Source organism: Lissotriton vulgaris, chromosome 3_1, assembly GCF_964263255.1.
Source record: "Lissotriton vulgaris chromosome 3_1, aLisVul1.2, whole genome shotgun sequence".
In the NCBI taxonomy this organism is placed as follows: domain Eukaryota; kingdom Metazoa; phylum Chordata; class Amphibia; order Caudata; family Salamandridae; genus Lissotriton; species Lissotriton vulgaris.
Genome location: NC_141689.1, coordinates 1,477,179,611 through 1,477,251,699, shown reverse-complemented (window position 1 = coordinate 1,477,251,699; position 72,089 = coordinate 1,477,179,611).

Sequence of the window (72,089 nt, the reverse complement as noted above, 5' to 3'; positions counted from 1 at the left end):
CCAGTGGTAAACTTATTGCAAGCTTTTCTCCCCTCACTTTCTGCGTGTTTGATGTATCGCCTTAAATGGCAAAGGTATGCGCAAAGGTGAGTCCAGTGCTCTCTGTGCACTAGAACTAAGCTACGCCCAATTGATGAGTTACAATAAGGGCTAAACAGGTCTTGGGTTGGTTCTGACCAGGCAGTTGAGGCTGGACTGTTCCTATTGGAGAAGCGTTAAGAGTGATTTGCATGTGGCTGAGTCCAAACTAAGTTGGTATGGTGTGCAAAAGAACACTGGGGTGGAGTGCTACCCTAAGTGATTGTCAGAGGTTAGACTCATTGCAAGCATTCCCCCATCACCTTCTATGTGTTTGATGTACCACCTTAACTGACAAGGGTATGCCCAGACATGGATCCGGTGTTCACTGTGCCACTGAAACCAAGCTACACCTGACTGATTAACCCCATTCAGAGCGGAACTTGTCTTGGGTTTCTTGAGCTCCGGTTCAGGGAAGACCTGATCTGGCAGTTCAGGCTTGACTGTTCCCATTGGAGCAGGGTCAAGACTGATTTGCATATGGCTGGCTCCAAACTGAGGTGGCATGGTGAGAAAAAGAACACTGAGATGGAATTCTACTTCAAGCAATTGCCAGTGGTCCACTTATTGCTAGCTTTTCTCTCATCACTTTCTGTGTGTTTGATGTAACGCCCTTAATGGCAAAGGTATGGCCAAAGGTGAGTCCTGCGTTCACTGTACCACAGGAACAAAGCTACGCCCAACTGATGAGCCACAATTAGGGCTTCACCGGTCTTGGGTTGCTTGTGTTCTGGGGGAGGAAGCATCTGAACCAGCAGTTAGGGCAGGACTGCTCCTATTGGAGAAGCGTTAACACCTTTGGCGCTTATGACGAGCTCAGCTCGTCATAACTGCCATGGAACGCCTATGTGGGGATAATTCCCCTGCTGTGCTGGGCGTTCTATTAAACGGGCGTGGTCATGACAAGCTCAGCTCATCATGAGCACAGCGCCACTGTGCTGCATGAGGAGCTGAGCTTGTCACAAGCACCGCAGCGCCGCACGCGGCCCCCCTCCCCCTGCGTCGGGGGTTATTAGCCCCACGGTGAAGGGGTTAAGAGTGATGTTGATGTGGCTGGGTGCAAACTGAGGAGGCATGGTGGCAAAAGACCAGTGGGTTGAAATGCTACCATAAGCGATTGCCAATGGTTAGACTTGTTGCAAGCATTCCCCCATCACCTTTTGTGTGTTTGCTGTACCACCCTAACTGGCAAGTGTATGCCCAGACATGGGTCCCATGCTCACTGTGCCACTCAAACCAAGCTACACCTGACTGATGAACCCCAATCAGGGCAAAACTAGTCTTGGGTTGTTTGAGCTCTGATCCAGAGAGAACCTGACCTGGCAGTTTAGGCAGTTGGAGCAAATTCAAGACTGGTTTACATATGGCTGTGTCCAAACGGAGGTGGCATTGTGGGCAAAAGAAGGGTGAGTTGGAAGCAACCTCAAGTGATTGTCTGAGGTTAGACTTATTGCAAGCATTCCTCCTGTGTGTTTTATGGGAGTAATACTAGTGCTACTAGAATGCCAAGAAAATAAACAGTTTTGGATAAGCTGCTTACTACTGTCAACGGACAACTGTAGCCCTCTCGCACATCACCCTATGCTGACCTACTGTACAACAATATGTGAACCAAATGTACTTCACCCTGTGCTTCTTACTGTGCTTCACCTTCTACTGCTATGACACACACACTTGTATGCCACTGAACTGTTTATCACTGAGTGTGATCCTAATGCACATCACCAGCTGCTCACTTCTGGCAAAACTGAGAGTCTCCCAAGTGACAGAGTTGGTGGCTCCCTCGAACATTCCCGCTGAGCTCTCTGCTACTGCACATTGTCTTGTGCTCCGCTGATGCACACCACCCTCTTTCCTCATTGAACAATGCATGACTCCTGGTCTGCTTGCATTTATGCCTGTGTGCTTGTGTATTGATGTGCATGGATGCATGTATGTATGTTTTGTACTTTGAGACAATGGGTGTCTGTTGGTATTTCTCGCTGGTGTGCATCCTTTGTGTGCTTGTGAGCTGTGTTATGTATCAGTGCATACATGCACCATACATTACAAACTAGTGTGTTTGTCAGTGCTTCTTTTTTATTCTTCCAAGTCATTAGGTTTATTTTATTATTTTTGAAAACTTGTAATTAAAATATAAAATACTCATTTGACAAACTGTAATTGAAACATGACCCAGTTACTCATTTTGCACTAATTCTTAGTTGAAGGAAAAGATTAAAATAAATTGTGAGGTACTTACCTTCTTAGTAGCTTTAAAGAATGTCTGGCACCACTTGGAGGCATTCACACTTCTGAACCTTGGCATAGTTACGGAAGTCGATAACCAAATCCTAGGCGAATGAAAAGACACTCACAAGTAACTGAAACTATTAGCAAGAACTCAGTACCGAAAGCATAGTGCAGCCTTCTTGGCCTTTATGGAAAGCGGCAAACCAATATTATGCTAATAAATATCCCCAATTTGTATTCTATTTTAGTGATTTCGTTTTTGAAATATCTGATTTATCAATGGAAATATATGTTTTGTTTGTTCAACACAAAAAACACATGTTTTTTACTGTTCAGTATTATTCTAGTTCATGCTAAAAGGATTTAAGAAAATGGACTTGCAAAAAATATATTTCATTTTTAAGTCTCAAAATAAAAGCTCATCTGTGAACACTTATAGCAAAGCCTGGCAGACACATACTAAATGTATGTCATTTAAAACCCACATCCGATAAGAAGTGCTATTTCATTGTCACCAGGGCCACTTCAATGATGTTGCAATGGAGGACGAAATTATGCAAAATCAAGGTGAATTGTGCAACACAAAAAGGCAAATTATGCAGCACAATGCCGCTCATTGTGCTTAAGTTTTATTTTGTCATTTTAGCACATATTATTAGCATTGTCTGAGGAAGCGTTTCACCTCGTTAGTTCCTGTTCAGAACATAAATAAAGCCATTGTCAACTGAAAAAGTGACCATTAACCTTTTCAAGGTACCTTTCACTGCAATGCACTACACGTGGTACTTTTTCCCTAACGTTTGCTCCTTCTGAGCTAGGAAGATAGCGGACTGTGTGTCAAGTGTGGAAAATGCATAACTGTTTGCAATAAGCACTTGGGCATAGATGTATCAAGCCATTTGCGAACCGCAAAGGCCGAAATTTGCAGAATTTCTGCCTTTGCGAATCGCAAACGGTCTATTTGCATGTTTTGGCATGCATCAAAAATTCGCAAATTAAGGAATCTCAAAAATTTGCGATTCCTTATTTTGCCATAGCATTTAAGGAATCACAATTTTGCGATTCCTTAAATGCTATGTATGTAGCATTTTTCAATTGCGAATTTTTGTTAAGAAATCGCAAATTAACACCAACTTCTAGTTGATGTTAATTTGCAAATTCTTTTAAAAATGCACAATTTGGCATTTTTGAAGGTGGCATGTGACGCACACACATGCCCATAGGGCATGTATGTGCGCCATATACACACACATGTACATTTCAGGGGTGCAGCAGGGTGTCCTTGAGACACCCCTGCACACTTGTAATTATTCTCAATTTGCGATTAGCAAATTGCGAATCGCAAATTGAGATTAATTTCACAATCATTCCTATGGGCCTCCAGGCCCATATGAATGAATGGGAAATTATTCCTTAATTGGGAATTCGCAAATTGCGAATTCGCAAATAAGGAAGATTAAAAAAAATCGCTAAAAATAGCGATTTTTTACATACATCCCATTTTGCGATTTCTAAATAACGATTCCTTAAAAATCGCTATTTAGAAATCGCAAAATGAAATCTTGATACATCTGCCCCTTACAGTGCAACAGGTTAATCTATTGGCATTGTAAACGATACTGCCTTTTATTTATGTGTTTATAAAACCTGCAAGTCATGTTTATGCAGTATTTGCAGCCTTTTGAACATAAATGAAAGGCATTATTATTTCCAATGGTAATGTGTGCGTGTGCTTTGATGTTGTTGGTGCAATAGGGGATAAGCATTCTTTAAAATAGTACTTTTATGTTATATTTTGAACTGTGTAGTAATTTACTAAATGGTGCATTTCTCGTGGTATGTTAAAAAGTTATATAATGCTGTACTAAGGAAGCACGAACACGTGTATGTAATATTTAGAAGTTATTATTTACGATGGGGAATTACATAAGCAAATTATTAATATGGGCAGGGTGTGTGTAGAGCTTAAAGATTAGCTCTAATATAGTATAGTTTGTTGAGTGAGGAGTGCATGCGTGTTGCCTGTAGCTGGACCTTAGAATACTGCTTTGTGGATGAACAGCTATTTTTCTGCTTAATTTGTGTAAATGTGTTCAACAGTTTGCTCTGTGGTTGTGTTAAAAAAGTGTATGGCGATTAATGGATCGTGGTAAGTAATTATTAGAAGAATCTAGTGGGCGGAAGGTAGATGTTTGTGCTTTACATGATCAAATAATACAGAGGCAAACAATACTTTCGCAAGTTACAAAACAAAACAACACCATTACAGCTGAGGCTACCGCAATGTGTTGAACGAGCAACAGCGACAAAACATTGGAAAAAAAAGTGTGAAAATCAGTTGTCACTAAACTGGATTGCAAGAGAAATCAAACTGCAATACACTCCATCACAAGCTAAATGACAAATCAATAAGAAAATGTGGCGAAATAAGACAGCATTAAAATAGATTGTAAGTTACAAAGGAAAATGAAACAGCAATAAATTTGATTGCAAGTTAAGCAACTATCTATACTACTATTATAAAGAGAGAACTGGGAAACTTTGGGCCAGGTAAACTCCAGACGTACACCACCAATCACAACACCGAATACAGCGTTGGAAAGGGGAGGTCCATAAGATGGACATAGGCTATAAATCACCACACCATATACATTAGGGGGGAAAGAACTTTAGGGGAAAAATAGTCCTTAGGTGTTGGCATACAGTGATTGATCGCGGCGTTCAGCATCATGGGCGCATAACGCGGCGTTTGGTGCATACAACGCAATAGCGTGTGGGCGTGACGCGAGGAGGAGCGCAGAACCGACACTCGGTTCACTGCAATGTGCGTCACTGGAGCCGTGGGGAGGAGCGGCGAAAGTGCAGCCAACACCCGGTTCACTGCAATGGCGTTCCTGGAGCCGTGGGGAGGAGCGGCGAAAGTGCAACCAACACCCGGTTCACTGCAATGTGCGCCAATGGAGCGGTGGGGAGGAGCGGCGAAAGTGCAGCCGTAAAGAAGAAAAGTAAGGCGGTGTTCAGCCTACGGCCAGGAGCGCAGGGAGGAGAGCGGAAGTAAGTGTACTCGAGTGATAGTGTGAAGCGACACATGGTTCACAGCGGAGGAGCGCGGAAGTGAGTGTACTCCAGTGATAGTGTGAGGATGAGGTGACTGGGCTCAAGAGATTGGGGGGGGAGGTACGCAGGCTCTCACAACAGAAGGACAAGTACTTTGAGGGGAACACACAGAAAGGAGCTGGCTGTGTCCGGGTTGTGCAATGTTGGTGACTACAGGAGATTGTGGGGGGGGGGGAGGTGCGCAGGCTCTCACAACTGAAGGCCAAGTACTTTGAGGGGAAGTGGGCAAAAAGGGCTGATTGCTAAAACACAGAAAGGAGCTGGCCGTGTCCGGGTTGCGCAATGCTGGTGACTACCTTTCACCTCGCAAAGCCTACCCGGACAACGTCGGGAAGTGCTGCTAGTATAATACGAAAACGTAGGGAATTCAGATAGCATAAACACGATTAAAATTACAGAGGCAAAAAAAACGATACCGTATATTCACAAAAATAAAAATAAAACACTACTTACAGCTGAGGCTAACGCAATTTTAAACAAGCTTTCACTTTGAAAATTATATTTTTTTTAAAGTGCTTACCCAATAATTTAAGGAGAATGTCTAACGGAGCAAACGTTCGAGTCCAGATGGGCAGTTGGAGAAGGAGACAGGGCGGAAACCAAAAACCTCATTTCCAAAGGAAGCCAGCGTTTAGCGTAAACGGTGACGCAAGCCAATCAGAATAATGGGCGGAGCTTAAACTCTACTTCCAAAATATCCCGATTACAAGAAGCCTCACAGAGCATGTAGCGCATGCGCGCTGCAATGCTAGGCGAGACCTGACAAGCCCTGTCTTCAGAACCGCATAATTCTGGTGGCCTGATACTAAAACACTGATAAGGTGTTCTGCCAGTATTGTGTCAAAGAGTGTTGTTTGAATAACATAAATATATAGCTGGAAAAAGTGCATGCCTATTGACAACAGTTTGTACATGCAATTCTGTTGATGACATTTCCTCGTATTAAAGAAAAGTGGACAGTTCCTGATCCCAGATAGTCAAAACCAGTCTGCACGTTTGACTTTGAATTATTTGAACTATGTTTTCAGTCAAATATGCCAGTTGGATCTCATGGATTAATTGTCACTCTCTGGCTTGACAGATCCCTTAAGAGTGAGATACACCTTCCATGCTCATTTTACCATTGCCTCAGGTCATTAAGTTTATGAAGCTGAAAAAAAAACTGGTGGTCTGTTCACAGATTGCAAAATGCAAAATGCAAATGCATACAAAACATAAATCTCCTGGCTCCTCTAAATATGGCCAAGCTCCTTTCTCAACATGTCTGTCTGATCACTTGAAGTGCATGGATGAGTAGGTAAAGGAGCTCACAAGGGGTCCGATTCATAAAGTTAAAGTTAGACCAAACGTCTAACTTATACCACAAGTCTAACTTCACTAACTTTCGGTATTCACAAAGGTAAGTTAGACTTTTGATCTAAGTCAGACTTTTGGTCTAACTTTACCTTTGTGAATCAGGCCCTAAGTTTAGACCTGAAATCTAAAGGCCTGATTCACCAAGGTAAAGTTAGACCAAAAGTCTTACTTATCTTTGTGAATACAGAAAATTTGTGAAGTTTGACTTTTGGTCTAATTCAGACTTTTGGTCTAACTTTACCTTTGTAAATCAGGCCCAAGATATAAATGGTGTGCTTATGGGTCATTTTGAACCGAGCAAGAGCCACACATTCTGCAAAGGGAGAGTAGGGTCAGCTCATTGTTACCACAGGAGGCCAAGAACCGGCAGCAGAAAATAAAACCTTAAAGTGGAAACAAATATAGACAGTGTGATCAAAGACTAGCTAGTATTGTGTGCCCCTCTCCATGAGAGTCTCTCCTGTTTGCCTTTCTCTCAGCGAAGTTTTGATTAAATCATTTTAGGAAGGCAGGCTAAACAAGAAGAGTGTGTAACAAGGAGGCATTCTAGATGCAGAAGCCACATTCTTACAAAGGGCATTGACCCACTTTGTTAGTGTTTTTTCAGTTTTTATGATATGATTGGTATTCAATTCCGATCTTGGTTTCCCAATGTATAGAAGGTAACGTATAGAATCAGAACGTTACAAGAAAGATCCAAAGACAACAGAACTGTGCATTTGTCCAGAGTTTTATATTGCTGGAATCGAAGGTATCAGAGCGCTTTACATGTGCACCAGTTATGTTACACAAGGACACGTTCATTTTTGTGAAGCATGGGGAGATTAAGTTATTTCCCCAGAATCACAGGATGTTGTGAGTAATAGCTGAGGCGCAAACCCGGGTCCCCAGATTTGAGATCGACATCTCTAGCCCATTTGGCCACATCCACTCCCTAATTTGACTCAGGGGCGTAGCTAGAGCTTGTGGCACCCGGGGCTATCCCTCAGATTCCCCCCCCCTTGGGGGGAGGGGGAGGTGCTGGGCAAAAACGACGGTGAGCACACTGGATACCACGCCCTCCTAGCTGTCCTGCCTGCAGATGCCTAGGACTCAACAAGCAATGGGAGACAAAGATTGGCCTGTCTTGTGAATTGTAAAATGACGTGTACTCCTATTCTCATCACATGCAAGTGAAAGGCCCTTTTTAGTATTTCGGACTATTTGGTCACATTGTGTTAAATGTTCCTGTAGTACTAAAGCAGCAACTTTTTAATGTAACTTACACCCTGAATTAAAGAAACCTTATAAGTTTAAAGTAAACATATCTAAAATGTCAGTAATAGTGTTTTAAACTTCATTCTCACAACCCACTCTCCTGCAGTACGTCGTCTATCCTCTTTCCTTTACATGTTTTGCAGGCTATATAATCGATAACAGCCATCGGGGCACCACCACATTCATCCCACCTTGAGGCCCAAGTTAAACTGTAAGGTGCGCCATAATACGCATGCAGTGTTTTTTTATTTATTTACTTATTTATTTATTTATGCGTTTTTATATAGCGCTGACTTTACCCGAATGCGTCAGAGAGCTTCACAATAGGCACAGAAAATGACAAGTAAACAAATTACAAAAGCAGACGATAAGTTACATGAGGTAAAAGTGACAATTGTGAGCAAACAAAATATATGAGGTAGCCAACAGTGCATTACAGGAGGAAAGAGTGACAAGTGTGCAGGTTACAGGAGAAAACAAAGTACAATTAGAGGTAATATACTGCAATATATGCTAGGCACAGAGGCACAAGAACAAACGTTACGTAGGCAATGGTGGCACTTGTGCAAGTATCAAAAGCAAACAAAATGCGAGAGGTAGCAAACAGAGTGCTACAAGAGAAATATACATTTGCGGTTTCCATAGAAAGGAAAACGTTCTAAAATGTATTTCCATCCTCATATAAATACACATGTTAGCTGCCTTACATAAAAGTTGGAAACTTCATTTGATCATTGGTGGCATGATTAGGATTTAGATATTTCAGTGAATTACGTTTTAACAGTACCGTGGGAAAAAACAGAAGCGCCTGGTGAAAGAGCCGAATGAAATGACGAGGAGAGCAGTGGCGTAGCTATGGGGGAGCGGGGGGGGGCGGTCCACCCCAGGCGGCACCATTTTTGAGGCGGCCGCGGCCGCAACGAGCCTCCAGTGCCGCGGCCGTAGTTTAAAAGTAAGTGCAAAGCCGCCAGCGCTGCAGCCTGCACTCCTTTTGACCTGCGTTGGATAACTGCTGCAGAGTTCACACAAACGCGGGACTTAGCTTTTGGCAATATAATTGAAAGCACAGGGCTTTCAATTATATTGCCAAAAACTAAGTCCCATGTTTGTGTGCACTCTGCAGCAGTTACCCAACGCAGGTCAAAAGGAGTGCAGGCTGCAGCGCGGCTTTACAAAATCCTGCGTTTGTTCCTCTCGGCAGGGGCGGTTCCTCTATATGGCATTAAACCCCATCCCCCCTCTGTGACGAGATGGAGTAGGGTGGGATTAGACTCCACTACGCAAAATCCAGCAATGGTCAGAGAAAAGGCCAATCTGTGAAGTGGGGCCTGACGACCAGATGAAGGTAGGAAAAAAACACAGCAATCACCTGCAATGTCGGGCGGGTAAGTGCGTGCATCTGCTTTATTTCATTAAACTTCAGAGGCTCTCTTCACCAGATATAATGCACCAGATTGCCTCTCCTCCAGGGGCGTAGCTAGAGCTTGTGGCGCCCGGGGCTATCCCTCAGATTGCCACCCCTTGGGGGGAGGGGGAGGTGCTGGGGAAAAACGACGGTGAGCACACTGGATACCACGCCCTCCTAGCTGTCCTGCCTGCAGATGCCTAGGCCTCAACAAGCAATGGGGGACAAAGATTGGCCTGTCTTGTGAATTGTAAAATGATGTGTACTCCTATTCTCATCAGATGCAAGTGAAAGGCCCTTTTTAGTATTTCGAGCTATTTGGTCACATTGTCTTAAATGTTCCTGTAGTACTAAAGCAGCAACTTTTTAATATAACTTATACCCTGACTTAAAAAAACCTTATAAGTTTAAAGTAAACATATCTAAAATGTCAGTAATAGTGTTTTAAACTTCATTCACGCAACCCACTCTCCTGCAGTACGTCGTCTATCCTCTTTCCTTTACATGCTTTGCAGGCTATATAATCGATAACAGCCATCGGGGCACCACCACATTCATCCCACCTAGAGGCCCAAGTTAAACTGTAAGGTGCACCATAATACGCATGCAGTGTTTTTTAATGTATTTATTTATTTATTTATGCGTTTTTATATAGTGCGGACTTTACCAGAAGGCGTCAGAGCGCTTCACAATAGGAACAGAAAATGACAAGTGAACAAGTTACAAAAGCAGACGATAAGTTACATGAGGTAAAAGTGACAATTGTGAGCAACAAAATATATGAGGTAGCAAACAGTGCATTACAGGAGGAAAGAGTGACAAGTGTGCAGGTTACAGGAGAAAACAAAGTACAATTAGAGGTAATATACTGCAATATATGCTAGGCACAGAGGCACAAGAACAAACGTTACGTAGGCAATGGTGGCACTTGTGCAAGTATCAAAAGCAAACAAAATGCGAAAGGTAGCAAACAGTGTCCTACAAGAGAAATATACATTTGTGGTTTCCATAGAAAGGATAACGTTCTAAAATGTATTTCCATCCTCCTATAAATACACATGTTAGCTGCCTTACATAAAAATAGGAAACTTCATTTGATCATTGGTGGCATGATTAGATTTAGATATTTCAGTGAATTACGTTTTAACAGTACCGTGGGAAAAAAAAAAGAAGCGCCTGGTGAAAGAGCCGCATGAAATGACGAGGAGAGGCAATCCGGTGCATTATATCTGGTGAAGAGAGCCTCTGAAGTTTAATGAAATAAAACAGATGCACGCACTTACCCGCCCGACATTGCAGGTGATTGCTGTGTTTTTTCCTACCTTCATCTGGTCGTCAGGCCCCACTTCACAGATTGGCCTTTTCTCTGACCTTGCTGGATTTTGCGTAGTGGAGTCTAATCCCACCCTTCTCCATCTCGTCACGCGGGACATAGGTTTTAGCAATATAATTGAAAGCCCTGTGCTTTCAATTATATTGGCAAAAACTAAGTCCCGCCTTTGTGTGCACTCTGCAGCAGTTATCCAACGCAGGTCAAAAGGAGTGCAGGCTGCAGCGCTGACGGCTTTGGACTTACTTTTAAACTACGGCAGCGGCACTGGAGGCTTGTTGCGGCCGCCTCAAAAATGGAGCCGCCTGGGGCGGACCGCCCCCCATCCCCATAACTACGCCACTGATTTGACTGCCTAACTAACACAGTGCCGCCAATCCCCAACAACCCTCACCTCCTCATGCTCATGGTGGCTAAAGCTGGGGATCTGCAGGCAGAGTTCATCCATTAAGCTTATTTACGATGGAAGAAGTACTGCAAAAAAAAACAGAGCAAGAAATTGAGTTTAATTGAATAAAGGCTCGGGGTCTTTAAGAGTCAGGGCACGAGTCGGGGTACCACGCGGGTGGACGGCATCCCCCCACTTATTTCCGAGGGTTTTTCAGGGTGGACGCCGTCCACCCTGCTAAATCAAAACCGCGTCAGCCACCGGCTTGGTATGCTGAGACAGGGCACACGAAAGCATTAAATCCGTTTCTAGCCAAAGATGCTACGTGCGATCTGCAAAGACTGGAATGCACAAAGCATTGCGCCTATGTTTAAAAGTAAGGCCGGGAGGAAACCGAGTCCAGTGCGCTGGAAACTTGAAAAGTTATAACGCAGAATGTGAGAAGCCTCTGCCCCCTGATGGGGCGCCTCGAACTCTTCCTCGAGGATAAGAGCAGCCCACCCCGCCCATTGTCATTCTGTCTGCGGCTGATTGCCCCATACAGAATGACAATGGGCCAGTTTAACTGAGCTGTTACACCCTGCTCTCTTTAGCTGTCCTTTTGCCCCCATTGGTCTGCCTTGGTCTTCTTCCTGTGAGTGTCGTGATTACGGTCATTAGGCACATGCTGTGAAGACTGCCCTGGAGCAATCTGTTAAATGCCCAGTGTTTCACACCAGTTGACCCATGCTTGCCAGGGCGGCAGGAGCAGCGCTGATCAAATAATTTGACAAACCCTGCTCCCGCACAATTGGTGCCTGCTGCAGATTCACCAGGTCACCCACGTCCAGATTTGCCTCCAACACGCTTTCTCGATCCCAAAACGGCAGTTCTTTCCTTTGAAGATTATGCGCTCATGTTTTTAGCTTTAATACCTTTATAATCAACGGAAACCACCTTAAGCCTGATGTGATCTGTGGTCTCATGGTTATTTTTTAGGAGATGTTAATTCATACTTCCCTGCCCCTCCAAACTGTTCCACACTTTCGATCTGTAAACAGTTAACCCCGTGCTCACCAGTTTCAAACACAGATGCTTAATAATTAATCTATCAATGGCTCGTAGTTAATAAACCCCAATGACGGATGCTCCCTAACTTTCTTGAAGTGTATTGTCTTAAAGGCAATTGGAAGCTTTGGGGTGAAGTTGGTGCTTCTGCGGGACGCTGTAGTTGGTAAACACCTTTGTTGGACTTGGCTGTCTCTTGCGCGTTAAATGATGCGTTAGTTTTAGGTTTGGCCCAACTCATGCTTTCTCAAAAGTTTATCATAAACATGAATTTATACATAGTGAGTGAAACCATAATGGAGCGAGAAAGGTAGGATATATGGACGGATGAGTTAAAGCATGGATGAATGATTGGCAGAATGGATGGGGGGAATGGGTGTCTGGATGAGTGAAAGGAAGAATGTAAAGATGTATGTGTGAAAGAATGCATACATGAGTGAAAGGGGGGTGGAGAACTGGGAGAAAGGATGGATGGATGGATGAGTGTAAAGTTGAATGGGTATATGGATGAGTGACTGGTTGATGGATAAGTAAGTGAAAGGATGGCTGAAAGGGCAAATGGGTGGATGGATGGATGAGTGAGTGGATGGATGGAAGAGTGGAAGGATGAGTGAAAGGTTGGCTTGGATGAAAGGGTAAATGGCTGGATGGATGAGTGGATGGATGGGTGGAAAAGTGGATGGATGAGTGAAAGGATAGATTGGGTGAAAGGGTGGATGGTGGATGGATGAGTGAAAGGGTGGATGGAGGGATGGATGAGTGAAATAATGGATGGAAGGATAGATGATGGATAAGTTTGCAAATGTTTGGATATGGATGGGCACACAGATGGAAGGACAGAATGAATGGTGAAAGACTGAATTATGGATGAAAGAATTAATAGATGACAGACTATAAATTTGAAATGGTGGATATCAGGAGTTAGATGGAAGGATGAATGGCTAGATCCTTGGACAAGAGAGCTCTTCTGGGGAGGGCTGCGATGACTTATTTGCTTTCTTGGTGCCATAGGAGCTTTAGTTCAAAGTGGGAGGTATTTTAATTTTCTGGCTACTCCCTTGCTTATATGTTACTATTCAGTATTTGCTCTGTGCTTATGTGTGGGATCTATACATCATACATGTCACATTTTGAGTGACACCCAACTGCTACTTGAATGTTACACTAATTATTGTAAATGTTTGCATGTTTTGTTTTAGGGAAAGCCTCATAGTGCCATGAGCTGTGCTTGAGATGTATATTGTGCTTGTAGCAAAAGGCAAAGCGTCAAAAATAAACAAAGTAATAGTGTATCAACAGTGCCTTCTTTAAGAAAGCTGCAGGGAAAAGCACCTTTGTGACTTCGTCAGCTAATGCAACTCTCTGGAAGCCTACATAAGCAAAGTCAAATTCCATATTTTAATTCCAACTTGCTGAAACACCCATAATGCGTTCCCTATAGCGGGTTCATCACAGCAATCCTCCCTTTAGTTGGCCTATGCGTGCCGCATTACATCTTACAATGGCACTTAGATATGAGATGCTAGTAACAGAGACTATCCAGGCAGATCTTCCTGACCACTTCTCTCACCAAACATGCCTGCTGAGGACCATGAGTTGTAAACAAAATATCGGACTGGACAACCCAGTGCAGTAACCATATAAATAGATTACTATCATATGAAGTACAACCAAAAAACGGCACAGTTGCTCAAAGCTGCACGCATACCGAAAAACCATAAAGTTGCACGATCTAATCTAAACTTATTTTGACTTGTACTTAAATGGTTGTCTATTTACTCACTTTTATACTATTGTGCAACTTCCTCTGATGTGTCTGTAAAACGTACCTTTTTTCCTGAAGTTTTGTCCTGAATTTTGACCTTGTGTCCTGAATTTTTGTCCTGAATTTTGACCCTTTGTCCTGAATTTTTACACTTACCGTCCTGAATTTGCACCCATGCCAGTTGGTCACCCTAGCTGTGCAGGGGCAGGGTGAGGTCGAAAGCAGAGCCCACGAACCTCTGATTCCTACACAGAGAGTAACCCGTCTCAAGGGAGGGCCACTGGAATTATGCGGTTGTGCAGCCACGATGTTTTTTGCATATGTATGGATCTGCCGCATTTGCCACATAATTCAGCAACTGCTGCATAATCTGTAGATTTTAACAAGAAAAAAAATCTAGCTAACAGTTCAAAAGTTACTAAAATGAAGGGACATGTGTTGCTGCGCGGTGAAAGGCCCTTTGCAAAGCTGGGCTGGTCGTCTTTCTGATGCCTATTGCTATGTTTGGGTGTTAAACTGGGTACTAATGAGGTGCAGCCTATGCCCATACAGTGTAAACAAGTGTAAAAATGACAAAATAATGAAAAAATACTATCAGAAAATGTGCCGCGTTACACTGCATAATTTGCCGATTCTTGTCACATAATGTTTCCCTCCCTGCCGCCTAATTTTGCCCTCTCCTTCCGCATATTTCCAGTGGCCCTCTTTATAGCTGTTTAGAAGCATCCAAGCGGGTGAGTTTTTCCACAGGGCTGCTTTGTCTGAGGCCACTGAGGGCTTATTCATAACATAACATAGAACAGGAAAGTGATTTTTTTGAAGGCAGCACTTAAAATGGTCTGAAATCCCAGCCACCTTCAACTCACCAAATAATCGCATAATTCCGGTGGCCTTGACAGAGAGGCACTCGGGCACCAAACAGAGACCATGCTGTGCGATTCAGAGGATTTTAGTTTACATAGGCCACGCCTCTTCTATTGGCCAAACGCCTTGTAAAGACCCTCCACCTTTTTCATCCCACTTAATGCCCTGGTAACAGCACTTTGCATTGTGGATCTCTGAGTTAATACTAACCAAAAAACCAAACCATCTAAACTACAAGTCCCACATTGCAACCTGCTGTTCACTAAACAGCCAGGACTGGTAGGCAGCGGTAGAAGTGGGCGGGGACGGAAGGGCACGGCGTGCCCCTACTTCTAAAAATAATTTCTTTCTTTGAAAAAAGCATCCCGGGACGGAGAGAACAGTCCTACTAAAAACGAGAACTTTTTTAGGTTTTGCCTGGCGAAAGATGTATCTTGTTGACCCAAGTTAATGCCCGGCAGCTCCATTGTCTTCAGCTAAGATTCCCAATGTTAGATTTATGTTCTGATTTGTTACCTTTGCTGCAAATTGTAAAGCGCTCTGATATCCTTCGGAATCAAGTTTGCGCTATATAAAACTTTATAAATAAAATAAATAAATCTAGCCACAGCTAGAGAGAGGCAGCTGGGACAAAACTATTTAATACAGAGTCGCTAGTTTACAATAGGTGGGGAGATAACATATAACACTCATCGATAGAATAACGTGAATATGGAGCCCTACTGTGTGTAATAGTCATTGTCGAGTGTGGGAAGCAGCCTCTCTGGGAACCTGTAATGTATAAAAAATCTTGCAGTCAAACTTTCCTGTAGCATTTTGAAAATGTGTTCATGTCACCTTCGCTCAATTAAGGCTACACTGCCATCCGGGACCACAGCACATTTTGTTTAAGGCTTTCAGTCTTGTACACTAGCCATCTTACCATAGTAAGGGTTTGTTTCGGAAAAATAAAAATGTCTCCTACCCACAGGGAGATTTTCCCCAACAAATGGTGGGCAGTGTTATTTTTTCCTGCCGGGCATGGCAGACACTGAGTGGTCTGCCTCAGCAAATCCGCCCCAAGTAGGCAGACCTTTTTAAATGACAATGAAATTTATTTGTGTGTTAATTATCAAAACAGAGTGATGTCACGTGATGTCATGTGATGTCATGTGATGTCACGTGATGTCATGTGATGTCACTTCCTGTCGTGATGTCACTTCCTGCCGTGATGTCACTTCCTGCCGTGATGTCACTTCCTGCCGTGATGTCACTTCCTGTGACCACGCCTACCTTGGAGAGTCCCCCCACTTCTTTTTTTAGGACTTGTGCCCTGTTTAAGAGGATGAGCCCCCAACCAATAGGGAGCATCCACTCTCCCCCTGTCTGTTAGGGATGAAATAATATGCTGACAAAAGAAACAGAGAACAAAAACAGCAGCTATAAAATAGTCTAGGGGCTATAAAAGAAGGTAACCCAGCAATAATGAAATAATATTAGGACAGCAGAAGAGTGAATTCAGAACAGCTATTGTGAGTTACACCGAAATAAGTCACATTCCAAGCTCCAATTAACTTCTGAGTTCTGACTAAAAAGAAAAAGTGCAGTCATGTCAATAGAAGCTGGATAGAGCCATACACCTATTTCACATTTTTTGTGACACAATGCAGACAGGTGCTCCGGAATCACACCATTAGGGGCATAATGTGAACTTAAATTCAGTGAGGGTAGACACTGGCCACAGAATGAAAGTAGAATAAAAACAGTCTGACAACGTGACAATCAGGTGCAAAAAAGCAATATATTGAGAGTGCTACTGTCCAGGAAGATTGAAAGAACAGTTATATTGTAATAATTATGGAAAATAATTTGAGTACAATCATAGCATGTCAAACTTGAAGAACAGAGACATAATGATAGCATGGCATTCTAGAATAGACCATGGGCAAAATGATAGTGTGACAATCTTGGAGAAGAACAGGGACACAATGATAGTGGGATAATAATGGGAAAGAATAGCCACAAAGTGGAAGGCGCAGAATACAGATTAAAGATAGGGAAATATATTGATTTATTGGCAATCCTGGGTAAAATAGGGACACAGTGAAAGCGTTGCAATCCTTGTAAAGGATAAACATTTTGGCATACACATTCAGTAAGAGGCACCCAGTAGTTGTAGGGTGGCAAAACACATAGGGGCCGATTCCGATCCCTCCGGAAGGCCTCCGAATCGGGTTCGGCAGTAGCGGATCTGATTCAGAGGCTTATTTTCCGACTGAGTCGTACACAGTTCCGGACATCCAAGTACAATGCGAATGAACACGTAAGCGCCAGCCGATCCGTATGCAGTTCACCTCCTCATGCTCATGGTGGCTAAAGCTGGGGAGCTGCAGGCAGAGTTCATCCATTAAGCTTATTTACGATGGAAGAATTACTGCAAAAAAAACAGAGCAAGAAATTGAGTTTAATTGAATAAAGGCTCGGGGTCTTTAAGAGGATGAGCCCCCAACCAATAGGGAGCATCCACTCTCCCCCTGTCTGTTAGGGATGAAATAATATGCTGACAAAAGAAACAGAGAACAAAAACAGCAGCTATAAAATAGTCTAGGGGCTATAAAAGAAGGTAACCCAGCAATAATGAAATATAAATTTTATGGTCAAGTTGTGTTCCCTAGCGTGTACCCCACCGTCTCCATGTACCAGCTTAAAGTGCATGTAACTTCCCTCCTGTGCCAGCTATGAAGACGCAAATACATTTGCGTCCAACGTTAACATGTCCTCTTTCAGACCCACCCTGAATGGGTTGAATAGTCCGTTCCTAAGTATGCTATGCCAACGTCTTTTTGTAGTGTACTTTACACGTTTTTCAGCTCTGGCAAAGTAGGCCCTGAATTTCTGCCATCGAGCCTTTTTCTGGCTTCTGACTCTGAAAGCCTCAGCCCAGGCTGCCTCTGTACCCGTGAACTCTGACTTACTTCCAGCGCGGCCCACCGCGCTTAGCTCAGCCTGCTGCCTGCCAAGACTGACTACAACCTTCAAATTATCTGTTCCGCTCCTCGAAAATACATTCCTGCCTACTAGTTTAAGTAAACATTCCCCAGTTGCAGAGCCAAAGGGCCGGCCTGTCTCCATGCAAGTAATTCATAGCCTCTGTTACCATGCTCCCATGGAAGGCCCATGCCCCCACGCTTCTCATGCAGACACTCAGGCGCTTATACACGCACTCATAGTCAGTATAGAATAGCTTCTGCCCCAGAGACCTTTTCCGTTCAGATAATATGGTTCCCAAACATCAGATATCAGATATGATAGAAGTACGAGTTGATCTGACATGTCAGACTTCTGTCTCTTTCCGTCAGTGTAAATGTCAAGCCCCCTGCACCCTCCAGTTTCACGTCAATCACATGTCATGCAGCTGCGCGCGCATCCAAGCCTCCGATTTCTGCTGACACTGCAACATTTCTGTTTAGTGGCACCCCCTTGTGACACCTACCTGTGACGTTTCTAGCGCACACCTCTAGTTCACGCCTAGTCCACGCCTTCTGATTACGTACTAGTAACACGTGGATGCTGTTATCTTGTCTTCTCTCAGCTGTTACGCCTTCTATATTGGTTTCTATGGTGTAAATTAAGTATATAAGCTATGTATTGTCAATAAAATATTGCTCTATCCCTTCCTGGACCCTGTGTGGTGCCAGGAACCTGATATCCAGTTCCGGAACGATTCCTTTTTAAGGAATAAAACCCCTAAGAACTCTAACACCACGGACTCTGTTTCTTTCTTTCCGATTGAGTTATTATTGATTAAGTACTTACCTGCATAGAAATTAAGACGGTAAATTATATATTTACGACATTTTGGCGCCCGAATAGGAACCCCTCCCCCACCTCACGCGCCGGTTGGTGCGTTGCAAGCTCTGTCCCCTGCCATCAGTTAGAAGGAAACTACGCGTACCGGCAGGATTTCCTGTATCTCCCTCTGGCCCACGGAGGTGACGAAGACTGCGATCAGTACCCAGACGAGGCGGTGAGGAGTGCGGAGGATCCCGACCAGAGCCTAGCCGAAAGAAGCAAGGTCCGAGGTGTCAAGAGGCCCACCAGTTTTCCGAAGTTTTCCGAAGTTTTCCGAAGTATCCACGTGTCGAGTCGAGTCCAGTCCAGTCGAGTTTTCCGAGGCCTTCTGTTTCCGTGCCTCCCGGTGAGTACCATTGCTGGGACGTATCTAGACGGGTTTGGGTACACAAGTCCGGTCTGCACTGTTTTTAGACAGTGTATCTGTACTGTTTAGCAGTACATCCGTTATTTCAAGTTTCTGCACTGTTTTAGCAGTGTATCTGTGCTGTTTAGCAGTACATCCGGTATAGGGGGTAGTCATATATGTCTCAAATGTCTTTTCGTGTGATTAATGTCGTGGTATGAGTGTGACTGTTTTTAATGTGTATTATTGTGTTCTTGTATAACTAAGCTGTATCCAGTATTAAGTAGCAAGGATTGAGCATTCAGTACTAAGTAAACAAGATGCCGTTTTTCAACAAGTTAAAGCAGATAGGAACTAGGAAAGGGATACTAGAGGAAGAAATTCCTATCCCCCCTAGGGACACTCCTGGAAATTTTATGTACCACAAGCATGGCATAGATGCCATATTATATCTAGATTTATGGGCCGAGTATACTAAACATCTAGACGAAAGACACAGATGGCCTGTTACCGGAACATGGGATGCCGAGTGCATCATGAAGGTAGAGGAAGCACTATGGAAAAAGAAAGCCAGACAATCTCAGAAAGACGCCATAGAGTTTTGGCGTAAGGAATCACATAAGCGTGCTGAAAAAGAATTACGTAGAGAAGACAGACTTAGAGAATCAGATAAAGCCCAAGAAAACAAATTAGTTACTGAAGGGATCCGAGTAAAATCAGAGCAAGTAGACCGTGCACGAAACAATCTCGTAAACGGTATGTATCTCGCGGCCGAGGGGTCGCCTGAGGCCATTTCAGAAATACCGAAAAATCTGCCGCCACCGTTGGTTCCAACTAAAGTAACTCATAGGACCACTAAAGACATATTCCTGAATTCCTATTTAGAGGATGTAGCATCCGCTTACACCAATCTGCCTGTTCGCGCCCCGCCTCCTGACGGGGACGGGGGTATCAACCCACCTACAGACCAAATTCTGCCACAACTGCAACCAGGTTTTCCCGTTCGATCGGCCATTCCTCCACCTCCACCACCTCCCGTACCTAAAATTGATCTACCGAAACCACGTCTACCTGACCCTACTAAAAGAAAATTCAAGTTCAGATACAGACTCCACAGAGAGATAATGTCCAAGCTTCCGCCTCAGGAGGTGCGACCGGGGGTCTCCGGACCCCGCCATTAACGCACAGATTTAATCTTAAGGATATGCAGAGTCCTTTCACGTTCAAATCACCCCGCCTCGACATACTCAAAGAAAACCTTTCAGTTTGCAGATATGATCCAGTACCCGGCAAAGACGATAGAATGATGATGGCATCACTACGGTTAAGATCTGCTACTGATTTCCTGCTGTGCTTTGCAGGAATGAAGGAGCGCCTAGATAGAATATATCAGTTTGTTCAGACTGGGAAAGACCCTGACAGTATTAAGGATGCCATGGAGCATCAGAAAGTTGACGTTCAAGCACAGATACTACGTTTTTTCATAAATTGCCTAATAAGAGAACGAGACAGGCCTGGGACAGATCAGAGTGAATTAGATGCACTGAACAAGTGGGGTCAAAATATATCTGAAGGAAAACACGACAAGGGGACTTGCATAGCCAGTATGTACAGGAAAATAAGAAAAGAAGTGATAGACATACACAAAGAAGAGAAAGAAAAGGCTTCCTCCGAGGAGGAAGAAGAACCTGAAGAACCAGAAAGGACTACAGACACTATAGCGTATGTAGGTAAGGGAACTTACCTTAGGAAAGGCACTCGTCCAGAAAGCAAGAGAGTTTTTCTCTCTGCCTTAACAAACCCGAATTCTTCTGAACATCAGTTCCAGGAGACTGATAAAAGGCTCCGAGAGCGAATGGGGTACCATGTACTCAATTCTATGGATGAACAAGAACTAGCCCGGTCAGCCATATTATGGACTGACAATCCGGATATATATAATGATGACACCGTAGCGCAGACATTCCTGAACCTTTCCCCAGACGAGCAGAAATTAGCAGGTGTATACATGATTCAGCACCTCCTCACGAAATACAGAAACCAACATTCTGATCCAGGTCCCTTACACGAAACATTAGAAGCACTACTCATGGATAGATGGAGAGGTCTCAGTACCAAGTTAATACAAATAATTCTAGAACAACGACATAGATATAACACTTTCATAAGCTCTGAATATGTTCCCGCTCCGCCCCCAGAAAGAAAAATGTATCATATGGAACGTCTGAATGGCATTGAAAGTCAGAACCCCTTACGAGAAGTGCACCCAGTTATGGGTGAGGATCATAACTTGAAACGTGTGTATGTACACACGCCTCTGACCAAGTTAGAACTGTTAGAAATGAAGAAACTAGTCCCATGCCATGATAAAGACCCTGCAGGTTTTCACAGAGAGCTTAAAGACATGTTACTAATGGGGGATTACACATATGAAGATATCATGAAAATGTTAAAGGTACTGCTGCCCACGGGCATCTACGAGAAACTAAAGGAAAAAGAATGGGAGGTGGGAGAGAAAAAGATTGTATGGGCAGAAATAGAAGACGAAGAGAACAAACGTGTCCCAGGGGTAGGCCTTGGGGAGAAAACTAAAGCATTACCAGGTTTGATAGTACAGGTTCTGCCAAGATTGCTGACAACAAGAAAGGAAGACTGGGATGCAATCTCAGCATGTAAACAGAAACCCGATGAAGATACTAGTGACTTCTATTCAAGATTCGAGAAATGTTTTATTATTAATAGTGGTCTTAAACCAAGTAGCGAGTCGTACCCGCATCTTTTTGTATCCAAGTTAGTTGAGAATTCCCTGTTAGCAGTCAAAAATCGTGTATACAAGGTTGAGAGTACATGGCAAGCAAATACGCCATCACAGATGTTACAAATGTTACAATACCATCAGAACAGAATTAGAGAAGAACAGGATCAGGAACAGAAACGTATGAAAGACACGAAAATGAGAATGTTAGTAGCCCAGTCGGTCCCAACCGACGGCCACAGAAAGGGTACGACCCAGACAGGTCACGCCGCAGCTCCCGTTAAAGGGACATGCAATTATTGCAAGCAGCCAGGTCACTACGTGCATGAATGTCCAGTTCTGAAACATAACATATCAACAGGTAAAACTAAAGAGAGACCGCATCCACCAAGACAAGATCAGGCCCAGCAACAGACCTCACAGAACGTACAGCCCATGCAGAACACGCAGCCTATGCATGCTTCATCTCATACAGCACAGACAGTAGCGGTATCACAGCCACAGCCCATTGCCGCGACTCAACAAGTTTCTCAACAGATGTACCAGTATGCCCAAGCTGCTTACCCCGATTACCAACGATACGCATGAAACAGCCTAGAGAGGGAGTTGGGTTTGCCTCTTATTGAAATTCCTGTAGATCAAGAAGGTCCTTATGTGCATAGTCAAGTATTGGGAAAAGACAGAAAGTTTTTAATTGACACAGGGGCAAGCCGCACCACAATAAGTCATGACGAAGTCCCAGGGGCACCCCTCTCAGGCTCACAGAATGTTTCCCTTGGTTTTTCAGGACAGCCCATTGTAAATGAAGTATCAGAACCAGTCCCCCTGGCTGTGGGTCCATTATCACGAGTTACAGACTTGTTACTTACGAAATCATGTCCAGAAAATCTGTTAGGAATAAAAACATTGAAGGCTCTAGGAGCCATAATTTGCTGTTCCCCGGAGGGAGTTAGACTCTTTCTGCGGGATTTCAAGGGTCATTATGTATTACGAGAGTTTGATGTCAGATTGAAAAATGTACCAGATCACTTGTGGGCAAAAGGCCCAACTGATGTAGGTTGTATGCATATCACACCATACCGTGTTACACTCAAGACAGGAGTTGTTTTACCACGAATCAGCCAATACAAGTTACCACCCGATGCTGTAGTGGCTTTACTGGAAATCATTGAAGAGCTCATTGCCCAAGGAGTGGTCGTAGAGACCGACTCCAATATCTGTAATTCACCCATCATTCCAATTCTTAAACGTACTGATCCCAATGCACCGCCAGTATATCGGCTGGTGATTGATCTGCGAGAGCTGAATAAATGCATTGTACCACAGTACCCTGTGGTCCCTGATATCTCTTCCCTATTGACTGCTATTGATTCAGAAGCAACGTTCTTCACTGTAATTGACCTTAAGAACGCTTTCTTCAGTGTACCTATTGATCCAGAGAGCCAATATCTCTTCGGATTCAGTTTAAATGGACGAAGTTTCAAATTTTCCCGCGCACCTCAAGGATTCACAGAAAGCCCCAGCATCTATAGTCAAGCACTGAAAAGACAACTAGATTGTATTCAAATGCCAGTTAACACCGCTTTACTGCAATACGTCGATGATCTGCTGATCACCGCACGAAGTGAGCCCGAATGTGAACAAGCATCACTGACAGTTTTACATTTCCTGGCCGACAAGGGACACAAGGTGTCTCCTTCGAAGCTACAATTCTGTGTTCAGCAAGTTGTGTACTTGGGTCACTTGCTGTCCAAAGTGGGGAGACAGCTCACTCCCGATCGCATTCAGTTAATTGTAAATATGCCACAACCCCAGACACAAAAGGAAGTGCGGGCCTTTATAGGCCTCACCTCGTACTGCAGACAATGGATTCCTCAATATGCATTTCTAGCTAAACCACTCATCCAGTTAACGACACAGGAGGCAGCGACTTCGACTGTCCTCCCTTGGACTCAGGAACACACACAAGCCTTTGAGGAATTAAAGAAAGCATTATGCCGAGCACCAGTTTTAGCGACACCATGTTACAGCAAACCGTTTACACTTTTTGTTACAGAACGTGATGGCACAGCATTGTCTGTCCTCACTCAAGACCAAGCAGGTTCACATAAGCCTTGCGCTTATTTTTCAAGTACATTGGATTCAGTAGCCCAGGCACTCCCTGCGTGCTTAAAGTCAGTAGCAGCAACAGCATTAGCAATCAGACAGAGCGATTCAATTGTTTTAGGCCATCAGTTAACAGTACAAGTTCCACATTCTGTAGAGGTTCTTTTAAACAGAACCCAGACTCAGCACTTGACTATAGCACGACTGACAGGTTACGAATTAACGCTATTCCAGCCACACATAGAAATCAGACGCTGCAGCATTCTGAACCCCGCAACGCTGTTACCTTCAAATATGACAGATCCAGCCCCGCATGATTGTATAGAGATCATTAATGCAGTAACAAAGCCCCGACGAGACTTAACAGATGTTCCACTGACAAATCCGGACCTGACACTTTATGTGGATGGTTCATGTATGAGAACAAGTACAGGAGAATTAGTGGCCGCATATGCAGTGACCACTGAAACCGAAGTAAAAGAAACACATCGTATTGACACACTGTCCGCTCAAGCGGCAGAGCTTATTGCTCTGACCCGAGCCTGTATACTAGCCAAGAACAGAAATGTCAACATATACACTGATTCCCGTTATGCGTTCGGAGTTGTACACGACTTCGGAATGTTATGGCAAGAACGAGGTTTTCTGACCTCTCATGGTGCCAAGATCCAACACGGTCCCCTCATTCAAGCACTGTTAGAAGCAATACATCTGCCTTCAGGCATATCCGTCATGAAGTGTAAAGCACATACTAAAGTTACAGATTCTGTTTCCCAGGGTAACGACCTGGCAGATCAGACAGCAAAACATACAGCATTGACTCACACTCAGACAACTGACATGACAAAGACAATAGGACCGACAAATTGTATGACAGTCAGGGATCCCACACTAGATGTTATCGATATTCAGACACATGCTACCCCAGATGAAATAAAGACATGGATTGAACTAGGAGGGATCCAGACAGATCAAGGTTGGATGACGAAGGGAAAATCTACATGGTTTCTCCCTGATTCTATGGTTCAAGTCATGATCAATACAGCACATAGTCCAGCACATCTAGGAGAGAAAGCGATGTTAGACAGTTTACAAAATCTTTGGAGCAATAAACACTTACGAGCAGCAGCAAAACAGAAAGTGCGTACTTGCATGATCTGTTGTCAGTTCAATCCAGGTAAAAGCGTCCCTGTAGAGCAAGGTGGATTTCATCCTCCCGATCACCCTTTTGAAGTCCTCCAGATGGATTATATCGAGATGGACCGTTGTCGAGGATTCAAATATGTCCTCGTAATTGTTTGTGCACTGTCCCGTTGGACCGAAGCATATCCAGTCCCAGATTACACTGCTCCGACCACTGCCAGGCAGCTGGTTCGTGAATTCTTCCCACGGTACGGCATGCCTCGTGTCGTGTACTCAGATAACGGTCAGCCATTCTCATCCGAATTAATGAAGCAAGTTTCCTTGCTGCTAGGATATCAATGGAAATTCCATTGTGTCCGACATCCCGAAGCCGCAGGCCTTGTAGAGAGGCATAATCAGACATTAAAGACCCGCCTTGGAAAAATATGTCAAGAGAAAGGGGTCGACTGGATAGTCGCCCTGCCAGTGGCACTGTTCTATATTAGAATGGTTGCCCACTCGAGATCAGGACTATCCCCGTACGAAGTGGTCTTTGGTAGACCACCGAATATGTGGGGGACGCCCATTCCTAAGAAAATTACTGATGTTGATTGCAATATGTTGACAGATTACCTTGCCTCCTTGATGTCTGCACTCCAATCATGTCGTTCACAGGTTGCCGCAGCCTTCCCTGACAACACTGATGTAAAGCCGCATGATGTCCGTCCTGGCGACCTGGTGTTAATAAGGAACTTTGACAGGAAAAGTCCGCTGGAGCCCCGCTGGAAAGCACCGAAGACCGTTCTACTTACTACGAGGACAGCGGTGAAAGTGGAGGGCAGAAAGGGGTGGATCCACACGAGCCATATCAAACTATGCAATGAACTGAAACCAGACCCAGGCTCGTCCACCCCTTCCAAAGACTGTATCGAGCCCAGTGACTTTAAAGTTTCCGACCGAGAGAAAACTCCCCAAGAAGAGTACCGATTAAAGCTCCGATCTAGCAAGTCAGACAGTTTAATTGTTTAAGTCCTCCCCTAGGTGAATCGGTTAAATAGTTTCTGACATGTATCCCCTAGATCGAGATAGAGAGAGAGAGAGAGAGAGACAATTCAAGAAACGTACATACTGCAAATCACTACGTAGTCACTGTATAGTGACATTGTTAATCATGTTTTTTCTAAGTCTTCTAATTATTATTGCAAGTATACTACTTCCTATCTATTGCCCTATTTTCAAGCGTGAACAATCTGCTTACAATGTTTCTGCTGAACATTCCTTTAGCGAGTTACCTCCACATGAACTTTCTTACAGACTTGCGCTGCGCAACAACACTTTCATTAGTATGCTACATCATTCCCATCAGACTAATAATGCTACAAATTGTTGGATATGTGGCCGACTCCCTCCCTACCAGAATTACAAGGGAGCTCTGCCCCTCTTTCCGTACCCGTTCACTCACAACGGCTCCTGTGGTGCATGGTTTAAAATAATTAATTCCTTAGATCCTGATATTGCTGTTTTCGACGAGAGCTGGGTTTGGGGAAACTTGAACTTAGTTCTGCTCGACATCTGTTACCCTGATAAGGAGGGACTCCCCACTAGAATAGGAACTGATCTAGAAAATGAAGTATATGGATTAAGTAACTACACAGTTAACCTTATGATTCTTACTGTTGAATCCGAAGCTGCACCAGTTCTGCCCGCTATGTCAGTATTACCAGTCACTGGTGAATTATGTGTCAGAAAGAAAGGTTCAGTACACTTAGGTCATAGTAAATGTACTACTGTGGTCGAATTCAGTGATCATGGTAAATCGTCCTTTAAAGCTACCCGTCATTCCTATTTTGTTTGTGGTCATACCGCATACATACGCTTACCCCCAGATTGGGATGGTACCTGTTATATTGCATTCCTTCTGCCACCTGTTTTTCTAGCTCCTCCCGATTATCACAGAAATACAAATCTAGTAAAGAATAGACTCAGAAGAGATCTCCCGCTTGTCGACTACACAGAAACGGCATGGGAACAATACACCGATTTTAATAAAGGATTATTTTTCTTTTTAGGCCCTGTCCAGAATAGTAAACTAATACGCAGATTAACTAGAACACTTGAAGCAGTAGTGAATGAAACTGTCTCCGCCCTAGGTAACCTAACCGAAGAGCAGTCCGCCATGTGGGTTGTTGTCCTTCAGAATCGTCTTGTTATTGACGTCATCTTGGCAGATAGAGGTGGAGCCTGTAAGGTCATTGGGTCAAGTTGCTGTGTTTTCATTCCAGAAAACGCGCCATCTGTATACAAAGCTATTACACGTCTTCATAAAATTGCTAATCTGATACATCAGAATCCAGGCACCTGGACTTGGTCCGGTTGGTTCTGGACAACGTTAACCGCTTGGGGATGGAAGATCCTATCCTTCCTAGGCATTGGCCTAGTCCTAGTATTCAGTTGCTGCCTATGCTTGCAGTGTGGGCCAGCGATTTGTGGACTGTGCGCCACTTCATGCATTGAACATTCCAGTTTTCTTTCAAGACGTGAAAGAAAGAAAGAAGAGCAAATGATGTTACAAGAACAAACTGATCGATTCATGAGGATCGATATATCATGAAGGGTCCGTAGGGAACAAGGAGGGAATGAGGAAATATAAATTTTATGGTCAAGTTGTGTTCCCTAGCGTGTACCCCACCGTCTCCATGTACCAGCTTAAAGTGCATGTAACTTCCCTCCTGTGCCAGCTATGAAGACGCAAATACATTTGCGTCCAACGTTAACATGTCCTCTTTCAGACCCACCCTGAATGGGTTGAATAGTCCGTTCCTAAGTATGCTATGCCAACGTCTTTTTGTAGTGTACTTTACACGTTTTTCAGCTCTGGCAAAGTAGGCCCTGAATTTCTGCCATCGAGCCTTTTTCTGGCTTCTGACTCTGAAAGCCTCAGCCCAGGCTGTCTCTGTACCCGTGAACTCTGACTTACTTCCAGCGCGGCCCACCGCGCTTAGCTCAGCCTGCTGCCTGCCAAGACTGACTACAACCTTCAAATTATCTGTTCCGCTCCTCGAAAATACATTCCTGCCTACTAGTTTAAGTAAACATTCCCCAGTTGCAGAGCCAAAGGGCCGGCCTGTCTCCATGCAAGTAATTCATAGCCTCTGTTACCATGCTCCCATGGAAGGCCCATGCCCCCACGCTTCTCATGCAGACACTCAGGCGCTTATACACGCACTCATAGTCAGTATAGAATAGCTTCTGCCCCAGAGACCTTTTCCGTTCAGATAATATGGTTCCCAAACATCAGATATCAGATATGATAGAAGTACGAGTTGATCTGACATGTCAGACTTCTGTCTCTTTCCGTCAGTGTAAATGTCAAGCCCCCTGCACCCTCCAGTTTCACGTCAATCACACGTCATGCAGCTGCGCGCGCATCCAAGCCTCCGATTTCTGCTGACACTGCAACATTTCTGTTTAGTGCCACCCCCTTGTGACACCTACCTGTGACGTTTCTAGCGCACACCTCTAGTTCACGCCTAGTCCACGCCTTCTGATTACGTACTAGTAACACGTGGATGCTGTTATCTTGTCTTCTCTCAGCTGTTACGCCTTCTATATTGGTTTCTATGGTGTAAATTAAGTATATAAGCTATGTATTGTCAATAAAATATTGCTCTATCCCTTCCTGGACCCTGTGTGGTGCCAGGAACCTGATATCCAGTTCCGGAACGATTCCTTTTTAAGGAATAAAACCCCTAAGAACTCTAACACCACGGACTCTGTTTCTTTCTTTCCGATTGAGTTATTATTGATTAAGTACTTACCTGCATAGAAATTAAGACGGTAAATTATATATTTACGACAGCAAGAAATTGAGTTTAATTGAATAAAGGCTCGGGGTCTTTAAGAGGATGAGCCCCCAACCAATAGGGAGCATCCACTCTCCCCCTGTCTGTTAGGGATGAAATAATATGCTGACAAAAGAAACAGAGAACAAAAACAGCAGCTATAAAATAGTCTAGGGGCTATAAAAGAAGGTAACCCAGCAATAATGAAATAATATTAGGACAGCAGAAGAGTGAATTCAGAACAGCTATTGTGAGTTACACCGAAATAAGTCACATTTCAAGCTCCAATTAACTTCTGAGTTCTGACTAAAAAGAAAAAGTGCAGTCATGTCAATAGAAGCTGGATAGAGCCATACACCTATTTCACATTTTTTGTGACACAATGCAGACAGGTGCTCCGGAATCACACCATTAGGGGCATAATGTGAACTTAAATTCAGTGAGGGTAGACACTGGCCACAGAATGAAAGTAGAATAAAAACAGTCTGACAACGTGACAATCAGGTGCAAAAAAGCAATATATTGAGAGTGCTACTGTCCAGGAAGATTGAAAGAACAGTTATATTGTAATAATTATGGAAAATAATTTGAGTACAATCATAGCATGTCAAACTTGAAGAACAGAGACATAATGATAGCATGGCATTCTAGAATAGACCATGGGCAAAATGATAGTGTGACAATCTTGGAGAAGAACAGGGACACAATGATAGTGGGATAATAATGGGAAAGAATAGCCACAAAGTGGAAGGCGCAGAATACAGATTAAAGATAGGGAAATATATTGGTTTATTGGCAATCCTGGGTAAAATAGGGACACAGTGAAAGCGTTGCAATCCTTGTAAAGGATAAACATTTTGGCATACACATTCAGTAAGAGGCACCCAGTAGTTGTAGGGTGGCAAAACACATAGGGGCCGATTCCGATCCCTCCGGAAGGCCTCCGAATCGGGTTCGGCAGTAGCGGATCTGATTCAGAGGCTTATTTTCCGACTGAGTCGTACACAGTTCCGGACATCCAAGTACAATGCGAATGAACACGTAAGCGCCAGCCGATCCGTATGCAGTTCCGAACAGCTCCGTACGACCCGTACGGACATGATTCGTACTGCGCAATGGAGACTTTTTACGACCGAGTGAGTACGATGCACAAGTCGGACAGCCGGATCGAGCCGAAACCACCAACTCGCAACACATCCGGGAAGCTGCACCCGGATTTCGGCCCAGATCTCTGTACTGGGGTGAATGTATGACATTGTTCTGCATTCTGTCCATCACCTGTGGTTTTTGCATTTGTCCCCCCTGCACCCGTAGCCTTACGAATCGGTCACATGCATGTATGGTGCGGATGGCACCAATGCGTACACACTACAGGGGGAACACTTGTTCGCATCATACCGATTCAGTCAATGGTAGCCTTTGTACGCGTCGTACGACTGGCACCTATTGATTTCAATGGGAGTCCGAGCCATCCGAGTCCGTCAGCATACGGCTGCATCGTCCTCGCTCGGTCGGACTCCAGGAGCACGGCTCGATCGGAAAACCCTCCGGATCCGACTCGGACGGAGGGCTTTCCCAACGAGACCGGATTCGCCCCATAGTTGGTATTACCAATACCTGATGTATCATGAATTGCAGTAGTGTTGGCTGCAAACTCAAGCTCAGGCCCACAGCGGTATTAAAAAGTCATTCTTACTGAGCTGAGGGCCTTAGTGTGAGAAGCAAGATGTAAGGGAAAGCTGAGTCACATAACCCAGGTAAGAAACGGGGACATGGCAGGTGTTGACACAATGAGTCTGAATACCGCTTTGATGCTTCCACATATTTGCACTGAGTATGTTATTGTGCTTGGCAGTAGGGCCACATGCAGACCATTAGCCAGTATGTCAAATCAAAGGTGTTCTAAGTGTAACTTGAAATACCAGATGGTAAAGGAAAATATATGTATATTGCAGCTCCACTGTAAGTGACACTTACAGGTTTATGGTACTACCTAAAAAGCATTTGCACAATGTGAGACGGGCAATGGAAAATGCCTATTTTCTCAGACAATTTGTGAAACCCTCATGTTCCATTTGGCGTGTGTCTGTGGGCTATTTACACTAATAATACAGTGAACACAGTTACTATCAATGGACGTGCATGAACACTCCTTGCTCTCCACAGATTGGGTAATGTGAGTGTGAGTGACAGGCATATTTGTATCTTTTTCTTTGTGAATCATTCCTTGGCAGTCATCCTCTTTCCATGTTAGTGTGTTACTCGTAACCAGGGTAACTGTGTGTTTCTCTGTTTACTGATTTCTGTAGTGCAGTGCTAAATTGCAGGAGAACCCTTTTTAGTTTTCGAATATTTGTCCACGGTTCTAAGTGTGTTCTTAAGCGTAGTGCTCTAGTGTCCCTTTACTTTAGTAAACAGGGATTGTAAGTATAAAGTGCCCAAGGTGAAAATGTCTCCGCTGGGTCCAGCCCCCCTTGAATGAAGCAGCGAATGCAGTCAGAGATAACTTCATCCCTATATTTTCATTGATGGTCTGTAGTGCCAGCATGCAGCCTTTGTGACTGCATTTAGGGTGGCGGGCGTGATCCTATCGTTGTCAGCATTAAGCTTGCATGGTTAGTGTGTATCATAATATTTCACGGGGAACATGAAAGGAGAGAAATGGCCAGCACAACAACGCTCCTCATTCAAACGAGTATAAAATCACTATAGTTCGTCCAACTTATAGAACAGGTGCCACCATCAGTGACGAGAAGCAACAATTACTGAAGCAGGGGTCGCCAAGTCATCTCTCGTCACTCCATTCTCTCCACATTGTGGCCATGTCAACAAACATCAACATGATAAGGTCTTTAGAAGGAAGCAGTTGTGGCTCCTCGAGGGAGTGCTGCGGGGTGGTGGGGTGGAGGTGGGGCAGGCTGGGGGGGTAGTGGACTCCAGAATACAGCTGAATGGACTTGAGTAAATAAATAAAACGAATTACATTGCGTGTGCTGCCAAGTCAGTTCTGCCATATTCTGGAGTTTACTACCCCCCATGCCGCTCCTACCCCACCCCGCCCCACTGCCCTGCCACCCTGCAGCACTCCCTCGAGGAGCCGCAACTAGGAAGTTTAAAGATGGGAGGTGGCGGGGATATGGTTAGTGTTAGGGTAATGGGTAGATGTTGGAGGATATTAGAATAAGAGAATAAGCATGGGTTATGTTGAGTGAACAAGGGCAAAGGTAACAGTGTGGATTTGAATATGGTAAGGCAAAGGATAGAGTTCCTGCACTATTGTACCCATGAACGCATTTTTTCTTATTGGTTTTTATGATGGTTAACACAATGCAAAATTCAACATTTCTGATCATGGTTTCTTGAGTGTGGCATTTTACTTATGGTATTGTAATGTTCATGATTGCATTATTTATTTTTACTTAGCGCTCTGTGGTTTTTTTCAGGAGGAAAGCCAGCACACCAATACCTGAAGGATATCATTGAACTTCTAGCAACTTTATATTGTACATTTATAGATATTTTATAGTTTTTATTTAAGTAACCGCAGAAGGATTTTCTGGGAATTGCACCCACCCATTTAAATCAAAATTTGGAATCATAGGGGCCGATTACGATGGCGGGCCGATCGCCACCGCTGTGCCTGTGTGGCCTTCCACCTGCCTGGCAGGTGTTGTTTTGCCAACCACTGCGCGATTCCCCGACCGCCACATTACGATGGGCCGACATAGCCCAATTTCCGTCCACCGTGGTTTTTCAGTTCCGCCAGTAGTTAGGTTCCACAACGAGGGCGGACGTAGCCAATAGCGAGAGACTGCCCAGCGGAATGATGTGAAGACCCCCGTCCCAATCACGATGCTTCAAATAGGTAATCGGACCGAAACAGAGAAACCACCCATTGAAACACAGTGGAAGCAACACTATGGAGCAAAATGTGCATCCCAGACTGCTCCACGTGGTCGCTACTGCAATGGATCTTGCTCTACAGGCCCTACCACTGCTGTTGCTGATCCACCATCAACAAAGACGCCGCCGCCATACACAACGCCGCAGGTATGTCAATGACACACATCCGCATACAACATCAACACACTACACCTGACCTGCAAATGCCTTCCTGTCCACTCCAGACATTCTGATGGACACAGGACCATATCCACCAGTGTCATTGCAAAGCGCCACAAGTTGTGAACAAGCTGCGACGCACCGGTATCATCCATCGACAAAGTCAGCATCGTCATATCCCCGTCACATCACCACAGCAGTGAGGACTCGTGAAAACATCTGCACAACCTAGTAGGCATGGCCAGCGCCACGCATGCACAGTTTCAGGGAGAGGTAAGGATTGAGTGGGACCTGGGCCCAAAGTAAATTGTGTGCCCCCATTGGTAGCAGCTGTCATTACCTGATACAATCACAGCTAGTACCATCACAACCTGCACCATCTCCAAATGTGTGCCCATCTGATAATCAGGGATAGTGATGTCTGTCAACCAGGTCATAGGTGTAATGTGGCAAAACAACACCTGTATTGTCTTGCCATATAGGTGCCTCTGGTGTCAACCCCCCTCCCTACTAGTGGCAAGGTGAGTATCAGGGACCAAACCCCACCAGCATCCTAGTGCCACACAGGTGCCCCTGGTGTCACCCCTACCCTGCTAGTGGCAAGGTGAGTATCAGGGACCAAACCCCACCAGCATTCTAGTGCCATATAGGTGCCCCTGGTGTCAAACCCCCTCCCTGCTAGTGGCAAGGTGAGTATCAGGGACCAAACCCCACCAGCATTCTAGTGCCATATACTGTCCCTGGTGTCAAACCCCCTCCCTGCTAGTTGCAAGGTGAGTTTCAGGGACCAAACCCCACCAGAATTCTAGTACCATATAGGTGTCCCTGGTGTCAAACCCCCTCCCTGCTAGTGGCAAGGTGAGTATCAGGGACCAAACCCCACCAGCATCGTAGTGCCACACAGGTGCCCTTGGTGTCACCCCTCCTCCCTGCTAGTGGCAAGGTGAGTATCAGGGACCAAACCCCACCAGCATCGTAGTGCCACACAGGTGCCCCTGGTGTCATCCCCTCCCTGCTAGTGGCAAGGTGAGTATCAGGGACCAAACCCCACCAGCATTTTAGTGCCATATATACGTGTCCCTGGTGTCAAACCCCCTCCCTGCTAGTGGCAAGGTGAGTATCAGGGACCAAACCCCATCAGAATCCTACTGCCACACAGGTGCCCCTGGTGTCACCCCTCCCTCCCTGCGAGTGGCAAGGTGAGTATCAGGAACTAAACCCCACCAGCATTCTAGTGCCATATAGGTAATCTTGTGTGAAACACATGAGAGGCAGAGTCAACACTAGTTGGGAAAACACCCCCTAGCCATTTGCTAAGAAAGTCGACATTGTGTGGATCACACACTCAGCAATTTGTAATATTACATAGTGACATGAGACTATCACTGATACATGAACAACAACAGATGTGCCTGCTGTGGCAGCAAACATAGAGGATAGAATACACTGACAGCACTGCATGGCCAGAAAGAAGTCTGGCAAAAACAACCAAAACACCATCACACATATCTGATTGACCCAGCATTTGAACACACAACACAAGTCACCACAGCGCACAGAACGCATCACACACAGCCAGTGTCACTGTAGCTCTTCAAACACACATACAGCACTGACCACAACCACAGCTGAACAACAAAGCAAAACACAGATGCAAACAACACGACCAGAGGGCTTTGCCGCTTAAACACATGCACTTCACATGTGCAACCATGACTGCAAGCAGGTATATTACAATGACACCCAAATACATGTTAAACTGTCCTGAGAGGCACATAGGTCCAGTACACCGAGCAGCTACTCACAACAGTAGTTCACACTATGAAATGCTGGTGTGGGTCACACATTGTGAAGGCATGGGGTGGAACACATGCGACTGAAGTGGTGTATACATCAGGAATGTACAGGTGATGATTTTAAATTCAGAAACACATTAACCAGTCAATCACAATGGGTACCCATCATAACCACATATAGGGGATGCCATGATTACTCACAACAAACACTGAATCTGTAACAAAAATCAGACAAGTGACAGCAAGGCAGGTGAAAAAGCTACTAACATGTCAGTCTGGCTGAGTAGGACAGCAAAAGTAGCTCCCGAGTAAATGACACACATGGCTCAACAAGAATACACAACTCAGACTTTGCAGTCACACACTCCGCACACTCTCAACTGACAGCAAAAACAGGAATGTGTCCTTAAGGAGTGCAAGGACACACTGCCCAACATCAAACTCATCCATGTGCCAACAATTAGAGGCACATTTCAGACAAAAATAACAAACAGGCAATGCATACCAGGATCATACACGTGTGTATTTTGCATGTCAAGTGCCACATACACCTCAACAACACTGACAAGGACAGGCCAAGCACACTGTCTGACTACTCAAGTGTACACATACAAATTTACCCATGTGAGTATGTAGACAGGCCTACACAAGATTTCAATACACACACTACTGTTCACACATCCAAACACATCACACAGATATCACCAACCATGGTCACCCCGCAAGTTAGACTGTGTGTACAATACACCTCGGTTGTGGCACAGCCTCCTAACATTACATGTGTACATTTGAATGAATCTCGAGGTAAAATGATGATTGTAAGAGTACATCAACACAAACAAGTTCATTGTACTCCCAAGCCACATAGTTGATCATAACAAAAGTGAGTGTTACGTCAGTCGAACAATTTCAAACATAATCAATGAAATAGCAATGTGGAAGTGCCATGCAGAGCAGGTTGCACATTAATCCATACACACACATAAAAGTGTTTAATTCAGCAAGTGCACCAATGAAGTATACAACAGGAGTAACAGTCTTTATTGCAAAATAAAATGATAGGCATCAAATTGCCAACAAAGGAAATGACATTGTCCAGTCCATAGTTCAAACAATGCACATGTGTGCATGGGAATGTACACAGTGAATGTGCAAAACACTACACTAACATGTGAATCCAAATGCTACGGTGATACCAGAGCTACGTCCATGCAACACTGTGGTAGAGATAGTAATGGGGGAAACTTTTGCTTCAGACTTGCCTGTCTTTTGGACTGTGAGGTGGCTGAGTGTCGTGCCCAGTGGTAGGACTTGACCTTGGAGAGAGAGGACCAGCAGAGTCAGAGGCAGAAGTGGCTGTGCCATACGGAGGGCTGAATGGACCGGGTGGCATGGAGGCATGTGGAGGTGTACATAAACTGCAGTGAGACAGGTGGGTGAGGGAGAATGTGGAGGGCTGACTCTATGCGTCTCGTGGATACGATATTTCAGAATTGTCTTGGGCTGATTGGGAAGTGGTGTGGGCACAACAGATTCACTCTCCAACAAAGGTGTCACAGATGCAGGCATCTCTCCCTGTGGGGATGTGACGGATTTGGACTTAGCCTTGGTTTTGGCCTGACGTTTTCTCCCCATCACCTTTAGTCCTGGTGCACCCTGCACATTGCTCACCAGACTACACTTCACAGGGGTGTGGGTGGGAGTAGAGGTTTGTGGTGAAGATGTCTCAGGGAGCTGTTGTTGCTTACAGGCACCAGCACCACAGCAGGCATGGCAACTGTTTTTGTCTCCTTTGCAGCAAGTTTGTGGATGGGAGGCTTCTGAGCTGTGTGTGATCTCTTTGAACGTGAGCTAGAGGCCTGCTTCTTTCCCTGATGCCCCAGAGTCTCATCTGAAGGGCTTGTTTCTTTGTCTCCCTGTCTGCCTGAGTCAAGTTTAGGGGCTGGTGTTTGTGGTCTGGCACGCTTGGGGAGCTGATGTCGTGGGCTGCGTCTCACCAACTTGGGCCCTGAGAGCTCTATTGTGTGTTCACTCTCCACAGGTGTTGGCACTGGCAGGGTGCTTGTTGAAGGAGTAGGAGCTGGACTTTGAGGCTGTGACAGATGAATGGCAGCAGTCACAGTCAAAGTCAAACCCTGGAAAGTCCTGTGTAGCCCACCCACATCTGAATGAATGCCCTCCATGAATGCCAGAACCTGTCCCAACTTCTTGTCCTGATCCTGGTAAGCATTTAGGAGAGCTGTCTGCCCCACACAGAGCTGAGCAAGAGGTCTACCACCTCAACACTGAGGGCAGCAGGGGACACTGGGGTAGGGGCAGCAGTGCCTGGGGTGAATGCGACTCTACCCTTGACAGCCCTGCGTGCATGGAATACAATAGTGGTAGTAGGCCGATGGTGTCCACTGGCCGATGTGTGGTGGATGAGGATTCTGCATTGTCACTCCCTGTGTCCACCATTACTGTGGACTCCCCACTGGAGTCATCGGATGTTGATGTAGGGCTTTCTGCATACGATTCCTCAAGGACACTCCTGTCCCCTTCCGAGGCGCTGGACACCTCTGTGTCAGTGACCTCATATGTATCATGCATACCAGATGCTTCAGCACTGGTGTCCGTCTCATTGCCTTCTATGCACTCAGTAGATTCTGCAATGGACAGAGACATAGGTTTCATACAGTGCAAGAGACACAATGAACGTATGCAAGCACAGTACCAAACTACATAATGACAACCCCATGTTGCACAACACCCTGTGCAGTGTTCGGTTGCAATGATAACGCTAAACACAGAGGCTGATGTAAACATGCATTGTTGACAGCAAGGTCCCAAGTGATGTACAAACAGGTAAATATCTGGTCCGTGCTTCCTTGAAACCCAACATGAACATCCCTGTAAGCAAACCCACGTGCCTGTATGTGATACAGGCATACATCACAGCATGTTGCCACTGTCACATATGCAGTCACTGTAAGGAGAAAACACAAATACTAGAATTGCATCTTATATTGTACCTGAGCTCATGAAGTCTATCAAATAGTACATATTATCACAAAAACATTTGCACGTTGTTGTCAGATGTCTAGGTCACACCATTTCAAAGTCCTGTAAGGGCCACATCGTCAAATGCACACTTACATGTTGCACACTGCTGTAGACTGCTTCTGATGTCGCTGACACCCAGAATGCAGAACATGTCATAAGGCCACATCTCATCACGCAACCTCAAGTGCCATTGTATGAAAACATGAGAATTCACGTCTATGGAAGATACATGACACCTGCACTCCACACATAGGCCACTCAGAAGAAATCTCATTGGAATTAACACATCAACAAGAACAGAATAGGTTCACGGATGCTATTCATGCAGTCAGTCATTCACACACAAAGTCAGGGAGTGGGAGTTGTAGGGCAGCCCCCAAACAGACCTCCCTGGGAAGATGGCTACCTACCTGTTAGGTGAAGGTGAACAATGCAATGGCTGCCACATGCTTCTGGGGGAGTGCGCCATCCTGCTCACATGTGGGACAGGGTGCCTGGTGAGAGTTGTAGTCCAGGCCTCCCACCCCCAAACAGACCTCCCTGGGAAGATGGCTACCTACCTGTTAGGTGAAGGTGAACAATGCAATGGCTGCCACATGATTCTGGGGGAGTGCTCCATCCTGCTCAGCTGTGGGACAAGGGGCCTGGTGGGAGTTGTAGTCCATGCTTTCCACCCTCAAACAGACCTCCCTGGGAAGATGGCTACCTACCTGTTAGGTGAAGGTGAACAATGCAATGGCTGCAACATGCTTCTGGGAGAGTGCTATATCCTGCTCACCTGTGGGACAGGGCCTGGTGAGAGTTGTAGTCCAGGCCTCCCACCCCCAAACAGACCTCCCTGGGAAGATGGCTACCTACCTGTTAGGTGAAGGTGAACAATGCAATGGCTGCCACATGCTTCTGGGGGAGTGCTACATCCAGCTCAGCTGTGGGATAGGGGGCCTGGTGGGAGTTGTAGTGCAGGCTGCCTGTACATGTGCCACCATCTAAATATTGCTAGGTACATTTTTGCTGAATGAGAGGGAGTTGATGTGGGATCTGGAAGCCCTGTATTGGGGGAGTGTTTTGGACAAGAGGACATTTGTGCCTAGGAACTGTTGCTTTATAGTTGTGCAAGATACTACATTGTAGTGTTATGGCAGGGTTTTGTTGGTACTTACTAGATTCCACTCCACCACTCCAACTCTCTGGGTGCAGTATACCCAGCACCTTCTCCTCCCATGAGTTGAATGTTCTTGGTGGGATGGGAGGTCAACTGCCAGTGCGGTTGGTCAGCTCACTGTTCTTGCTATTCTTCTCCTTGACCTTGCTCTTGAGATCAGTCCACCTCTTCCTGATCTCCTTCCTGTTGCGTGGAACTTTCCCTACAGCATTGACTCTGTCCACTATCCTTCGCCACATTTGATTTTGCCTGGCTGCTGTGGTCTGTTGTACCCTGCTTCTTATGATCTCATCCACCATGACTGACAACTCACCATCAGTGAATGTTGGCATTTTCTGTGCCTTGGTGTGTGATGTGCTGAGTGGTTAGGAGTGCAGTTGTGGGTGGGGGTGATGATGATGTGTGTGGTGTGGGTGTGTTTGTGATGGGGTGAAGTGTGCAGATTTGTCTTTCGTTTGTGTAATAAGGTGAGGTCCTTCACTTCTGGAGTTTTGCAGGGAATTGTGGTAATGCAGGGGCTGGTTTTATGCTCAGGTATGTGGGTGTGTCCAAAGGGAGTATTCATACCAGGTGTTTACAAAGAGTTTGAGAGGTGCACTCAATTGTATAGTTAGCAAAAAAAGTTCATAGAGTTTAGAAGTCTTCTGTTCCTTCTTTGTTGATTTTTTTTTCTTTCTTTTTAGAATACAGAGGCACAGCCAACGCGTTTCATTCCCTTTCGTGCCTTGGGAATTTCGTCAGGGCTAAGGTAACATCATCTCAACCAATAATTCGAAGAAAAAACTGCACATTCACCGTAGGCGCAAGATAAATGTATTGCCAAGGACCCAAGTATCCGGTACCTTTATTCTGAATAGTTTTCTGGAAGGAAGTCCAAATGCGTTCCTCCGTGTATAGGGAATAGTAATGTTTGCAGAAAAAGCGAAAGGTTGTCCTTGTCCCCGGGGGGGGGGGGGGGGAGGGGGGGTTTGTCCGTCGCGCCAACAGTTCCTGTGGATAAAAGTAAACTCCATAACGGGTGGCGTTTATTCAAGATGCCAAAGCAGTGTAAGTCACTGTTGTAGGACTTCTGATATGGTCTACAGCACCGTCTGCTCCTCCGTCCGTGTGTTGGAAGCAACACACGGACGGAGGAGCAGACGGTGCCGTTTGTTGGTTTTGTGCTGTAGTTGCCTTCGACCGCCATTACTATTTCCGCTCGACTGCCATGGTCGGACTGCGCTGGTCCAGTCTCCGGGGCTCCCATTTGGTTACAAGCGGTCGTACCGCTGGCACCGTGGTGCCATCATAATTGCACTTGCGGGGATTCCGCTGGTGCATCGGCGATTGGTGAGCTTGCCGCTGCGATTAGGACCACCGTGGATGGTATTTCGGCTTTTTCGCACATGCACGGTAGTGTTTCATGGATTCCGACCGTTGTGAGTGCATTTTTTCTGCAGTGCATCGCAATGACCGGCGGTGCCGCCGCGAGCCATACGGGTTGTCTTTTCCCATTACCATGGCGGTACGGACGATGCTCCTCCCGCCATCGTAATCAGCCCCTATGTGCCTAAATAGTGTCTATGCTTAAAATCTCTGTCAGAAAAACAGACATTTGAGGAGTGCAGTTATGGGGCGTCAGTGGTGTTGTATAGTGCTTCAAATAAAGGAGCAGCTCTCCATCTAAAACTTGGGACCTACCCAGGTTTCCCTTATTCCTTTTTTGCAGAATTTCTGCTGATGGGTATTGCTTTGACTTGTACTGGGTGCTTCCTTGCGTCTGGACAAAGCTATGTGTCTCTGACGAGCCCTAACATGTTAGGGACTACTTTTTCATTCCGGTTGGCTTGGATGCGATTTTACCAATCAAAAACTTTATTACTGTGCGTTAAGTGGTAAAAATCATTTGCAATTTTTAAGCTCAGTATGGATGGCACAAGAAGGATGGCACTAGCTAACCCTATGTCTAAAGTCTTTGCTGCAAAAATAGTAAAATACAGATTCTTTTCTAGCTTGCTATGGATGGCACTATGCTGATCCTATGAGGAAAAATTCAGCTAGAAAAATAATCAGTTTTTAAATGCAAGTGGTGTTTCTCCATACAAAAGAGCTGTTCTCTACTTAAAACCTGGGAATTGTCCAGGGTTCCTCACTTCGGGGCCGATTCACAGATCTAATCTGAGATAAAATCCTAAGCATACTATTTTTGGTGTTCACAGAAGGCATTTAGTCAGCATTTAGTGTTAGTAAAGTTAAGAGTCTTAACTTTACTACTACTAAATGTTTTTTGTAAATACCAAAAGTCGTACAGTTAGGATTTTGTCTCAGTTTAGCAGTGGTAAAGCTAGTAGTCCTAACTTTACTTCTTCTGAATGCCATCTGTGAATACCAAAAGTAGTAAGTTTAGGATTTTATATCAGATTAGTTCTGTGAATCAGCCCCATTCTTTTTGCATGACAAATATATAGTATGTGTCAGTTGCTGCTAGGTAATTATAGTTATGACTTTCTAAAGTATTTAGGGAAAAATAGCACCAAAAATAAGAAAGCACCAACCATGTGTATCAGGTCACTCAATACCTGTTCAAAGTCACACGTTAAGGCCACCTACTTTGGAGCAAGGGTCAGGTATAGGAACCAGGTTTGCCCTGGTCTAAGAATTCTATGAGTTTACAATTAAAGAGGGTTTTAAATTACAATGCAAAAGAGTCACATAAGTATATTTCTATCTGCTCCCAGTACAAACCTATGATGTATTAAATGTACAAAGGCAACCCAGTGTTAATATTTGGGGGAGATAGGCCTTACAACAGTGAAAAAATCCTTTAGGAGTTTTTCACTGCCAGGACATATAAAACTTAAACCCACATGCCTTACTTTTATACAATGCACCCTGCTGTATGAGCTTTTAGAGAAACCTTACGAGAGACTTATAATGTTAAGAAGGAAGGTTTGGTACTGGCTAAAGGTTTATTTTGCAAGGTCAAAATGGCAGTTTAGAAATACACTACAGGCTGCAGTGGCAGGCTTGATACATGTTTTATAGTGCTATTTTAGTGGGTGGCACAATGAGTGCTACAGGCCCACTAGTAATATTTCATTTACAGAACCTTGGTACAGGTAGTATCATTTACTAGGGACTTACACGTGAATTAAAATGTGCCAGTCAGGTGTTTTCCAATTCGACCATTTTTAAGGAGAGAAAACAAGCACTTTAGCACAGGCTAACAGTGGTAAAGTGCGAAGAGTCCTACATTCAGGAAAAACAAATTCAGCAAAACAGGTGGTGTGAAGGCAAAATGTTTGGGGAACTACAACACAAAGGTGTCTAGTCTAACAATGTCTATAAGCCATTTCTTCTATTTTTGTATCCAATTAGTCTGGCTATTGTCCTTACAGTGGCTGTTGGTCAGCATCAATGCTAATAAGGGTGCCTTTTTAAAAGTCATTGGCGGATCCGGTCCAAATATTCCCTGCAGATCTTGAGACCAACCGCGATGGAGCCCTGATTGGATACACTGAGCAGAAGGCCCTGGTCAAAAATGTACCTTCAGACTTAGAAACTGTTCTAGAGGATTTTCTCTAAAAGCGAGCAAGGCACTTTAACGGGCAGGATTCATAGCTTGTTGACCAGTTTTATTCAGTTGGAGCTCCCGGTCAACTCTTGAAAGGCTTGAGCTCCGGAGCTTTCAGCGGGACAAGCCTCTAATCCAGGCCGGGTCGTGTGGGAAGTAGTCAGCTTGACTCTCGACGTCAGGTTAGTCCAATTATGGAGCTTTTTACAAAAGTTGCTGCAAACTTCTCCACAATTCTGGAATTTTTTCCTGAAGCTCTTATTGTGGGAGTAAAGTGCCCAAAACATAAATTCAGGGGTCTAGAAGCTCTGAGATAGTCCTTGGAAGGTTGGGACTACAATTTCCACAATGCACCTGTCCAAATTCTTAAAAGTCCACTGGAAGCAATCCAGACTGGGGACTTCTTAAGAGACATGGTGCAGGGAAGATCTGTTAAGCTGTTGCTTTCAGGGAGTCCACTCTTTAATCCTTTTTGAAGCAAGGCAAAGTCCTCAGGACTGCAGTCCCAAGTGTGCAGCAGGAGCAATCCTTCAGAGTGACAGCCATTGGGGCACAGACCAGGGTACAAGCAGGCAGTCATTCTTCTTGTAGTTATAGGCAGCAGATCTGAGTTGCTATGCAGCTCTCACATACTTATTCAATTATCTGCAGTGACAAGCGGGGGGGGGGGCAACCCTGTCCCATGAGGTGCAGGGTGCCAACCAAAAGCATGACAGTTTTCTCCAAAGTGTGGCATATTCATGTCCCACAAAACACTGTACCTTCAAATTCAAGATGAAGAATTCCTCTCCCTGGGAGAAAAACCTGGCTAAACCAAGCTACTGGTGTGACTCATTTCCATTAACACTTCCCCTCCAGGCCTTCTTCAAACTCTATTTCTGGGGCTGTCACCTGGCTGTGGGGTACAGGAAGAGGGGTTAGGCCTGGCTGGCATTCCTTACTGTCCTTCTCTCCTTTAAGCCCAGTATGATTTACCCAACCCCATTTCTAGCATGCCCTCTGCAGCTGCAGAGCTCCACCCAGTATATAATCTATGTCGCTAAGCAGGCCACTTATCTCCTCATCAGAGCAGTTTGGCTAAGCCTGTTAAGGCTGACCACGCAGGAGAGGCTGCTAGAAGGCTGGATTTTGGCTCACATAAAAGAAAGTCCTACAAATTATTTTCTGTTTTATTTATGATAAATTCCACCATGGCAAGTTGTTGGATTTATCATTACCAATGTTTTAAGTCCTTGAAATCTTATTTCAGCTCACTTCTATCAATAGTTACACTGTATTACAGTATTCCCATTATAGCCTAGAGCTAAAATACTGCCATGGGGAAAAAGGAAATTGTCAGTTTTTCCTTCACCAGGACATATGAGACATCTTTTATAATGTCCCTGCTTATAGTTACATAGCACCCCACCCCTAGTGCACCTTCGGGTGACTTCTATGTAAAAATAAGGTAGATTGCCAGTTTGGAAGTACCTTTAATTTGAAAGTCGAATTTGCATTTAATGTACTTTTAAGAGGCAGCAAAGCAGTGCTACCTTTAAAAAGTACAGCAGGCAACACAACAGGGCACACTCCAGTGCAGGAAATCTACTGGGTCTCTAAACCTCCCTGCCCTAATATATACTAGGGATTTATAGGTAGTTTAATTCCCCCCTTGCCTTATTATGTACTAGGGACTTACAGGTCTGCCATTTGCAATGGTAATACAAGGATAATTAATTGTAACAATTATGGAACATTTCCCCTGCAAGGCATACCAGCTAGGGTGATGGTGGCAAAGAAAGGGTTACACACATGCATGTCACTTAGCTAATAGTATGAAAATATGTCCAAAGATGGAGCATTATGGTTCCCACTGTGTGGGACTTTTAATATTTTCAGAATAGAGAATCTGATACAGGGAATGTATGAATTGAAACCTCATCCCAGGCCTACAGAGTTCAAAGCTTTGGAACTTTGGGAGCAGGCGGCAAGCCAAAAGAAAAGGAAGAAATTAGGATGAAAAGTTTGCCATAGGGCTCATTCATGGAGAAGCGTGCAGAGTGAAGAGAGGCAGAAAAAATGGAGAGCAGAAGTCATGGAGATCATTAGAGCCTGTCCTTTGATAAAAAGTGAAGAGAAAGTAAAAGGGAAGCCTCGGGACAAAGAGAAACCTAAACAGATAGAAGCAGAGTGAAGAGGATAACACCTTCAAGGATGAGCTCCTCATCATAAGGCCATTCCATACAATGCGGCAGCAGCTACAACAAGCTCCACAGCTCCTTTAGCAGCAGAGACTTGGACAGTCACTGGACCCCCTACAGAAGCTCACGCACCCCCATGTTGGAAGAAAACTACTGCTGCACATTATACTCAGAGCTCCGTGTCTCTAATAGTCAGCACATTTCCTTTGCTGGGTGCTGCACCACTACCCCTACTTACACACATTTTAATACCCTACCACATCAATTCATACCAAACGTATCCCTGGATTCCGTCCGAAACTCAGAGTAATAGCACGGTGACCCCCACAACAAGAGGGTTTGCCAGTTCTTTGACAGGAACTCAAATGATTATTGCAGCCCTGCCAGTTAGCCCACCAAGCACAGGACACATTCTGCAGCAACTTAAATTTGCTTAGTTGACAGCTGAGCTTGAAGAAATTGTTAAGGGTAATGTGGAGATGGAATTCTTAGAACATTACAATGAGAGTACATTGCTCTACATGAGCAATGAGGCAGGGAGACTAGCATTAGAGGAGTATGCGAGAATGGAAAAAGTGTGGAGTCGGTTGAAAACAGAGAAATTTGCAGAAAAATGTTAGTATGATGATGGGTTAAAAGGAATTGCAATTGCTGACGTTTAAATAATTGAAAACTCACTTAAGGGAGTTGATTGAGAACATCAGGGATTGGAAAGTGAGTCCAATTTTAGAGATTTTTGGTCTAAAAAAGAAAGGGTTAAGGTGATACGAAAGTCATTGAGGAAGAAGAGGAAGGAGCTGCATGTAAGGGCATTGATTCTACCTTTTGTTAACTGCCACTGTGCTCTCCCAAACATTGAAATGAATCTGACCAAGTCCCGGTCCTGAGGAGAACCCCAAGGAGATTAAGGGTTCAGAAACGCGTAGACCCTTACAAGCTAGTTGCAATACTGATTGAACACACAGCATAGTAAACCTGGGTGCAAACAAGGAAATCAGCTTGTTGCACCATCTCTACTGTAGGCTAGCTTGGTGTGGCAGGCTGTATCTCTGAAATGTTGTAAATAATTTTTGCTGTCACCTGCTTTCAAACTTGAACTGGTCACTCTTACACATGTATTGTTATATTATTGGTTCTCTACCTGTTAACTGTAAAATGTACTTTTGTTTTCCATGTTTTTGTGAATTCCCTTAATTGAGTGTTTTTCCATGTTGAAAATTAAATTTTGATAATATTTTTCCAAAATTATCTAACTAAAAATGGTGGAATAAAGACACTAAATCACTTTAGTTGCCAAAGTGTTTTGTTTAAAATATCCTTGAATTCGCACACCCTAATATTTTCTTGTTTAAAACTATTGTTGAGACCTAGGGTGGGTGTTGTAATTTTCCCATCCCCCTTTTCTGCCCATTTCTTTTGCCTTAAGGAAGTGCAGCAGGATGGCCTGCTGCGCTGGCCTTCAGCAAAAGCTCATAAATGAGGCCCTTAAAACCTATGGTTCCCAAAAGAGAATTAAATTGGCAGAATATTTTACGATCCTCTCAAGAACCTAAACAGGCTATACATGCATACTTTGATTGTGTAATGCAATTTTTACAGGGAGCATAGTGGACTAAACGATGCACTTGTGGATACAATGGGAGGGTTCCTCTCCTTTGTGCTAGGACTAAGACTTGAAATTAGCATTTAGGGTGTCTAAAGTGCACTTTGCGGGCAGATCTAGCAGTATGTGAAATATTGCAGGGACATGTTAGAGGCTAAGCAGAAAGAACTGAAGGAGATGAGCATGATAGCCTAGACCAATTGGCACAGAGTGGAGGAATGAAGGGACTTAAAGTACTCCTTCACCCCAGAGTCGGACAACCATGCGCGGAGTTCATTGAATTATTTAGGGAATGCCCCGGAGATGAGAAGAGATCGAGGTGACACCCCTCGATTTAACATATTTGCTTCAAAGATGGTTACCCCCTTGCCACATTTGCAATAAGATTTGGCAATGGAAGCAAGAACTTTGATACAATCCCCATGAAGCAATGACCAATACCCAAGCTGAAATTTTTGCGGTGCAGGAAGAGATTCCCCCAATACCCAGACCCTCTATGTCAGCCCCACAGGGCCCAAAATCAACCCTGTCACAAAACCCTTCTGGTCCTATGCAGAAGCAAGGGGCAATTCTACATTTCCAACCAAACAATAGGATTCTCCACAATCCATTGATATCCCAAAGTGCTCCAATTCCCATGATGGTTTCGACTTTCACAAATTTTGATCAATACTATTGACAGTGCCTGAGGGGGAGTGTGTATTGTGCTCAGTCCTAGAAGTGAAGCATATGTAGATGGTAGAGGTTAACGGACAAGGGCAAGGGCAAGACCATTTGGGTGTCTGCTCTCCCAGTGCACAGCTCTGCAGCTCACCCACGCAGAGCACTTTCTTTGACCACCGCAGATTACGTCCCTGTGCCTTGTCCTTGGACTGCTTCTGCACTTTTGCCTGTCTTGTTCTTTCAGCTCCCTCTCTTGCCTGCTTTCTCTTGCCTGCTTTCTCTTCCTACTGTCCTCTGGATCTTCCTCCTTAATTCCCTATTTTTCTTACTCATTTTATTTCTTTCTTTACTTATTCCTTCTCAAGCTTCTTCTCCTACTTTCACTCTCCTTTTTCCTGAGTCCTGCCCCTTTCGCCTCTTTACCACTGCTGCTGCCCCAGCGACACATCCGGCTCCCGTGGCCCTTCCAGTGTGCTCCCAATGCCACCTCCCATCTGTCCTGCGCTCCCTGACCCCTACTTAATGGAAGCTGCTGCACACTGAGTCGAACAAGACTCCTTAGATTTCTACTTTTTCTGTGTACAGCCCTGCAACTTACCCAGGCAGTGCTCTGCTTTTGACCACTGCAGACCATGGTTCGAAACCCTGTGACTAGCCATTGGACTGTTCCTGCTTCTGCACTCTTGCCTGTTTTTTTCTTTCTTGCCCGCATTCTCTTGCCTGCTTACTCTACCTACTGCCCTCTGGATCTTCCTCCTTAATTTCCTATTTGTCTTGTTCACTTCATTTATTTTTCATTTATTCCTTCTCAAGCTTCTTCTTCTACTTTCGCTCTCTTTTTTCCATGCCCTGCCCCTTCTGCCGCTTTCCTACCACTGCTGCCCTGCGGCCACTTCCGCTCCCACATGTTCCTGCTCCCGCCTCCAAGCTGTTTAGCCCTCCCCCGACCCCAACTTAATGGTCGCCGCTGTGTGCTGAGTCGAGCAAGATCCCTTGGGTTTCTGACATCCCAGCACACAGCTCCACAGATCACCCCGGCAGTGCTCTTCGTTTGAACCCTGCAGACTGCGAATTGAGGCCCTGTGCCTTTCACTTGGACTGGTCCTGCTTCTGCAATCTTGCTTTTTTTTTTCTTTCCTTTCCCACTCTTGCCTGCTTTCTCTTCCTACTGTCCTCTGAATCTTCTTCCTTTATTCTCAATTTTGCTTACTCATTTTATTTATTTCTTTATTTATTCCTTCTCAAGCTTCTTCTCCTACATTTGCTCTCCTTTTCCCCGCGTCCTTCCCCTTCTGCCGTTTTCCCATCGCTGCTGCCTTTGTGGCCCCTCCCGCTCCCACGTGTTCCTGCTTACGCCTACCAGCTGTCTCGCCCTCCCTCCACCCCTACTTAATTGCGGCTGCTGCATGCTGAGTCAAGCAAGACCCCTTGGGTTTCTGCCCTTTCAGGGCACAGCTTCGCAGATCACCCAGGCAGTGTTCTGCCTTTGACCGCTGCAGACCGCGGTTCCTTACCCTTGGACTTCTATTGCTTCTGTAATCTTGCTGGTTTTTTCTTTATTTTCCCACTCTTGCCTGCTTTCTCTTGCCTGCTTTCTCTTCCTACTGTCCTCTGGACCTTCCTCTTTATTTCCATATTTATCTTACTCATTTTCTTTATTTCTTTATTTATTCCTTCTCAAGCTTCTTCTCCTACATTCGCTCTTCTTTTCCCCGTGTCCCGCCCCTTCTGCCGTTTCTAGCTGTTGCTGCCCCCACTGCCCCTCTCGCTTCCACCTGTTCCTGCTTCCGCCTCCCAGTTGTCCCGTCCTCCCCTGAACCATACTTAATGGCTTCCACTGCGTACTGAGTCGAGCAAGACCCCTTGGGTTTCTGCTTTCCAAGTGCACAGCTCTGTAGCTTGGCCAGGCAATGCTCTACCTGTGGCTGCTGCAGACTGCGGTTTGAGGTCTGGTGCATTGCCCTTGGACTGCTCCTGCTTCTGCACTCTTGCCGGTGTTTTTCTTTCTTTTCCAACTCTTGACTGCTTTCTCTTGCCTGCTTTCTCTTCCTACTGTCCTCTGGATCTCATTTTATTTATTTCTTTAGTTATTCCTACTTAAGCTCCTTCTCCTACTTTCACTCTCCTTTTCACACGTCCTGCCACTTCTGCTGCTTTCCCGCTGCTGTTGCCCCTGCAGCCCCTCCCGATCCTGTATCTTTCCGCTCCCTCCTCCCAGCTTTCCCGCCCTCCCCGACCCCTACTTAATGGTGGCCGCTGAGCGGGCATGTTGCTGGCGCACCAAAGGCAAGCCAGTCTGCGCCTGTCCATTACCCAGCTGCGACCAGCACCAGGAACCCTGGTCCTTCGACCCACCAATGCTACAGCACCTCGATTCTCCATGCACTCAACGTCAGCAAGAACAACAACTGTAAGCTCTCCTCACCTCTTGACACCCACAAACTCTTCACCTGCCAACAATGCAGACACTCCTTCACCTTCACCGAGACCCAGGACCCACCCTCACAACTCCACCACACCCCAAACCCTGCAATGCATCCTCCTCAATGTCCGCTCCCTCTACAGCCATGCCATGGAAATATGGGAACTCCTCGACAGCACCACGCCTGACGTTGCCTTCCTCACTGAAACCTGGACGAATGCCACCTCGGGACCCAGCAACGCGCTCGCCATCCCCGAAGGCTATAAGATCACCCGGAAGGACTGCCTCAACGTCCCCGGGCGAGGAATCGCCATCGCTCACAAGGCCAACCTCCATCAGAGCACCTACACTGACGGGCCCGCAGACCTGATGGAACACCTTCATTTCACAATACTGTCAAATCCATCCACCACTCTCCGAGGCACCCTCATCTACAGACCCACAGACCCTGCACACCTTTCTGACTCCATCACCAACATCATCATCCCGCAAGCCATCACCTCCACCAATTACACCTTGCCAGGAAACCTCAACTTCCACCTCGACAACCGCCAATCCCCAACTCCACCATTCTCATGGACAACCTCCAAAATACCGGACTCAAACAGATCGTACACGAAACTACACACTCAGGAGGATACACCTTTGACCCTATCTACACAGCAGGATACTCCATCAACTTCACCCACTCCTTCGAACTCTCATAGACGGACCAACGATGAGTCCACTTCACCTTCAAAACTAACCTCTCTCGCAGATGCCCACAACAGTGCCAGCGCAGGAATTGGAGCATGATCTCCTACGAACAGCTCGCTGTCTCCCATAGCAGTTCCGCTCCCAACTCCTCAGACGAGGACCCTACCACAGCTGCCCATACCCTACACAACTGGTTTGCAGACTGTGCCAACACCATTGCCCCCTCAAGAAAACGTCCAACCCACACACCAAGACAGCCAGCTGGTTCTCCACCAAACTCCGAGACCTGCAGATGCCAAGAAAAGCTATGGAGGAACTCCAAAACCCTAGAAGACCTCGACAACTTCAGAGCAGCCATCACCACCCACCACAAATTCATCAGATACTCGAGTAAGAAAGCTCTCCAGGACAGAATCTCCACCCATGCACACAAAAACAAGGAACTTTTCGGCATCATCAAAGAGTTCTCCCAACCCAAAAGTGAGACTACCGATATCCCACCCTCCCAGGACCTCTGCACATTCTTCCATCACAAAATCAAGACCATTTATGACAATTTCAATGACAACAACCTTCACAAGGAACTCACGCCCACTGCTCCCCACACCACGCAGCTGACACTTGACAGCTGGACCACCGACAGCATCAAAGACACCATAAAGACAATGAAGGCTACCCACTCTGGGCCCCCACAGACCCCTGCACCCACCACAACTACCACAGAGCCACAGACATCATTGTTCACGAGCTTCAACATATCATCAACTGCTCCTTCAAGACCGCCTCCTTCCCCAATGCCTGGAAACACTCCTAGATCAACCCTCTCCCGAAAAAAACATTGGTGGACCCCACTGACCTCAACAACTTCAGACCTATCTCCTTACTCTCTTATTGGCAAAAGTAATGGAAAAAGCAGTCAACAGTCAACTCACCTCCTTCATAGAAGGAAACAACATCTGTCACCCCTCCCAATCAGGCTTCAGGAAAAACCACAGCACTGAGACCGCCCTTCTGGCCATGACAGGCAACCTCCGCTCCCTTCTAGACAGAGGAAAGACTGTGGCCCTCATCCTCCTGGACCTCTCCGCCGCCTCCGACACAGTCTCACACCACACCCTAGTCTGCAGTCTTCAAGAAAATGGAATCCGGAACAAAGCCCTCGATTCGATCTGCTCATTCCTCTCCGGCAGAAAGCAGAGAGTCAGACTCCCTCCTTTGCTCTCGAAACCCACAATAACTGCCTGTGTAGTCCCACAAGGATCCTCCGTCAGCTCCACCCTGTTCAACGTCTACATGTCACCACTTGCATCCATCGTCAGATCACACAGACTGAACATTGTATCGTATGCAGATGACACCCAGCTCATCCTCTCCCTTTCCAATAAACCGAACAACCACAAACACAATTTTTAAGGAGGAATGGAAGCAGTCGCCAAGTGGATGAAGTACTGCTGCCTACAACTCAACATAGATAAAATCAAGGTACTCATCATGGGCCCACACTCCGATGCCTGGAACGACACCTGGTGGCCCTCCCTCCCCCACGGACCATGCATGCAATCTCGGAATCATCCTGGACTCTAAACTCAAAATGGACCGCCAGACCAATGCTGTCACCTCTTCCTGCTACCACACCCACCGCCTATTCCTTTAACTGGTTTCCCCTTGAACACACTTAGACCCTCACTAGCAACAGCCTAGACTACGGCAACGCACTCTACGCCGAGATCAACAAAAACATCACCCGAACATCCGGAACGCCGCCACTAGACTAGTCCTCCACCTACTGCGCCACTTCCACATCAGCCAACATCCAACATCTTCGGTCACTACACTGGCTTCCCATCGAAAAGAGAATCTCCTTCAAGCTTCTCACCCACACACACAAGGCCCTCTGCAATACCTGACCCGCCTACATGAACCACCGCCTCTCGTTTCATGCACCCCATAGTGCCCTCTGCCCAGCCCAGCTCTCTCTTGCGACAGTACCATGCATCAAGAAGACCAGAACAGGAGGACGCCAATTCTCCCTCCTCACGGCCAAGGCATGGAACTCCCTCTCCACCTATGACAGACACATACACAAATTTCTTGAAGGACCTCAAAACCTGACTCTTCAAAGAACCTTGTGATTCAGGTGCTGTGCCCCCGGTCCCCAGCGCCTTGGGACCCTTTCCGCTGTGTAGCTGCGCTTTACAAACTTCTGATTGATTGATTGAATGGACATCCCGTATCTTTCTTGATAGATACTGGAGCCGGTGTGCAGACAGAATATCGAATACAAAATATCGAGTTGCATAAATATTGAGTACAAAATATTGTAGTCCAGAAATATCGACAGCAAGAATATTGTGGTAAAGAATTTCGACTTGAGATAGGTAATATTGAAGTTTAATATCGTTTGCAAAAATATAGTTGTTAAAAAAATGTTTTTTTTAATTAATGTTATGTATTTTAATATATATTTTATATATATGTGATGTATGTTTTTGTATAAGAATTGTTTGTAGTTTTAATATATGTGTTACATTTTTAGTAGTTTTTATTATTTTTTTTTGTGGATTTAGTTCCGTATCGGGTTGTGGGTTTATAGGGGAATAGGGTGGGAATTAATTGAAATATATTAAATTCATTGATTAAATTTGATTGTTCAATATTTATTAAATTTAGATTTTATAGTTTTAAATGTATAAGGTAATTTATTATGAATTCATTAATAATTGGTTGGTAATTAATTTTTCTGAATTAACCATTCTGTGGACTCGGCGTTTAAAGGCTCTTATTTGAGCAGAGCGCCTGATTACAGGGGAGCATTATTAGCAATACGGGAAGATCTCATGCTCGGTGTCAAAGACCTTCACAAACAGGCAGAAAGTAACTAACCTGTTTTTTGGGACATTGTTACTTTGGGTATTACCGGGCTCCACGCTTCTTACAGGGACGCTGCTCTGACCCCCACCGGGACCAGTGCTCAAGCTCCTGCCGGACTACCATCCCCAGCCTCCCGCTCGTGGAGAGCACGCCGCTGACACTGCAACCACGGGCCAGGAGGCGCTTAAAGGGGTGTTTGGATCCTCGTCCTGCGGGACGCGCGCAGGACGCGCCGGGAGAAGCCCGGGACAAAGGCGTGCCATTTTAGGCCGTCAGAGGCCGAAGGAGGCCGGGCTGGGCCATTCCTCTTGGTTTCCTTATTCCCAAATCGCGAACGAGGTACACACAGTGAGAGTCCTTGTTGTTACTAGTTGAAAGGCAATTGTGTGGTAAACTTGATTGTTGATTAAACCACTGCTGATTTGTTCTGGATAGAAATTATCTTCGAGCCATTGACTTGTGTTTTTGTGGGCTCTAATCGGTGTGTATCCAAGACTAATTTCAGTCTAATCCATTGGGACATTGGGTTTACCAGCTAAATAACTATGAGTAAACGGAAGGGGGCGGCTGGCACGCTTGACGATTTCATTATAAGAGCAGAAACAGTATTGTGTCATGAAATCGAATTGGCTCAGAGAAGGTTATCACTTGATCCAGCAAACCTTCCAACCTACAAGCAGCACAGCATACTTGTGCTCCACAACTTTGCTCATGAATGAGGGGAGTTGTGCTCAAACTTCTGCATTTAATTTGAATAACCCTGAGAGAGAGCAAAGACAGTCTAAGGAAGGTCCCTTGAGTACTAATGAACTGGGAGTAACTGGGATATCTACAAGATTACGAACCCAGAAGACACTAGGAACATCGAAAGATCCAATCAAGAATCTGCCGAAGGAGAAACGAACTGTTGATAAAAAAGGGAAATCTGGTCTAAGCAAAGGAATTGGTAACATACTGGAACAAGAAGGGATGTTGTCTAGAACAATTGGGGTACAAACTGACCCTGATTTGCTTATAAATGACGGCAATCAGAAAGAGAGGGTGGGAGGAGAAGACAGTACAGTGGTGGGCATTTTCAAAAAAGCCCTAGATGCAATATAGATTGAGATAAATGAAAGTATGGACAGTAAAATGAAGGTTTTTGATAGCAAGATCAACAGGTTAAATTCCTCCATAGCCCAGTTGGATACTATGATCAAAGATGGTAGTAAAACAATTGAAGAAGGGGCTTGTTTAGTAACAGAATTGAGGTCATTATGTAAAGTTATAGAGAAAATTGGTAATAAAGAACAAACCCCGAATCAATTAAACCAATCTAGACATGATCTAGGACATATTGTCAAGTCAGGGAGTAGTCTACAGTGATGGGGGATGCGTGTGCCCTATAGTAAGATTGCTGCTCGAATTGAAAATGGAATTAATCATCTGGGAAAGAATAATGATGGGACAACTATATATAGTCCAAAGGACACCGATTTGATCCCCAATCCTGATGTATTGAATCTCCCCCAAGCAACATGTCCCTATGTTCTAGTTTTAGCAGGCGTGCCAGTCCTGAGAAGGCATCAGAAGGAATCCTGGCATAACCTTAGAAATAAAGTGGTAGATTGGCTTTGTAAGTATAAGAAGTTTAATATTCACAAGGGGAACAAATGTATGATGGTGCGCAGGGTAGGATGGGTGGGGGCTTCATCAAAGGACATACAAGGAGATTATATTGTCATAAATTTTAGGTATTCGCGCACTGTGCATAAGTTATTAAAAGCACAAGAGGAGACGTTACTTTTCCAAGCCAGTTGATAGCACGTCAAATCAGAATTCTGGTATCTTTTTATTTCCTGAAACTCCCAATAGCTTCTGAGAACTAATTTCTTTGGAAGAGGTAGATTGGCTGCAATCAACAAGTGAAACGGTAAAGGAAACTAAGGTAATATCTATAGTAAATGAATTGGAGGGGAAAAATAATACACAATAATTATTGTAAAGAGTTGCCAGTAATAGATGAGAAATGTTCATGTGAAATTATATCTCTTGTAACAAAAATAATCGAACCCAGAGAGAGTATGTTGTCCCTGGGAGATAGCTGTGTAGAGAATGTGCTAAGAGGTGGGTGCCTGAGGACTATTTACTCGAATCATATTACAGGGTTAAAATTGATATCATGGAACATAGCAGGTTTAAGCAGGAATGTTAATGATCGAGAATGGAACGATTATATCCAAAAGTGTGATATTTGTATTTTGCAGGAGACCTGGGCTATAAAGACACCACATAGGTTTGGGTTCAAAACTTTCTATATAGCTGCAGTTCTATATGAGAGAGGAAGGCCCTCTGGGGGCCTGGTAATATGGGTCAAAGTGACCCTTAACATTCGTGTCACCCAAATAGCTACAGATTCATTAGATATTCTTGGAATTAAAATAGTAACAGAAGACACTTATGTAATATTTACAATAGACCATGTCCAGAACATATAGAATCTCCAATAATAGAAAAAAATTGATTTAATCCTAAATGCTCTAGATGCGAATATAAGCATTATAATAGGTGGTGATTTTAATTGTAATTACTAACCTATTACAGGGCTTGGAGAAATCTTATATGAGGAAGATAGTGCCAACAAGATCCCTATAGTGAACGATAGTAAGATGGTTCCATGTACTAAATTAGCGGTGCAAATTACGAGAGTCATGGTGGGGCACGGCCTGAGAGCGTGTAATGGACGCTTATCGTCCGATGCACAACGGGCGCCAATTTTTTTTAGAAATTAATGCCAGAATAAAATTGATTATATAATTTTATCCACTGATATTTGGTCGTATGCTATGGATTTTGAGATCAGAATGAGAATAGAAAGTGATCACTATCCGCTTGAGCTTTTGTTCGAGAGTAGGTTATTGCACAGCCCAACTGAGACTGAAAGTATGACACACAATATTGTGGATGACATCAGAATTAGCAAAAATCGCCATTCAGCCAAGTGGGCAAATATGTTAAAGCATGACGAATTATTGGCAAATGTTTATAGTACGTTCGCGGAAACCTTTTGTTCATATGAGATTGTATTAGACGAAGGTAATACATTCCTAGATCTGCATAAGGGTTTTTTTAAAGAACTCAGACCATTGGTAACGAAAATGATTGGTACAAATGGAAATCCCAAGACATTCCGGGAATCTTGGTATAATAAGGAATGTCGCATTGCAAAGGCCGAATTAGTTTATTTATTTATTATATTTATTTAAGGATTTGTAGAGCGCCTGGTGACCCAAAGGCATCCCCGCGCTATAAAACCTGTAAGGGTGGCTAAGAGGGGAGAGAGGGGAGCGAAACTATTTATTTAGGGAAAAGCAGCGTTTTGAGTTGTTTGCGAAAGCGTAGGTAGCAGGGTTCCAATCGCAAACTGCGGGGGAGCAAGTTCCAGCGGGAGGCTGCCTTTACTGAGAAGCGACGGCCTCCGGTGCGTGCCCTCCTAAACTTGGGGACATTCGCCAGTCGCTCACTGTTCGATCTCAGGGATCTCGGAGCTTTATACGGGGTAACCATTTCTCCTAGGATAGAGGGGCCTTGTCCATTTAGGAGCTTGTGGGCGATGCACATAGCCTTGAACTCAATCCTCTCTCGTACTGGCAACCAGTGGAGTGCTTTGAGGGCAGGTCTTGCGGAAGATCTGGAAGGGAGGCCAAACAGCATCCGAGCAGCTGCATTTTGGGTTTGTTGCAGCTTACCCAGGGTGGATTCGGGGGCTCCTAAATAGACAGCATTGCTGTAATCCAGTCGTGCAAGAACCAGTCCTTGAATCAGTAATTTCCTGGAGAGAGGGGGGAGCAGGAGAAGGATCTTGCGGACTGACCGCATGAGTCCAAAGCAGGTACCGGCTGTTTTGGTAGCCTGGGTTTTCGTGGATAGGTCAGGTTCAAGCCAGACCCCCAGACTCTTGATTTCTTCTCTGGGGGAGGGCACCTCACCCATGGAGTCGGGCCAAACAGATGGTGGAATTGTTGTCCATTTCTTGCCCATCAGCATAACCTCTGTTTTGGACCCATTGAGCTTGAGCAAAGATTCGCACATCCAGTGGTGGATCTTCTGGGGGCAGTGCAGAAGACAATCTGGGCGCTGGTCTAGATGTGACAGCGAGACGACCAGTTGCGTGTCGTCGGCGTAACTCACAATCTTGATTTCAAAGGGGGCAACTACATCTTCCAAAGGGGCCATGTAGGCATTAAAAAGGGTGGGGCTCAGTGAAGAGCCCTGGGGAACCCCATTTATCAGAGGAAGAGAGTCAGAACGGGAGCAGCCATCCCAGACCTGAAATGAGCGGCCCGAGAGGAAAGACTCTAACCAGGCCAGCGCTGTGCCCCCGAGTCCCGCCCTAGCCAGCCGATGGAGCAGGACACGGTGGTTCACCGTGTCAAAGGCTGCACTAAGGTCCAGGAGGATCACTGCCACTGATCCCCCCGAATCCAAAATGCACCTTGCCTCCTCGATGACGGCGAGGAAGGCGGTGTCCGTGCCCTGGCCAGGGCGAAACCCTGTTTGGGACCGACGCAGCAGATTGTTCGATTCCAGAAACTGGGACAACTGAGCGTTGACCAGTTTTTCGGCAATTTTGCTGATGCCAGGAAGGAGCGAAATTGGTCTATAATTGGCTAGGTCGGAAGGGTCCAGTTGGGGTTTTTTAAGCAGGGCTTTGACTACCGCTCCCTTCCAGCTAGGAGGGATGAAGCCTTGAGACAGAGAGGCATTGATCAGCTCCGTAACGGGGGGAACAATCACTGGAGCGGCTGCTTTGAGAAACCTCATGGGTGCGGGATCTAGGGGGGAGCCACTTTTCATTTTGGCCTGGGTCCTTTCAACTTCATCCGATGTAACCGCTCTAAAGGCATTAAGCAGCGGGCCGGGGGTGCATACTGAACCGGTGTCAGGTGCTACTGTGTCCCAGCACATTGGCTGATTAGGCTGTGGAAGTGAGTCCAGGATGTTGGCGATTTTAGAGTCAAAGAATTTAGCTAGTTCTTTACTCCTGTCTGGAGTGGCCCTGGACAAATATGGGGGTTCAGGAATCTTTAGGAGTTCTTTGACGATGAGATAAGATTCTCTCGCGGAATTGGTGGCATTTTTTATCCTGTCGTCATAGTAGGAGGCTTTAGAGGTTTTCAGAGCAGCTTTATATGCTCTCACGGTCCTCCGGTATGCGTCTTTATTGGAGTGAAGCCAATCCTTCCTCCACAATCGCTCAGCTTTTTTACATTCCTTACGGAGGGCTCTAAGTTCTAAGTTTAACCAGGGGGCTGAGCCTAACTTTCCGCTCTTATCTTCGCGAGTTTTTATGGGAATGATAGAATCAAGTGAGTCAGAAATCCACTTCCTGAAGTTACTGTCAGCTATAACCGGGTTCCCGGTAGGGTCGAGGTTGTTGATTCTAGAGCATTGGCCCAGTGCTTGATAGAGAGTCTGGACCATGCCCTATCCCGGGTATACGTGATGGGCTTAGGAAGCTTCCTGAATTCTCCTGGTAAGAAGAGGGGGACCAAGAAATGGTCAGTCCAGGGGAGGGGGCATGCGGGTTTGGCCTGGAGGGTGCAGACATTTGTGAAGACTGGGTCTAGCAAATGACCCTTGATATGGGTAGCTCCGGTATTTGCTAGTTGGAGACCATAGGCAGCTAGATCTCGTGCCAGGTCAGCAGCCCCTGTGTCTAGGGGATCGTCAAAATGGATATTGAGGTCCCCTAGCACAGTGAAGTTGGGAGTGGAGTGGGCAAGAGCTGATATGGAATCTAGTAGGGCGCTGGCAAAGGGGCCAAAATGGCCGGGGGGGGCGATACACCAGAATGCCTGTCAACGAGGTTATCGGAGATAGACGGATGGTGAAATGGCAGCTCTCTGAGTCCTTGATGTGAGCATCGCTAATTCTGCACGGGAGATGGTCTCTATGCAGAATTGCCAGTCCACCTCCTCTGCCACAGGGGCGTACCAGGGATTGGAAGAGGAAGCCCGGGGGCAGAGCCATGACCACATCCGAGTCAGAGTGCGGTGTAAGCCACGTTTCTGTTAAAAACAGGATGTCTAGCTCATGGTCAACAAGCAGATGGTTAATGAGCAGGGCGTGCATGGGGAGCGACCTACAGTTCAGACCTGCTAGTTTCAGGCCAGAGTGTGTAAATGGCCCTTGAGTCAGTTGTAGTTTGACCGGGGGGCAGATGGCACAATTTGTGAAATTTCCACCGGAGTCATAAACATAGTTACAGTGTATGTTTTTAGTAGGTCTGAGACTAAGTAAGTCACGTCTCGAGTAACTCACCCTCTTGGTGTGCCCGTCTGGCATAGGTTCTGGCCCTGGGCCCGGTCGTGCGCGGACGGGCGCAGACGGGCTATCTAGGTGTTTCATTAGATGCTAGTCTTTCTAGGAAAACACAGATAGAAAAAAGTAAAATAACTTTAACTTAAAATATGTTACCAGTTATGAAAAGACATGGTAATAGCCATAGCAAAGCGGTTCTACCAGCTCTAGAAGTTTTTACGTTAAAAGCACAATCTGCAGCACTATACCGAGATGATTTATGGGGACCCGTGTGCGACAAAGTTTTTAATGTTAGTGAAAATAAATGTTATAGAGCTTTGGTAAGGGTTCCTGTTCGAACACCACTAATACCTCTCATTTTAGACCTAAACATGAAACAAACTGACCACCGTGCAATTTTGAGACCACTAGTGTTCTGGGTTAGACTCTGGTCAACCCCTGAGTTGTTAGATTATAAAAATGGTCTCAAGGAAATAATGGATATGGATAGTTGTTGTATCGCTTGGTTCAAACACGTTAGAACCTGGTTAATCAAGATAGGTCTGGCACATTTCTAGGATGATCCAGTAATATTAACTAAGACCTCAAGAAAGGTATTAAAAACAACATACTGGACATTTATGGAATATAGCTTGTAAAATGGAAAAGTGATAGGATCATTAACAGGCGAATTCCTCATGTTCAAAAGTAGTGCTTGTTATGAAAATGTCTTAGATGAAGTATATCCTCCATTTGCTAAAACACTATACATGAAGTACAGATATGGTATTTTGATGATACATTCAAGTGTTGCAAGGTGGTCAAACGATAGGGATAATTCATAGTCTTTATGCTCATGTGAGGGCAAGGAGGATGATTTCTTCTTTTGTCCGGTGTATGCCGCTCCCAAAAAAAGATGGATCAGACCACTCTGTATAAATATAGGTGTAAGAACAGAGGCAGGAAGAATTTTGAAAACTGATACTACCCAAGTAATTATCTTTGGAGTCAGTAGGTGAATGTTAGCCACAAATTTTATTAGAGCTAAATTTGGCCTGAAATTTTAGATTCCTCCAGGATGTTATATGCTTATTATTTATTTATTACATGTCTTTTTATATTATTTAATTAAGGGTTTTTAATGAGATGATATTTCCCCCCATAAATGCCTTCATGTAACTGCATTTTATCTTTTTTACCGACATGTGATAACTGGCAATACTGTCACCCACGTTTTGTTGCTTATGTATGTACTTTTTTATGCATCTTTTATAGTACAATGTATCGAAATAAAGATTATGAAATGAAATGAAAATGAATTAATTGGTAATTAATTATGGTAATTGTGTAATTGATTTTAGGTGTGTGTTGTGGTGTTTATAGGTGCTAAGGGTGGAATGTAATTTTTTTTAATTTATGAATTAATGATTGGTTGTTAATTAATTTCAATGAATTAATTTGTTATGAATTATGGTAATTGTGTAATTAATTTTAGGTGTGTGTTGTGGTGGTGATAGGTGTAAAGGGTGTGAAGTAACTTATTTTTTATTTTATGAATTAATGATTGGATGCTATCCGTAACTAATTAATTGGTAATTAATTACGGTAATTGTGTAATTAATTTTAGGTGTGTGTTTTGGGGTTTATAAGGGTAAAGGGTGTTAAGTAGTTTATTTTTTATTATTAATTTTTGGGTAATTAAATCAATTAAAATGTTATTATGGTAACTGTGTAAATAACTTTAGGTGTGTGTGTTGTGGTGTTTATAGGAGAAAAGCGTGGGAAGTAATTTGTGTTTAATGAATTATAGTTGTTAATTATTGTTAGTTATTTGATGTAATTGTTTATTTTTTGTGTGTTCTTTTTACTTTTAATGGGGTAAAGGGTGGGTATTAAATACATTTTAATTACTTTTTGATTAGTTGTTAATTGTAATAGTTTTTTTAAATTTAAATATAACTTTTAATTGTGTTTTATTATTTCATAATTTAATTAAGGTGTATGTTGTGGATATTATATTGTTAAAGTGTGTGTAGTCAATCAATGTTTAGTCTTTTTTTATTAATAATATTTTTCAATTGATTATTAATTATGTTAATTGTGGAAGTACATTTAATTTAAAATGATGAAGTGTTTTGTTTTTGGTGTGGTGTTATAGGGTAGGAAATACAATAAATACTTTTATGTATTGATTCATTGTTTTGTTTTAAAATATATATCTAGTTCAAAAGAATATTTTATTTGTTTATTTATTATTTTATTTTATATAATATTTGTAAGTTTTTGTTATATGTGATTATTATTAAAATATGTTTTCTTTTTATATATGAGTAGGCATGGACCTGATCGGCACGTTGACCGACAAACAAGAAGGAATGAAGATGATACTGGCATCAGCAACCCACCTTTGTGACAGGAATTCGTTCTTAACCTCTTCGACGCTAATGACAAGGGTAACTCGTCATGAACTTTCCATACATTTCAATGGAAAATGAATGTAAAATATTAATGGTGCTTAGCAGCGAAGGGGTTAAGAAGATTGATATAATAAAAAAAGGATCGAATACCAAGGATAATTGAAAAAGAGGATTTGACAACCCTTATGAAGTCATATTTGGGATAAAATGCGTTGGCTGGGCTGTAAGGATTACGTATGTCAAATACCATTATTTGAATAAAATTGGATGCCAAGATATATGCAAGACTCCTGAACTTCTACTTTGAATGGGATCATGGCTATTGGATGAAGCGTGATACTTTCACCGAGATCAGGACTATTGGATGAAGTGTTGGAGAAGAATATAACCCCTGGGATTATTGAAAGTACATTGATTGATTTAAATTGAACACTCCTTTTTGCTGTATTGTTTTCGCTTGGACCTTGTGTTTCAGTGGCTTCAGGGTAGTGGTGTCACAAAAAGAAGAGTGTTGGAATTAACTAAAATTGGAACCAACAGCCCACCAGTGCGCCTTTTTAGCTCACATTGCCAGGGTGCTTTTTTTCATTCCCTCAAAGCCTTTAAATCAAGGGATCTCCATGAGTACATGATGACATTCTGTCTAGCTTCGTCCTCCAAAATACCACTCCCACACACGACAAAGCAGGAGACATATAACATAACAACACATAGAAAGGGGGTTCACTTTACAAAATGAAACACATAAAAGACTCTTATTAGAATAAGGCTTGGGCTTTTATTTATGCAATGCTCTCTAACAGAAAGGCTGTCCAGCATTTCAAAAAAACTACATTCAAATGTATGTAGAAATATATATTTATTTGCAAGCAATAACACACTTAGCAAACGCAACTGTTAAATGCATGAATAATAATAATTAATGAACAAGCAGCAAATAATACTGGACATCCTGCAAGAAATCAGAAAGATATATACACTAAATACATCAAATGATTACTTTGGATGTGACTCTGACTCCCTCACACATCACAAAGAAAACACCTAACATGACCACAGCCACTGGAAACTGAATATGCACGCACAAACAGCCATGCATCACAATGGCACTAGTCAGAAACAAATCTACTCAGTCATTCACTCAACATCCTTGCCAACTCAAGCTGGAGGAGCCCATTGACAGCCAGACATGGACTCTCGACTGGGACTCCTTTGTGATGACACGTCTGCTGCACAATTGAGCTCCTAAGCTGCCTGCCAAGACCTTCCACCTTTATTGTCTCAAAACACACTAGAAGGTTTGAGAGCCTTTTCTTCCGCACCAAGGAATTTTACTGGAATTGGCCACTTTCCATGCAAGCATTCCTGGGCAAAAGGAGTTTCCACGTTTCCTCTACATTCTCACATGTTCCAGCCTTTATCTTAACAAAGCTTACGAAAGCCTTCGAGTGTACATTCAACAATCACTTCCAAAAACAAAACAAAGCAACCTTGAACGTGGATAAACAACTTGAGCAATCTGTAGGCCTGTGTGCGCAAAAAGCTCTAGCAAGACAGAGCCAGAATTAAGGATGACATGAGGCCATGTCAAAGCCAATAGTAAGAACTTCATAATACTTCCCAATGTAAAACACAATGCACATTTGTGCACCACTGCCTGTAGCATAACATACTTCATCTCACAATGTACAACATAATACACAGTTGTGCACGACTGTTCATAACACTGCACTTCGAGACCAAAAAGTACATTTCACACCTTTCTGTCTCAGGCTTTCAAATGCACATCCCACCCGTTCTGTTCATGGCAAGGCTGTTCTACTCTGTGACAACTCTCACGTTAAGACTGCAAGATTACATGAAAGAAATCTCCAAGGGAAAAAGGCATATGCAGGATGTCGTACATTCAGGCTAGGGTAAAGTAAAACACAAAAAGTCAATTAAATGGATGGTAGTCAAAGGTCATCACATAGTATCAAGCCATAAGTGTGCCCCTAGCACTACAAATTCTTTACTCTTGTAACTAATATGAGCAGTAGTAATCAAAGCATGCATGATGTAGCCTGTAGAATTAGTAAAGACAAGATGATTTTCTTAGACGAATTGAACAAGAGGATAAGAGTAAATGAAGAAAAAGGGGACAAGAAAATTAGCCCACGGCACATTATGGAAAGAGCACAGAGATCTTAAAAGGGCCATCCCCAAGATTGAGCATTTACATTGCCAACAAATAAACCTTATGAATTTTAAGGAAGCAAGAGGGAAACAACATTTTTGAGGTACTTCGATTGAGTGACTGTGACCATAGATATCTGGTCAGGTGCAGGAACTTTGCTGAATTAGATGTTATGTTATGTTATGTTAATAACAATTTCTTGAGCGCACGTACACCCTTGGGTTTCTTGGCGCTATAGGTTCAAGACACTAGACACAATTCTAAGCATAAGCCTGTTGGAAGAGCCACGTTTTTAAAGACTTTTGAAATGCCAGTAAATCATTGCTCTGTCTAATAGGAAGTGGAAGAGCGTTCCAAAGGGAGGCAGCCAGAAGGTGAAAACAGCTGCCACCCTGGCGTTCTTCTTAAATGAAGAGACATTTGCAAGGCTTAGATGTGTAGAGCGTAAGTTGCGCTGAGGTGTGTAGTTAGTAATGGACTTCCTATTGAATATAGGGCCATTATCATGGAGCGCCCTGAAGGTGATGCACCCAGCCTTGAAAGCAATTCAGTGGGCCACTGGCAACCAGTGGAGTTTTTCCAACCCGGCTCTAATTGATTGCCACTTTGGTTTCGACCAAATGAGCCTTGCCGCCTGGTTTTGAACCATCTGGAGGCGTTTTAGTAGGCCAGTCGGAAGACCCAAGTAGAGACTGTTAGAAAAATCCTGCCGGGAGAGGACAATGGCAATCACTACTTGAATGAGTGCAGGGTGTGTTAGAAGGTGGGCAATTTTCCCAATCTTCCTGAGTTGAAAGAAACTAGAGGAAACCACCATTCCTACCTGCCCTTTAAGAGATAGATCCTCATTAAGTATTATTCCTAAACTTTTAACCGATTGGGTCTTTGTAGGTGGGACTCCCATATCAGTTGGCCAGAACTATCGACCCCAGCTCAGTCCACTTTCCCTAGGCAAGATCAATTCTGTCTTGCCTGGGTTAAATTTGAGATGGTTTAGGGTCATCCATCTCAGTATATGTGACATTACGGCCGAGCATTCGGCGGCTGAGTTCTGGGTATTTATGGGAATCATTAACTGAAGATCATCAGCATAGTTGTATAGGGTAAATTTATAATTTTTTAAAGAATAAATCAGTGGACGAAGATAAAGATTAAATAATAAAGGGGAAAGTGATGAACCTTGGGGAACACCGCAGGTAGATGACGTCTTGGGGGCTGTGAAAGATCCTAATCTCACTGACTGTGTGCGGTTTGTGATGAAAGAGGCAATACAGTTCAATGCGGGGTCCCTGAGGCCGGCCTGCTCGACACGGTTGATCAGAATGTTATAGTAGATGTGCATATCAAATGCATCTAATATGTGTGGGATAAGTCAGTTTGCTTCCAATTACTACATAATTTGGTAGGTAGTTGCTTGAGTTACCCGTTCATTGCTGCATAAAATGAAGAAAACAAATCTTTAAGCAGATCTTAAGTGATATTTTAGAGCACTCATTCCTTCATTAGGAGTTGGATTAACTGATGTTAAGATTAAAAGCTATTGACTCTAGCAGACTGGCCTGCAACTAATATAGCAGGATACCTAACAGTAATTAAGAAAGTGTTGCTTGCTGTAAGAACTATGATTGTGCAGAACCTCCTTGTGATAGACTTGATTCCCACAAAGGAAGGCGGATTCTTCAAAGTAATTCATGCTCTGGAATACTGCCCTTATATCCCAAAAATAAACAAAAAGCTTAATAGTTATGTCGCTAACATTACAAATATCATGCATTAATTAACTGAATTTGAAGAGACAGGTGCCTGGGAACAAATAGGCTCGCTCTATATTTAGGTCTATTGGAAGAGGCTTTGCTAACATATGAGAGTGGCTTGGAAATGCAGGTGGAGGAATACTGAAAGTGCTTGCAACTCCTCTTTATGCTTATTGCCATTGCTTAATGCTTCTTTTCCTAAAATTGTATAAGGTAATTTCATCAATTGATGGGATGGACTGCTCGTTTAAGTAGTTGTGTGCAACATGAAGAAACAAATGATTGAGAACTGATTGATGATTTAGAAATCATCAGAAGGAAGGTTGTGCAAGCTGTTTTTCTGAGCTTTAAATGTATTAGAAACCAAGCTTGCACTAACATGATCTGTGTTTTCCTCCATCACGAATTGATGTCACAGTACACTACATGATGAATATTATTGTTGTTTTCTTGCTCTAAATAATGAATTGTGAACTTTTCTCTAAGAAACAGTGAGTGTTCCCAGAGAATTCTCACCAAGCTGTACCTAACCAAGGACATCCCATCCCAAATGTCTCAGACTTTCGCTTATACAATCTTTCAATTATAGTGCTTGAATAAACTCAGAACAACTGAATTCAATGCAATAGTATTATGAGAAAATCTTCAAATGTGTTCCTTAGTAAAATGTTTCTTCTAGCTCGTTCCTCATTGGTGCATATCCTGAGAACCATGTACTTTTGAAGTAATGCATGAGAACCTTTGTCTAAAGTTCTATAAAATGACATACTTTTCCTCTGTAAAAGGAACCTCACTTTCCTATTCTTACAAGGTGAATCTATGCTTGATTTTCCATAGAACTTTTCTAAATGCATTATACTTATGAAATGCATGCTTCGCTGCTAACTTTATTGATGGCATACTTTATGTATTTTACCTATTAATTCATTATATAAATCTCTACAATACCTACCTGTGTGTGCCATTCTTACTGAGAATGCTACAGCTCTGATTATTGATTTGAGATTACATGCAATCGAGATGGGTCCAATCAGGGGGCACCACCGTCCATATAGGGACTACAACGCTCTCTTGGTAAGACTATGAAAGCTGGCTTGCATGCTGACAACTCACATAAGTTTCCTCCAGTTCCTGGTATTCTTCCTTCTCTTCCAGGTCCCTGTGTACCTTTAGACATTGGGCTTCCTGCTAGTCCTTTTCCAACTCCTCCTTTTCTTGGCTATTTTGGCCCTCCTGATTCTCTTCCTGCCCATGGTCTAACTAGTTCTAGCCATCCTGGTACTGGTTCCCTGCATCTGGTGCTCCTGGGTGTAGTCCTACCTGACCCTGGCTTTATCGGCACTGCTCCTCGCTCATCCTTGTATTAGCCCTTTCTGGGTCTCCTGATCCTGGCACTTTTGATCCTCACTCTGAACCTCCTGGTCTGCTGAGTTGCTGTCTACCTAGACCTGCTGTCCAGAGTCTCCTATGGCTAGTACTCCTAGTCTTCCTGGTTGGGGTCATCTTATTTCTCCTGCCACTGGTCCTTGTTCTAATGGGCCACCTGGCACTGCATCCTCTGGCACTGGTCCTCTTTATTAGATCTTCTTGGTCTGGCAATTTTGCTCCTGGTCTAGTCCCATTGGTCCTCGTGGCTCTCGTTGTCCTGGTCCCCCTGACTGTGCAAGCCTGGTCCTAATACCCTAGTTTCTAGTCCTCCTGCCCCACTTGATACTTCAGGCCCTGGTTCATCTGGGCCTGTTCCTGGTCCTGCTTATTCTCATCCTTCTAGTCTACCTAATCCTCCCCCATCTGGTCCCTGGTCTTTATAGTGCTATTCCACCTGGGTCCTCCTCCAACATGACATGATACAATTAGGCCTAGTCCTCCTGCTCATTGTCATCTTGAACTAACTTTTCCACTTTTGCCTGATCCTCCTTGTCCAGGCCATCCTGTTCCCATCCATCCACCCATCATGGTCATTATGGCTCCTATAATCCTAACTTAAATGGTCTGGTTCCTCCTTTTCCTTGTCATCCTGGTCACGCTTCTCCTGGTATGCCACTGCTGATACTCCTGGGCCTCTGTGACTTTAGCTTCCATTTCTCCTTGGTTGCGGTCCCATTGATCCTCCTTGCCCTGGTCCTCTTAGCTCTTGTCAGGCTGGCTCTGGTTGCCCCCTTATTTGTGTCTTTGTATGTCTAATCATCTTGGTAGACCTCCTGGCCATCTTGGTCTTTCAGGCCCCCTGCTATCTGTTTCTTTTATTTCCTAATCATCTTGACCCTTGTCTATTTGACCTGGTCCTTCAGATCCTTCTCACCTTGCTCATCTGATTCCTAGAACATCAGTTCCTGGTTCTGTTGGTACACTCGGTCTACCTGATCTCTTGTGTCCTGGTCTTCTGAGGCCGTCCCCTCTTAGCTCTTGTCTGCCTGGCTTGGATCATCGTTGTCTGCTGGTCTTGTGCCTTGCCCTCATTGTCCTTCTGGAACTGCAACCAATGATTTGTAATCTCTTGGTCTTGGTTCTCTTGGTCTGGGTTCTTCTGAGTCTCATCATTTTGGTACTAGTCCTTGTGGTCATCCAGATTCAGTTCCCTTAGTTGCCCCGGCTGTTCTGGTCCTTTCTCCTGATCTTCATCCCCCTCGTCCTACTGCCTCCAGGTCCTGATTTTTCTGCTCCACATGGTACTTTGGACCCTGGGCCTATGGTATTTTTCCACCTGGCACCCCTAGGCCTGTTCCTCTTAGTGCTCATCCTTCCAATCCTCCTCCTTACTTTGGTCCTGGACCTCCTAGCTCTTAGTCTATTGGTAATTTTGCTACTGATCCCTTGTGTTCCTTTCTTATTCTGGTCCTCTGGTCTTATTGGCCATAGTTCTTATGCTCCTAATCTTCCCAGTCTGCCAGGACCCGGTCCTGATCCGCCTGCTCTTTGTCCTCGTGGTTCTACATCAACTGATCATGGTCCTCCTTGCTCTGGTCACCTTGGTATTGGCCCTCCTATTCCTCATCAGCATGTCCATCTTGTTCCTAGTCCTTTGGTGAGGACCTCCAGGATGTAGTTATCCCAGTCTTGATTTCATTGGTTCTAAGTTTCCTTTTGCTCCTCACCCTCATCTCCCTGGTGCTCAAGGTCCTGATCTTCTTTCCCCTGGTCTTCCTGGTCCCCCTATACCTTTATGTCCGAGTCCTCTTAGAATTTATTTTTCCGGTTGCCTGTGTCTCCGGTATCACCTCAGTGGCACTCCTGCCCATGGTTGGGCTATTCTTGTTCTTCATAGTCCTTGTCCTTCGCAAAATTGTGTGCCTATTGGTTCCAATGCTCTTGTTCCTAGTCTTTGTCCTCCTGGTTTGTGTTGTCTTGGCCCTCCTGCATCTTTTACTTGTCCTTTTAGCCCTAAAGGTACTGCTTTCCCGGTACTAATTGCCATTGCCATCAGGTCCTGATCTTCATAGTCCTCTTCAATCTGGTCTTGATCCTTCTGGCTCTAGACCTCATTCCCCTGATAGTTTTGCATGCTAGTCTTATCATTTACTGACCCTGTACATCTCGGTCTGTCTGATCACCACTCCCATGTACCCCTGCAACTAGTCCTTTGTATCCAGGGTCTCCTGTTTCACGGCTCCCGGCCCTGGACCTTTCCACCCACCTCACCCTAATTCTCATCCATCAATTCTCCTGGTCTTGCTTCCCTGGTTTATCTATTCCCCTAGTTTGCCTGTTCCTAGTCCTGGTCTTAGGTCTGGTATTTCTTTGTTTGGTACTCATGTATTGGGTCTTCTGATGCTATTCTCAGTTTCCTTAGTCTTCCTCTCCCTCCCAGTCCTCCTGTGCCATTCTAGTCCTACTAGTCCTCCTGGTTTGCCTGTTCCACTGTGTTCTTGTAAACCTGACACTGGTCTCCTCTATCATGGGATTTCTAGTCATGGTCCTCCTTGGGCTGGTGTTCCTGATCCTGATGGCAGTGGCCCCCTGCATTCCCATGTTGGGAATCATTCTGGTTCATGTAGTTCTTGTCAGGTTGGTTTAGGATCCCACGGAGTCTGAGTCTCATGGACCTTCCCAGTCCTTTATACCCCCCGGCCATTCTAACCTAGAGTCTCCAGATCCTGCTAGCCCAGGTCCTTTCTTGTTGTGGTCTTCCAAGACTGGTCCATTCGCTTCTGGCCCCTTGGTCCTCCTTGATCTCATCTCTGTCGTCTTGGCCCTCCTGTCTCTGGTTCTTCTTTCCACTGGTCTCTTGGTGCTGGTCTTCTTTGGTCTGTCTACCTGGGTCTGTTACTCCTGGTCCTAATCGCCCTCATTCCTCTGGCCGGGGTTGGTACTCTCTGGTTCTTCTTGTCATTATGGTCCAGGGCCTTCTGTTCCTTCTACCCGTGATGCTTCCGTTCCTTCAGGAGCTTGTCCACTGGGTTCAGATCTTCCTGTTCCACATGCTCTTCAACGTCTACATGAGCCCGCTCGCAGCCATCGCATGCCAAAACAACCTCAACATCATCTCCTACTCCGACGACACCCAGCTGATCCTATCCCTCACCAACGACCCCACCTCCGCCAAAGCCAACCTCCAGGAAGGAATGAAAGACGTTGCGGAATGGATGAAGATCAGCCGTCTGAAACTGAACTCAGACAAGACGGAAGTCCTCATCCTCGGACCATCCCCCTCTGCCTGGGACGACTCCTGGTGGCCCCCTGCCCTGGGCACTGCACCCAAGCCAACGGACCACGCACGCAACCTGGGCTACATCCTGGACTCCTCCCTCACGATGACCAAGCAAGTCAACGCCGTCTCGTCATCCTGCTTCAACACCCCGCGCATGCTTCAAAGGATCTTCCGATGGATCCCCACCGAAACCAGGAAGACGGTCACCCAGGCCCTCGTCACTAGCCATCTGGACTACGGGAACACCCTCTACACTGGAACCACAGCCAAACTCCAGAAAAGACTCCAGCGTATTCAGAACGCCTCAGCATGACTCATCCTGGACATCCCTCGCCACAGCCAAATCTCTGCCCACCTGAAAGACCTGCACTGGCTCCCCGTCAACAAGAGGATCATGTTCAGACTCCTCACCCAAGCACACTAGGCTCTCCATGACATGGGCCCGAAGTACCTCAACAGCCGACTGACATTCTATACACCCACCCGCCAGCTCTGTTCCGCCAGCCTCGCCCTCGCCTCCATCCCACGAATCCACAAATTCACCGTCAAAGGAAGATCCTTCTCCTACCTGGCAGACAAGACATGGAACTCTCTCCCCACCCACCTACGGCTGCCCCTGGACCATCTCTCCTTCAGGAAACAACTCAAGACCTGGCTGTTCGAGCAGTAGCGACCCCCCCCTCAGCGCCTTGAGACCCTAACGGGTGAGTAGCGCGCTATACAAATTCTGTTGATTGATTGATTGATTGATCCTTCTCACCCTGGTACCTCTACTCATGTTCTTCCTTGTCCTATTCCTTATCATCTATTTGTTCCTCTTTCAGTCTGGCATTGGTAACACTAGTCCTTGTAGATTAGGTCTTAGGGCTGTTTGTTCTTGCTCAGGTCCTTGTGGCTCTGGTCATCCTAGCCCTCCTGGTGGTCCACCTTCTAGTTCATATTCTCCTATTCTGCTAGTCATCATCCTCCTCCTTCTACTGACCCTACTCCTCTCTTCAATGACTTTAGTCAGGCACTGCCAACCATCCTGTCACCAAGATTTTTTCTTAGCTTAAAGATTTATTTTGCTGAGACAGCACTGTCAAAGACAGGAATGAAGGCTCAGTAGAGACAGAGTCTTGCCCACTTAAACATTGTTCAGCAGTTTAGAACTCAAAACTACCATTCCAGAGATAGATTATGGAGGGGCTAAAATGTCAGTATGGCTGAACTCATATCATAGGATCAATAAGCCGGAAATCCACTGTTGGGAGCTCTCAGAAATCATCAAGAGGAGGATTGTGAATATTTAAAAAAAAAACAATGTAACTATCATGAACGAAGAAAACATTTGTGTGGCATGGTTTAAAACCATACTAATTATTATTTGCAGACAGCCAAACACTCCCAGACTGCAGCACAAAATATCTGTATGTCCTATTGAGGTAATAGAAATTTTCAGTTAGCCAATGTGTCCCCCACTCGCACCCTATCCATGCACTCATGTTCCTCGTATGTCGTGTAACTTCTTTTCCGTGCATGCCACAAAGACGCATATGCATTTGCGTCCAACCTTAACATGTCAGCTATCCAGTCCTACATGAAAATCCTGTTAATTAGGCTTCTAGGCCTATGGTGCCAACGTCTTTACATGGTGCACTTTTGAATCTCGCACACGTTTTCTCCATGTTTCCTGGCTCAGTCGAGCTAGGCCCTTAATTGAGGCTCCGAGTTTTCCCTGTCTCTGAAAGCTGTAGTTTAGGTATACATCCCTGACCTCTGCCTTACTTCCTGCCCAGCGAAGCGGTGCCCGGCTCGGCCTGGACTGCCTGCCAACTTAGTATTTTGCCTACAAGTTATCTGCTCAGCCTCCTCGAAAACACATTCCAGTCTCGTGAAATAGGTAAACATATTCCCGGCTGCAGAGCAAAGGGCCCGGCCT